The sequence below is a fragment of the Macrobrachium nipponense genome, chromosome 28 (assembly GCF_015104395.2).
Source record: "Macrobrachium nipponense isolate FS-2020 chromosome 28, ASM1510439v2, whole genome shotgun sequence".
NCBI classification, from domain to species: domain Eukaryota; kingdom Metazoa; phylum Arthropoda; class Malacostraca; order Decapoda; family Palaemonidae; genus Macrobrachium; species Macrobrachium nipponense.
In genome coordinates, this window is record NC_087217.1 from 20,195,091 (window position 1) to 20,267,179 (window position 72,089).

Here is a 72,089-nt window from a genome sequence, read left to right on the forward strand (position 1 = left end):
AATCGTGTTTGCTGTTTGGGCCCCATCCATGGGACAATGTTGCGCGATGAACGATAACAGATCTTTTTAGTTGCAGAAATAAAGTAAATCATTTAGTTCTGTTTCGAAATAGTCTGTGCAAAGAATAATTCATGTCTACTGATTTCTGACATTTCTTTAAAACTCTTGTAGAGATAAGGAAAATGCTTTAATTTTACCGATCTGCGTTGACATGTATGAATTCGTAGCGTCTTTCTCAATCGCAGAGTTCTCCCGTGTATGCGCAGGACCAAACACCATCGTACCGGTAACCACCAGAACTCTCTTACTTATGACCCGAAGTGTTAATTAATGGGGGAAAGAAAGGTTGCTATTTTTCTAACGTCGTGTATTGCAACAAATGAAAAGCACTCGAAGTTTACGAAAGTATTTTGTCTTATCAAAACGAGTCAATTTGTCCGGTTGTGGATAATTTTTTGCTGATTGTAATTAACCGAAAAAAATATATTCTTTTGTATAATGAGGAAAAATGAGATTAATTATATTGGGATGTTTTATATTAAAATGCGTTCATGAGAGAATTAAACGATATCCGTACATTTTCGCAACGGTTGTGAACAATCGTGACTCTTCCTCAAACTTCAGCCGAGTTCGTTGAAACGGCAAAATTGCCTACGTGCTGACGACAACATTACCAGCTCAAGATAAACTGTGTGCTCATGAATTGTAATAAAAAAAATATTGAAATAATCAATTTTAGAGTATTTTCAAAGAAATTGTCTTTCTAAAAAAGAACCGCTTCAGACGTATACTTATAAGGCACATACACTCGTTTACAAATGAATGAACAGTCAACGGGAGTTCAGTCTGCCCCTCCTATCAACATTCAGTTTGCTTGCTCACATCCAGACTGTGGTACCAGAGCTCCTTTCAACCAATCTGAGACTAACTGCACGAAAACTTGTCACTAAATTACACTAACACTAAATTAGCGCCTCATTGGCGTGGTCGGTTTGGTCTTGGCCTGCCACCTCGGTGGCCGCGAGTTCGATTCTCGGACATTCCATTGAAGAGTCAGAGATGTGTAATTCTGGTTCGGAAGTCACGTAAAGCCGTTGGTCCCGTTGCTGAATAATCACTGGTTCCATGCAACGTAGAAAAACAAACAAACAAACTAGCACTAAATTACACTTTGCGAGATAAGTGCCTGGAACCATAGCGGCAAGTCAGACCTCAAACGAAAGTACAGCATTTATAGATTGAAAGATGCAGTTGGTTTACTCAGATAGATTGAGTTGGCTTTATGATAATAGTCAAGTTTTTGAAATCTGATTCCCGCGACTGAAATTGTTATGCTTTTTATTTACTAACTGATCTCCCTTATTTTCTTCCACGTTCGATAACTAAATGGGGAATATTTTATCTCGCTTTACTCAGTAGTTTAAAAGACAATAAAATGTAATAATTACGCCACAGGAGGGCAGTGAATCCTAGTACTTTATTTAAAGGAAGCAAAATATTACTTTATCTTTCAAGGAAGAAGTCTGAGTAATCTTTCAAGCTCTTGAAATTAACTGTACCTCATTTTACGAGTATTTCAGCACTAATTTTTATGTCTTTAAACTGATACGATCTAATGAGTTTATCAAGAACAAATTCCTCAGACCAATTTCAACTCTGTTGCCTGCTGTAACTAATTAGAGTCATCACGGGAAGAGCATTGTAAAATAAGAACTTGAAGTACAGATTTGCAAAGGAGGGGTCGACCTGACCTAATTCAACATTTCAAAATCAAAGTTACATCTGGCTTTTTGTAAATGAATTACCTGGAATATTTCAATATGATATATTAACTTCGAGAGATGATGTCGACAAGTCAATGAAATCTAATGCTGTAAACTACATTTCTAACGCACTTCCAAAACACTTGCGCATCTCCAGACTCGTAAACAACACAATAACGCCTGAGGGGGTTTTTGTATCTTAAGGAAGAGATAAACTAAAAAGTTGAAAGTTAAAAGACGTGGATATATTTTCTGAAACTCTTTTAGGCGAAAGTATAGTATTTTTCTGAACATCTGTGACCATTGCCAAAGCAATGTTGTTGTGCATATGTATATGAATATTTATGATAACATAGTTGGAATTTCTTTTACAATTTCGGGGGGTTGCAAGTAACAGAAGAAGCTCACCTTCTCGTTCTCATTTTTATTTGAAGTGTGCATGAATGCTGTATTGTACTTTCATAGAACTATTACCTAAATGTAATTGTAAAGTAGAGGGCTTCGGGGTTATCCTAGTTGTAGGTTGATAGAGTGAATGTGCTAAGAAACACAGTAGAATTCTATGGTAGACCTTCGTGTAGGTATAATAAATAGGCATTTAAGTGAATGTATGACAGAAAAAAAAATATAAAGCTTCTGTGTGCAGTCAATATGCAGCCATAGTCTCCAGGGATCATTCTATATAGAAGGAGAGGTTTCAGGTTTCCCAGTCGACTGTTTCTGATAATTTTCAGTCGTTGATGACAAACGGACAGTGGTTCCAAATACGTACATACAGGTATCAAGTGTGCTCTGAATTAATCTGGACTCGTACAAACCGTATTGAAACTCTTGTTGTTCAAACCGATTCCCATTGGATAGTCATTCTAGTTTTATCTGGACATTTTGTATAAATGTGTCGAGAGTTTGAATTACATTTTGGGAATGTTAACGTAATGTACTATTGTATATTTGAAATAATTCTGTCTGTGTTACAGTCTCTCTCATAGAATTCCATTGTAAACTCCACATCAACAGCCCAAATATTCTGGATAACTGCGTCATTATTCCAGAGCCTCTTATGGAATTTCACATCCATTATCCTATGTATTACTAAATCTCTATGGAATTACAGATGTGACAGCTTATGTGTACTGAATTATTGTGATTGTGTTCCAGAGCCTCTCGTAAAATTCCACATCCAACGGCCTGTATATTCTGAGTATCTTTGTTCCATGGCCCTCTCATGGAAATCCAGGTCTAATCGTCTATAAATTCTGGATAAACCTTCCTTCATGTTCAGAGCTTCTCACAGAGTTCCACATTCAGCAGCTTAAGTATTCCGAATAACATCATTTGTGGAACGAAAACCTTCCTTCTGTACAGGAAGTTCCCTGTGGCTCAGTGTTCAATGTTAGATACGATAAACAAATAAAAAAAATCCCGTAATTGCTAACTTCAGTTGACCTCGTAGAGATGAACCCATTTCGCAGGCGTCTGCGAAATAAAGACTGTGTGTACCACTGCACTCGCACCATCCACTCATTCATGCGTACGCCCCAATGTTCTGTAGACTGCTGACTTCTTGAAGGACTCTTTCTCGTACGTAAGTAAATTCCTTGAAGCACAATTGCTTTTTCAACTCTGTGAATATAAAGATCGTGGTTTGGTTCTCATCTCAGAAAAAGAATGACTCAATATAATCTGGAAAATGCGAAGACAGGTGTTATTTTTAGGTTCTGAGCATTCGCGCTTTCTGTGGTTCAAATACAACCAGTCCTGAAAATAATTGATGGCTTATTCCTTTGACGATTAGCAGAGAGAGAGAAGGTTTGCCTTCTGTCTCAGATGTGCGTCATTACTGTGATATAGCAAGTGACATGTCTTACGGTACCCACTGGAAGTTATCAGCTGTATGATAACGAAGCCAAAGTACACCTACAGATAGTTTTCAGTATTTCGTGTACTGTAATTTGGCTAAGAAATTTTAAAACGGATTTTATAGTGATAAGCATAAAATGAATTTTCTCTTCACATGTTATCAAACCTTGTTATATCTTGAAAGAAACTGTTCTGATTTCTAACCGATTTAGTTCTCTCACGCAGAAGAGCGAGTTTGTAAGAAACACAGTAAATGAAGTCATTATTCGGGTGTTGAAACGTTTGACCAATAAGGTTTTTGTAAATTATTTATGTCGTTAAGGAACAATAACTTGTGTGACAATTTGGGAAGGAGACCCTTTTATGAACGAAGCTTGTTAAAGATGCTGTGTCGCCTTCTTAATATTTTATTCATCCCTCAAACTACTCCTTTTTTTCGCCTATTTTTATCTATGTGAAAAAACTTCAGTTAACTCGGTAACAGAAACAGACACTCTCTTTAACAAGTTTTGTGTGCAATAATGTGAATTACACTCACGCTTTGCTTTAGGAATTGGTTGTTTTGTAACGAATATTAAATAATTTTTTTTATAAACTTACATCCATATACAATGTAAGTATAGGTTAATTTTACAATAACAGTGCAAGGATGTTTTTTCATAAATGTTTTATCAGAAAATTTTACAATATTATTATTATTATTATTATTATTATTATTATTATTATTATTATTAGACAATTTAATGAACTTTTGGCCATGAAATCAATCAGTTGATTTGTTGAATGTTGCTGATTATACAATATTCGCGTCCCAATGAAAAATACAATACCGTGGCAGGTTTGTATAGGTTATAATAAACTAGTACAACGTTGGAGGTACATTTAGAATGCTGTATTAAGGTGCTTCGTCGGTAATATGCTGCTTGAAGAGGTCATATCCATACCTCTTTCGTCATAGAAAGTAAAAAAAAAAACAGCCTTTTGCTGCTTTGGATAAAGTAGTGTAATTCAGCAAAAAGTAGCAAACGGTACTTTTTGGAATAAAGATGCTTTCGTTACTTCGTCGCTTCTCCCACAGTCCTTTAGGGAGTCCTAGACTTGTGTCTGAAGACGAATCGGTTGTGTTTTCTGACTTATTCAGCTTTTCTTCGGTGGCTTTCTTAGCAACTGTAATTCCAGATGCTTGTAAGGAAAGAGAACATGATGTGACTGTCCGATTCTCTCTCTCTCTCTCTCTCTCTCTCTCTCTCTCTCTCTCTCTCTCTCTCTCTCTCTCTCTCAGTTATTTAGTTATCCCTTTTAAAATAACATAAAACCTACACAAAGAGAACACCTATTGCATTTTATGAAATCATTGGCCAGCTGCACACTTAAATTCATCCAAGATTCTATTAAGAAGTTAGGGATTATTTTCCCTTCCTTATTTTCATTTCGTGCATATTCGTTTCCTTTGGAATAAATTATCTTCCTCTGATAGTTGCTTGTTTACTCAGACGAATGACCTGAGTCATGATTTTTTTTAGGTAATTATTAATTGATTTTGGAAATCTGAATTTTCATTTTCAAGGAACTTGCCTCAGTTGTTAAAGCAAAACAGGCCTTTCTTTAAAGGTTTATGTTAGCCTTAAACGACTAGAAGTCAGACATTGGTGAAATGTCTTAAGTATTTGATACAGGCAAGTTATTCTTTTTTTTTTTTTTTTTGCATTTTTTCTCTCCTTCGCTCTGTGAATTCTCCTATCCGTCATGTACGTCACTCTGTGAACGGTCTTTTTACAGATGGGCATCCACAACTAATTTGCAGAGGAGGCCACATTCTACTGCAACTTGAAAATTCTCTTCTTCTTCTTCTTCTTCTTCTTCTTCTTCTTCTTCTTCTTCTTCGTAGAGATGTAGGAGGGGAGGGATTACATTACGCTTAGGCATTCTTTATACTTACTTTGATATTCGTTCCTGCAGGCTTACATTGACTACTAGGATTAGTTTCCTGACAATGCTGTTTCGAATAGCTAATTAAACCCGATGAAGATTGTTTATAAAAGTTTCATAGACTTGATGTGAAGCTGAACACCTATTGTCTTCGTGCTCTAATTCACCTGAAATTTTACCTCTCTCTCTCTCTCTCTCTCTCTCTCTCTCTCTCTCTCTCTCTCTCTCTCTCTCTCTCTCTCTCTCTCTCTCTCTCTCTCTCTGCATCATTTTGACTGCACTTGTTTCTCACTGGGTTTCCTTACGAATAAAGGGCTTTTACGTTCTAGATTCCTATTAGCGGTTGAGCCTTAGTATTTGTGTAGATATTTATACACGCCGTAGGACGTAGTTACTATATTTAAAAGAAAATCTCTTAGGAATTAGTGTAATCGTTTTGAAGACGTGGATGTAGAATCTGTACAATAATAGAAGGTTTCGTGAGGATAAGGATTGCCAGTAGCATAATTTTTGTTTATTGTTTTTTTTTTACAATCTCAATAAGTAGTAGATGCATAGCCCCGTATTTATTACCTCAGTTTTTTTTTCTTTTTTGTATTGAGAACAGATCGTTTCCGCTGACTTTGCTGATAATAAGCGAATCTGAACAACTGATTGGTAGATTTGACATTGTGTACCAGAAGAAAAACGCACTCACTCGAGCCTCTTGAGTTCACGAAGTTCTGGGTTTAATCGCCAGAACTCGGGCTGTTGGAATTTGCTGCAAAAATACCGATTTTCAGTAACAAATTAGAATGAATACATTCCCCAAGCAACGGTTAGCTATTTAATGCATAGCTCTCGTTCATGTCTACCTGAATTACCTTTGTCAAAGTTGTTATTGTATTCATGCAAAGTAGATGTTAAGGAGTAAGTCTGACCACGGAAGAATGGAGCTCAGTAAGAATTTGCTTAACGTGTAACGGCTCTTAATGAATAAGGTCTTAGTAATGCTATTTATGCGTATATATTGTACTGAGAAAATTGTCCCCTATCCTGTTAGTTTTGGCTGTTAGTGTTCATTAGTATTACTATATTATGATGAGTACACCTTGCTATCAGAATCACATTTCTTTCTGTACTGCTTTAAATCCCCGATCGTAACGTTAGCAATTCTGTCTGTCTGTTTCCGGCTGACGGAGGGCCGTTTTGCCAATACTTTCGTTCGTCACAACAGATTTATAGAGTTATTTTCGTAAACCCGAAGCAGCGACGCTGTAGCGACCTTCCTCTGTCTGCCAGGCGCCGTCAGACGGAAATAGACAGACTCTACGTACTATTCAGTTAGTGATCTGTCATGAGTTAGTACTGTGAACAGGTGTCATATCTATGAAGTACTGTTTCTCCTGGAAAAAAAAAACAGTTCATGCGATTTTGGATGTCATTGCCATGAGCAGATTTTTTTATATACTGCATTCACTACTTTTACAGTAGTAGTTACAACTCAAGTGATAGTTCTGCGTGAACGGTTCTTCCAAGATATGACTGTAATTCTGTAATATTCGATTCTTTTACGCTTGTAGTACCTTTTTATTCTGCGTAATGTTATAATGCTGGATTCACTGGCCAGCTGAGACTGGCTGAACCAGTCTCAATCATTGATCAAATGTTTCAAGCAAAACCAAAGGGTATTTTTATAACTTACCCTTGTATGTGAAATGGGTAATTACCTGTCTTAAGATTTCGCCAAAGATTTAAGTTAACGATCATCATTTTGTATGTGCTCATTGATTTTTTTTTTTTTTTTTTTTTAAAGAATCGTCCCCAGTCTTGTCTCTGCCTCCCATTCTGTCATAACGGATATTTTCCTGTAAAGGAGACATTTGATGATTAACGTGTGAAGTGTTCTCAAGCCACATTTGATCTGTTGATATTTCTGACCCTAACATTTAAGTACTAGAAAGGTGCATATTGGAGGATGCTAATGTTTCTGTATGCAAATATGTATAACGTGAATGGCATTTTAATGAAGTCTGTGAACTATAATTTACTCAATAACGGCGTTAAAAATATTCGCACGGTCCTCGGGTGAGTCTCAAGTCTCATTGTAACCCGTTGCCGATCGCGCACATACAAGGAGATCATTTTGTCTTGAATTATTGACTGACTGCTTTGCGTTCCAGTTACGTATATTCAGTAAACGCCTAAATTTTTTTGGTTCATTTGATAATGATTCAATAAATTTGAAACTTTTTTTTTTTTAAGGAAGGTCTTAATTCATTTTATTCACTTCTCGAAGCAAAGTTTGAATAGAAATATTAAGATGGGTGTTGTGAGGAAAACTTTCGCTAGCCCGTGAGAGTTTGGGGTAGGCTTAAGTTGTAACCAAATTGTCTATTTATATTATATATGTATATATATACATATATATAGATAAAATATATATCTTATATATATACATATATATATTTGAGATGTGTATAAGTATACTTATATATAGTTGTATGTATACATTTAAAGGGAAAATTATAAATTGGATCAGAGATATAAAGAAAGATATATATATAAATAACAAATCAGTTGTGTTATTTGTTACTTTTATCGCAGAGTCTTTTATATATCAGTAGATTTAACATGTTGTAATTCTTATATAATATATATATATATATATATATATATATATATATATATATATATATATATATATATATATATATATATAAATTATGTAAAAAACATTTTTTGTAATCAGTACCAAATTATATATATATGATATATATATATATATCATTATATATATATATAATTATATATATATATATATATATATATATATATATATTATGGAAGACTTAACTGCAAAAATTGTGAAGGGATTTTTTTGTCAGGTTACAACCATTTTTTCACCTTCATTAAAAGGATGTTATATTTATTGCCCCATGTATCTATGAACATTTATATTTTGGGGGCTGAAAAGAATGTTTTGTCACTGTTTATTACATACATTAATTTTCATAAGCATCATTCACCCAAGAGTATTTGATAATTTTTAAACTTTTTTTTCATCATCTTTAACTTATTGTTCATTTCCTTCATTTTTTTAAAGATATTCTTATCTGTTCATCCGTTTTGTTATATCATTTTCCATTTCGTCATCTTTTGAAGCGTCATGTTACTCACTTCACTTTATATTAAGCAATTGTAAAGTGAACCTATTTACTGAATATAGGCCTAAGATTTGCGAACTTGTTTATATCTGTGTTAATGGATATTATCACATACTGTGCTGAATTAGAACGTAATATTTATATGCCCTAAAATTTATGCAGTCATACAGTGGTATGACGTCCGTCCGTCATTTGTTTCGTCTTCTTGTATCAGTCGATTGTTTTCGAATTATTCTTAAAATATTCACTGACGAGTTGGTAGGAAAAAAAAAAGGATGATGTCTATTGTGAGTGTCATGTAATCACAAGTAGCGACAGTAAGAATGTTGTTAACATTACTGTTGACTTGTCAAACGCTGCTTCCTGGAGCGCTGTATTTTGATTGCAAAATCATGTCTACAAAATGCTGAATCATATCTACCGTACTTGAGTCGGTTAACTTTAATTTATGGTGAAGAGCATTTAGTGACGACTTGCGTTATAACAGCAGTTTTCAGTTTAGCATTTGCGTATCCTTGTATGTGACAGGTTTCCTTTTTTCATAATAGAAAATAGATCCTGTTTATTACTCTGTATGAGGTACTGAGGTGACAGAGTAACTAATTATTGGGAGATCTTCGCTTTTGTTTTTTACATATTTTTAAGAAGACTTTCAGCAGAATTATTCTGCCTTGAATTTTACCTCTGAAGAATCTTTCATTGCCATTGGGTGTTTCGAAAGTGAGGTGTTGCAATGAAAAACGTTAAAGTAACTTAACTTCGCTGTAAAGTTTAGAGTTGTTAATTTTAAAAGAAAGGTACATTCGTATGTTGTGTAAAATTACGTTTTTCATTTTAGTAAGTGTCAGTGTTTTCCTGTCACTATTTTTCTCATTTCTCTAAAGGTTGAGATACCATTTATTTTCCCTTCTCTTTTCTCTGCTCTGTGCACTTTTCTCTTTCCCTCTTTATTCTTCATTTCAGTTTTTTGAAGGCAAGTTCTGCACTCCATGTGAGACAGTTTCGTGTATACAAGGAGACCGAATCATTCGAAATTCATTAACCAGTCTATTCCTTTCGAATCAACATTGTCATTATTTTGTTTTCAGCAAGGAATTTTTTTTTTTTATTTCAACTGTTAAGCTCTCAAATTATTTTCGTTTGCGGGCAGTCTGGGACAATCGCGTGAAATATTTCGTCATATAACAGTTTTTGCATCATGATTTTCCTCGAACAGAGGTCAGTGGGACGGACAATCAAACGCTCTTACCTAGATCACGCCCAAAAATCACAAAGATCACGCCCAAACATCACAACTTAAATGGAAGGAAAAGTGGGCTGGACCCCAGCGATAGATATTTTTGCTCCTAGCTGTCCAAAAATATATTCTAGACATAGTCACGTGGTATAGTAGACGGGGCAGCAATTACACACAAACTTTTCCAGATTCCTGAATAGAGAGGATGTGAATCGTGAGAATCCAGTTACCTGCGCATTAGGAGCCGCCGTTGACAAGGCATCGCCTCTTCGAATCAACTCGAGTCAACCTCATTCAGTTTATGCCTGAGAGACCTTGCAGTGTTCAGATGGCATGGCTTGCTCTTTTATTGAAGTGTGTGTGTGTTTATATATATATAATATATATACACCTAGTTTTTTCTGTTCTGTGATTGAAGCTTCTTCGTACCCACTCTGTCAAATTATAATCACGTGTGTATAAGGAAATCATAACGAATGAAACACAGGCTACAAAATCACTTATGTCTTTGAATCCGAAAAATGTGACTCTCTCTCTCTCTCTCTCTCTCTCTCTCTCTCTCTCTCTCTCTCTCTCATCTTTAATTTTTGTCATTGTCTCCCCAGCACTCACGAGTGCAATAATCAGCTAAAAGTAAACCGAGACTGAAGGCCTCGATCCAAGAAATATGTATCCATGTTTCAGACTCTAAAATATAATATTGTCTGTATGAACCGATTATATAAATAGCACGTCGCTCTTTGAGTTCCATTTAGTCAGTCACCGTGCTCAGAAAGAACACGAGTTGAAAAGATGAGATATTCTATCAGCGTCACGAATTTTGAACGTCATTGAATTTCTGCAAGGAACAACCCGGGTCACCAGTCATTCGCCACATTCACGCCATTCGAGAAGAGCTTCAAGAACCATTACAGTTCTTCGTGAGATTCGAGACAAGTAGGAGAATATCCGAGGTGTGTGCAAGCGACAGAAGCCGCCTTTGGCGACTTCGAAGACTTGAGGCAATCATAGTATCCTGTATATTTCATAGTTTACTGCTTGTGCGTATTTACAACAGTATGTTTATATGTTCTCAATGTATGATATGTGAGGGTACTGAGAGTCGTGTCATAATCCTTTATCATAGTGATGAAGGAACACTACGTATATATAGATACATGGAGTCATATTTTTCGAAATACCTCGAGTCACCCTAATGTTATCAATATAATATACATAGATTTGCATCTTTAGGGAAAAAAAACGCTCCAGAGAGAAAAACTTTGTCACAACAGCCGTTACGTCCACGAGACGTTTTGCTTCATAATAATAGCGTGACTCTTGATTGCATTTTGGAAATATATCCATTAGTGTAGCATTTGTAGCATAATAAAAATGAATACGACTAGCAATCACACAAAACCTCATATCCTAGAAAGGAAAGAAATTGGGAATCATGTGAGGATTTTTTTTTCCTTAATGGGAAAGAATCGTTTTTGTCTGTCCTCGACTCTGGTTTTGTTTCGGGAAGAAAATTCTTTAAATGTTTTCAGAGTTTCTCGTACTAGTTCGTTGTGGGTTTAAGGAATTTTTATAACCTTTCAGGTATGGGGTACCGTCTCTCTCTCTCTCTCTCTCTCTCTCTCTCTCTCTCTCTCTCTCTCTCTCTCTCGGTGTTTTTCTAGCACCGTAGTACGTGTTGATGAAGTTTTAAACTATTTGTTCCCAGAGCTATAGGTTCGTTCAGACCCTTGCGGAACCGGGATCAGATATGTGATGGTAAAGAATTTTGATACATAATTGCACGGAACTAAATCACTATAGGCAATATATCTAGTATTGAAGGTTTCTCGTTTGTGCGAGAATTGCATCATAAGCATTTTGTCATCATATAAATTCACCGTCATGATATGAGCACAATTTTTCATGAAATGTCGTGTGTAGCAAGTTTTCTTGAGTGATCACCAAAACAAAAACAACATGTATTTAACCACTGGTGTATCAGATAGAAATCATGGTTTACGAATATGCTTAAAATATCCATAATTCATAACCAATGGTTAGAATTTACGGAATAGACGGCCGATGGGCAGTAAGACCAATTATTGTAAAACAAAAAAAAGGAAAGTATTTGGGTTAGAGATATACAGTGTATGTTGTTATAAGACGGTTATACAATTTTAGACGTAGGACCTGCAAAATTACGGTGTAAGAAACAAGAAACATGACTGCTTTCAAGCGGTATGAGGTTGCATTGTATTCCTGTGACTCAATACGCATGACCATGACGGTTTTGACACCAGCTCGTGTCATATCATTCAGTCATGTTGACTCGGTGTGTGTCGCGCGAGGTGGAGGTCATCATACCGTATCCTGATTATATTTTTTAGTCTCAAATTCATTAAATCTCGATAAAGAAAAAAAAATTATCAAATCATAATTTGACAACCAAGAACAAGCATTATAGTATCGTAATTGTGTGACATAGTTATCTAATTGCTCTAATTGTAATGCATTCAGTTTATGTATATATATATATATATATATATATATATATATATATATATATATTGAAAGTAATCTTAATGCATACGAACTGGTCTGTTGTATTCGACACTGAGAGCAACACCCTTTTCTCTGACCTCCCCCTTATGGGTCTAGTTTCTTAACAACTTAAAGGGTTGATAATAATATGCTTTGATTCACATGAGACCACAATGTTCTTCCCAGTAGAGATGATTAAACTGCAAAGGTAAACAGTCCCATTCCCAACACTACATGATAGCATTGTATAGATCGGTGTGTGTTGATTAGATGTTTTATATGGAGCAAAGATGAGCGATGTCTGTAAAAGAAGTGTGTAATAATAAAGTGTTGTGTTGTAATAAAACGGCTGTTTCCATCAAGTCCTCCCTCCTCCGTTTTTTTTATTATTGGAGAAACAAATCCACAGTTAAATGTATTTTAAAGATAAATCTCTACAGAGAGCTTTCGGGAAGCGGTTCGATTCCTCTTCGTAATCTCTGATTGAAAAAGCAGATTCTGACAGATCTCCGAAAACTCTCTGTAGAGATTTATCTTTAATATAATAATACGTAACTGCCTGGATTTGTTTCTCAATTTCAAGACTCGTGCTAATAGACAGGGTCGAGATGCCAAGCCCCAACCTTAAGGATGTTACCCATTTTACCGAAGTCTGAATCAAGAAGAGTGTATTGTGTAGAGTGCATTCTTGTCTACGGGTTAGCGCTAGAAGGGCAGGCATTACTATATGCTTCCACAAAAATTAAAATTATGGGTACAGTTAACATTCAGAAGGTAAACCATATTTATATAGAACAAGCCTGTAGGGGGCCATTGACTTGAAATTCAAAGAATATGGTGTTCATTTTAATAACTTGTAGATCATTAACTTTAAAGTAAGCTTCCACACTAAAGAAAAACTATTTGTAAAAAAGAAAAAAAGTGAAAACCCTAATGTGATGAATCAACCAAAATATAATTTCAAGCACCTCAGAGACGTGGTTGGTATGGTGTTGGCGTCCCACCTCGGTGGTCGCCGATTCGACTCTCGGCCATTCCATTGAGGAGTGAGAGGTGTGTATTTCTGGTGATAGAAATTCGGAAGTCACGTAAAGCCGTTGGTTCCGTTGCTAAATAACCACTGGTTCCATGCAACGTAAAAGCACCATACAAACAAACAAACAGTTTCACAGCCGCATTTAAATGAATGGATAATAATGGATAATAGTACGAGCATCAGTATGAAACACTGAGGACATTAGGATCCTGGAAAGCCTGTCATCCATGAATAATATGGTGAATTGCTCACATGAACAAAGTTTCTGAAAGCAACACACGACTGCCACAAATCGTCAGTGAATTATAAAATTACAAAAAAATGGAAATGTGGTGTTTTTCATATCTTAGTGAGCTTACCAAATCCTGGGTTGATTTGCTAGCTAGTGGGTTAAAAGGGAGCAGATGAAGGGGACAAGCCAGAACGTCATCTCAAAATACTCGATGCTGTCCAGACGGCCGAGGATGCAACATTTAAGCAGAGGACATTCGGTAAATTTATGGGAATGTCAATATGAATTCAATGATTTTACACTTATTGTAATCAGAAATTATCGATTGCATTATGTTTCTCTCCATTATCTTGTAGAGATTTTAAGATGGGCAAATGTAGAGTTCATCCAGCAAACTACACCTGTTGCATAAACAAATTGAATTTGTAAAAATGTATAATTGGATAAAATCAGAAAGTCTTGGTACTGAATCGTCATTAACGGCAATTTTCAAGCTGAACCTTGTTTGGTTGCAAATAACGGGCACATTTACATAATTTTCAGGGTAAAAGATTGGTTATTTTAATATACTTCAGCCTTCCCAATCCCTTGTCAGTGCGCGCAATCTGCCGAGTGCGTAAATGCTCTTGTGTTTGTTTACTAAAAGGGTAGCGCTTGCGATCAGACGTTGAAACGACACTCGTAAGCGAAGGGGAAGAAGAGCTGTATTATTGTCATAACTGTGCAGAAGCCATATAATCAAGAAAATAAAGAAGAATTGATAGCTAGCATCCTTCTATTTACATATCTAGCGAAAGAATAAATTGGAATTAGGAAGGATTTAATGATAAAAAAATACATGGTATTACATAGCCGTTAAACGAAGGAAGAGCGCGAGCAAGAGAGCCGTTTCATAGGAATCGCCCGTCTACTACTACTACGACTACTAAACATTAAGGAAATGGAAGCCTGCCAGGTACTCGAGATCGAGAAAGCGATGCGAAATTAACGTTGTCAATTTTTTGTTTATAACATTCTGGAGAGTAACCATCTCGTGTAAGTAGCTAATTCTAGTGTTTTCACTATGCGTGCATAAATACTATTTACCGTAGGATTTAGGCCTACGGTGGGTTTTGCCAAGGTTATGCTGGGGAATTTTGGAAAAGTAAATAGCTAGCCCGAGCTTGGGTATCCTAGCATTTCCGACTTCCTAAGGCTAGATGTCAGCTGTGGTCAAGCCATCCGTAGCATTGTTTGATTTAAACCAATTTAATGGAAACACATTTGGCTAATGAAGTGTGTATACCTATGTGTGTGTGTGTAGGAGAGAGAGATACATGCTAGCTAGGTAGCTAACTAGCTAGTAGGCTATGTACCTAGAAATGAAAAGGGTAGGTAGCAGGCTACCTGTAGGCTAAGGTAACAATATGCTAGAGTAGCTTGTTATGAACAAATACTAGGTTGTTCAACTTCATAGCGTATAGCTTAGACTAGTTACGCAAAACCATTGTTCATAGTTTTCTGTGTTAGGGTAAAACACCGCATGGCCTGGATCAATTCAACGACAATCATAGCATGCCACCCCCGAAAAAGTACTTATAACGCGTCCTGACACCGGAGATGGGCATCAGTCGCCACTTGTTGTTGGTGAGAAACGGAGCTAAAGACCTCTACTCTCCTTTCGAAGTAAGTATTTTCTCCAAAGTTGGAATTTAAGGCCAAATTTTAAGATTTAAACAGATTTAAACAGAGGGTACTGAAAATGGCGCCCACGGCATGGAAATCTCACCAAAACGCGTTCAACATTTTTACTTACAACTCGAGGTATTTAGAAGATTGAACGCCATCTCGATGTTTACGGAGTCGCTTGTGTCAACAAACTTCCCATTTCCTGTGATAAATCCACACACCACTTGTACCCACAGACGCTGGGGCACTTTCATCACAACAGTTGGAACATGGTCCCTTACCACGACGTTTTTAAGTAAACAACTGTTTTGGTAGAAGAAGACGACGAAGCGTGCACTAGATAATTTTTTAAATAAATAGTAAAACATCAATATTTTACATATTTATGATGATTAATTTGAAAATATTTGTTATTGAAAAAGGAACTCGATTCTGACTCAAATTTAAGTAATTATTTTTCGGAATTAGAACGTCCTTTTAAGTCCTGTATTGTGACGTACGACATCTGACTTCGTACCTATTGTAAATAATTGCTATACTCAACTTTCTTGCAGAACAGTTTACCAGTTATTCATGCAGATTGTTATCAGCTATTCATGTAATTGTTATAATCGTAATGCGTATATATATCTTTATTATTTACTTTTTGGATATATGAAGATGTTTTACTGCCGGATTACCGCCGTAGTGTGACGCAATCGTTTTCGGGTCCATGGGTCCTCTTGTCTGTTTTCGCACCATAAGAAATTATGGGGCCGAATTTTTGCAATGACCAGAAAGCCGCTTAAAAGAGAAAAGTTAGCATTGAGGGGCATATGTTTTTGACTGAGAAAAATACAAATTTATTCAATAGCTAGCTTGTAAAAAATACTTGGTTATAAAAAACTTGATTGACAACTAAGCAGCATGTCTACTATGGGTTTCAGAGACAGTGCAAGCACGTTTTTTGGGCAATACCTATTTCTGTAACGAACACTCTTAACAGAACGAGATTTTGCTATAGTGCATTACAATACACCCAGTGGCGTACGCTTTAAAAGAAGGGTATCGTGCAATCACTAATCGTGAAAAGAATAATGACAAATTTGTTCCTTGGTACCAAGAATGACAAAAAACTTCATTATCCAGAAATGGATATGAACACCGCGTAAACAAAAGCTCCCACCTACCCCCCCCCCCTCCCACCCACCGCCCCCAACCTTTCCCTTCCTTTCCTTCCCTTAGGCCTTTTCGCCCTTTCCCTTCTCACCCCGCCCCCTCTCTCCTCATCTGTTGCCAATTTTGGTATGTGTTTCACCCCTCAACCAAAACTGGGGTATAAGAACTATTACCAACAACAAACATGGAAATTGGTGAAGAAATTAGGCTTATGTATTTGGAAGTATTACTAAAAACATAAATATTAAAAGCAATTTTCATCAATTATTCGGGCATTACTATGAACAACGAAGAATTCAATGAAACAGTTTTAATTAATCAATGCAATCGCTTAATGTGTGGAAGTCCTCCACCTTAATTGTGGCAAAGCTGATAAATCTTTGCCAGTTCTTCAGCAATGCAAACATTAAAAGGTTACCATTTATTGGTCTTTCTGGTCATATCAGTTTAACAAAATTAAAAAACCACCAAATAAAAACTAACTAAATAGGTATCTTAAATGAAATGAAAAAGTGCTAGCCAAAAAAAAAAAAAAAATTTATAATCCACCCTTATCCGTAAGTCCTGTTCCTCTATGGTTTTTCGCAGCCAGATGTTCAACAAGGTTAGGAAACATTGGATTGTATCTACTTTAGAAATAAATTCTTGTAAATTTTTTCGGGGTACAAATTTGGTTGCAAAAAAAGGGGATAATCAATAGACAATGAAATTAAATTAACATTTTTAAATTAACAAAAGTAAAAATTGAACAACTAAATAAGCCGAGTAAAGTAAACAATCTTTAAGGGAATAAAACTTTGCAGTTTCGGTCGCTCTGCTGTGCCGTAAACTGTTTGGGTGGTGCGCGCTGGCAGCTTAGGTAAGGAACCAGGGAAGCAAGCAACTTGGTTTAAAGTTGCAATGTGGGAGTGAACTGAGACCAAAAGGTGTATAGAATAACAATCAAAATAAGCACTTGTTGGAGTTTCAGTTGTTTGAATGGCACAGGTAAGGGCTAAAAAACCACCGATTACAAGGGTTAAAAATGAATTCAGTTTCAAACCAATGAACCCCGGAAACCGGAAACAAAAGTTTTCATACTTTCAACTAATAATAAGGCAACAAAATGTTTTTTTATTGTGGCTGATTACAACTGCACAATCTTTGAGTAAAGATCAAATAAACGTTACATTATATAACAACTAACAACATTTGTTTACAAATGAGTTGGCTGGGAAGGCGCGGGGAAAAGATTGGTTTCCCATCCGTGAAACGAACCTACGTTCATTGACCACAACCGATAGCCGCCATAGCTTGGATTTCAAAACAAACGTTGATTAGGAAACATATTTTCACAACGGAAAAGAGCGTTCAACATGCTTATTTTTTAGTTTGTAAATGGGGCTATTCATCATATCACAATTTATGTTTGACAAAACTTAAAATCTTTTGAAATGCGGTAATAGCTTAGAGTTGTAATTGTATTCCTTGTTTCAGCCAAATAAAATATCCGGGAGGTGAATAAGACCCGTCCAGCGTGATGATGGTGGATCGTCCGTGCTTTTTTACCCTATTACATTTTCGTAGGGCAAACCAATGAACTCTCAGTGCAGATCAAGGGGTCACAGCTTACTTGGGCAGTGGGGTATGGGGTGGGAATCCCTAGTCCCCCCTCCGTGGCCAAGTCATAAACTGGCATCTTATATTAAGGTAGGTAAAGTTGAGTCTGGTCAGATCAATTTTCTCATGAAATGCCTACTTAGCCTACAGTAGCCCTGACCCTTCACTCTGCATTCACTCCCTATTGATTTTTCTGAAGTGATGTGCTAGTACTAAAGTTTTTATGAGATTTGATGTTGTTATGACAAATTTGTTTTAAAGAATATTGACTTTTCTCATCTTTAAATAAATATCTAAACCAGGAAATGACTATCAGTTCTACTAAAGTTTTGCTTGAGTTACAGAGTAATGGATAACACAAAAGCATTGGGTTTTGTATTTGGTTTTTAGTTTTAATTTCAATACTTATTTGTCAGGCAGATGAAAGATAATGTTTACTGGTTTAACAGTTAAAAAAACTAGCCATTTTTATAAAAGCCAGATGTGCTGATCAGCTTGAATATTCTATTCATTGCCTTTTTCCTTCAGAGAGGATTAATAGTTCAGTGTTAACCAGACAGGAAAACTGAAAACTCTCTCTCTCTCTCTCTCTCTCTCTCTCTCTCTCTCTCTCTCTCTCTCTCTCTCTCTCTCTCTCTCTCTCTCTCTCTCTCCATCAAATTATTGTTTTAACTATTTGCAAGTATGTTTATTTCTTTTCCTTTGCAGTCTGATGTTGGAAACGAATTACCTTCCTGAAAGTCCACCTGAAAGTCCTGTGATTATTGCAAAAATGGATCCGGCAAGGCATAGATTCCCATGTTGCATTGTTTGGACTCCCTTGCCCTTGTTGTCGTAAGTACTTAATTGTAAAATGTTTCAGTGTTTCATTGTAATATTATGGTTGTAAATCTGTTAGCAGCCACACTCAACTTTTATTCGGAAAGGCCTATCACAGTTATTTTTAAGGTACAGTACAGCCACTTCATAACTTAAGTGCCAAAATATCATTGTTTTAGAATCCCTGTCACTATCAGCAAAGCAAGAGTCTACTGCAGACACCTTCGTGGCAGTTTATCTCTTATGTGCAGTTTTTATGAAGTACTGTGACACCCTCTTATATACCATACTGTACTTCCTTAATATATGTAGATGTGCCATTACTGTGTGCAAACCTCATTCGGTTATTGCATACTAATCTGTAGAATAGCATGGTCAGCCAAGAGTTGTAGTTTTGTGGGTTGATGAAATCATGAATTATTTTGTTTTTTAAACATCTCAGCTGTTAGGGGAGCCCCAAAACCCACTTCATATTTTACTACTTGGCTCCTTCAACATAAAGCTGTGGTTAGTTATACAGTGCATTTTATTCATTCCTTCTTATTTTCATCATCAGTTTAAAAAATCAGTGTGTACTGTATATTGATTAAAATATATTAGTTACTGGACTAGTACATGTAGAATTTTGGCACTCTCATCACACTTTGTTAGAGAAAGGTACATGTATTGGTTAAAGATGCAACCAAGTTTAGAACTCCCTTCAGGATATGACTGGTTGATTTGGTTTGTTGATTCAATAGGGAAGGGCATTTCTTGGCATCCATAAGGTCTAAAAGAATTGTACAGCTCTCATTTTCCAATTCACAGGATATAAAAAAAAATATTCTAGTTCATTTGCATAAGAACTGTGTTTTTTGTTCAGGTTGTTTATTTTGGCTTCTTCACAGAACCTCAATTATTCATAAGAGCGATGGCCTCAGTGGTGATTCAGCATCACTCAAAAAATTGGACTACATTTTTGCCTTCTTACATAATCCAAAACAAATCAAGTGAAAGGTGTTCACTAGATACTCCAATGCTATAATATTCTGGTCAAGATAAGCTGGGAAAATCAGGCCTTCACCCATCTAGTCCATAGTGTGCTTAAGTCTATAGTTAAACACAGTTCAAGGAAAGATTTACCTAGGATGACATGAAATGCTTAGATGCTTGTACCAGTCTTACATTTGTTTGGAGATGTAACCACTACATTAAATGTGTCACTGAAAAAGTTTGGCTTAGGAGGAAATGGCAGAATGGGATTGCTGCTACTCAGTTCTTAGTGAACTGGTCAATAGTCCACAGAAATGCCATTCAGTGAGTTGCACAGGGAGGATTGCAACTTATGACAGGAGTGGCCATAGCTCCTTAAACTTCAAGCCTGTTTGTAGATGCCAGAAGGCTCGGTACCTCCATATTGACAACACTTGATTAGTGACCATATGCTTGCAGGAAGAATGCTCCTTTCACATCAACAGGTGAGAAATTTTGTCAGTCAAAAAAGTACTGTAATGTGTAGAATAATTGACAGTGGCTGTATACCTCAGGAAACAAATGAAAACCCGGTCAGAGATTCTGTGTTTACTAATTCTCAGGTTCTTTTACTGAGTAGAAGAGATAAACAGTCATTTTCTAGGTTTCTTATAGGAAGAAGCATATGACTGAAATTTTGTCAGAAAGTGTAGGCCAGTTCTTACGGAATAATTGGCTTACATGAGCTGTCCAGGTAGGTGTGGAGTACAGTATGTGGATCTGAACATTAGGAGATTTTTTGTGAGTTACTGATGTAACCCACCCACCCCTCTCCTCTCCCTGGAAGAAAGATTAATCTTATTTACAGCAAAGAGAAGTTTTTGTCATTCCACCTGTTTCCCCCTATTATGCCTGTAATCAACAAGTTATCATAGTTTCAAGGACTCACATTTACAATATTTGCATAATGCTGACCATAACAAGTGTTTCACAGGGCTCCTGTCACTTCCATCTAACATTCCCAATACTTTACTCATACCAGGAAAGTTGAGCCGTATTTTGCATCTGGTGAAAGGGGAGAGATGTTTGTTCCTCTCTCTCTGCTACCTTTCCAATGATTGACAGTTCTTTGCTGTCCTCAGAGATATAAAAAAAAATTGTAATTGTCAATGGTCAGCTTTATTGAGGGTCATCAAGAGGAATTTATTAATCTTGCTCATTTGTTTTCGCTCAAGGGATAGCTTTATGATCTTCAAGAGGGCATACCCAAATTGACGAGTCACTCTCTTTAATTATAAGGGAATTACATAGTCCTATTACACTAAGCTGTATGCTAGAATTCATACCCTCAAGACTAGAACTTCTACCAACATTTTCAACATGGTGTGTGGGATTAGCAACCAAGGTTTCACAAGTTTGATGCTGACTGCCAGTGATTCTGCTTTTCAAACTGCATTTTATAGCAGATAAAAACATCCCTGGAAAGTCTAGTGTTTTCACTTTTACTTTTTGGAAATGTTAATGTTAGTGAGGCCAAGGGATTATCTCCATTACCTCAGTTTAAATCAAATATGTATTTTTCTCGTACAGTATACTGGCTGTTGTAAATGCTAATCAAGTTTTGCCATGTTTTGTTTTACAGATGTCATTCATGAGTGTACTATAGTTACATTCTCAAATATTTGCAGGTTTGTTGGTGGTTAGCTTTCCCTATTGGTTTCTTTTTGTCTTGCCATTTCCTTCCACTTAATGAGCACTTAGGAGCATACGTAATCCACATACAGTATTGCACCATTTAATTATTGTGAGGAATTAAGTTGTTTTCATTCAGGCATCTTGTTGGTGGTGCAATCCGCTGGGGATACCATAGATCTATAAAGATACGGGTCTTTAACACAAAAGTTGATCATCCTCCAGTTAAACAAAAAAGCGAAAGAGCAGCCACATTGTCACCCATTTGAGTAACTATTTAACATAGATACAGGAGGTTTAAGTATTACATTAACAGACTGTATTGTTCGTGAATCATTTTTTTTTACTTGGTGGCCTGCACTGAGCTGCTCCAGCTAGTATTATCATGTACAATTTACATACCCCACTGAGACAGCTAATTACATACTGTTTAAGGTAATAGGGTTCCCCTTTCTGGTGAGGATGCTTTCTGGAGAAAATGAGGCAATTGTTCTTTTACATATTATATCAGGTAATGAATATCTAGGATGATTGCCATTTTGGACATTAAGAAGTAAATTGAGAGGTTTTTATTCATTGAATATAAAAATTCTTATGAATGATGCATTACACTTTTCATTAAAGAGCAATCCTTAACTTTATATAGCCTAACATAATATAGTATTCGTTTATTATGAGAAGAAAACTACATTATATGTATCGTAACTGTTCAGTCACTCCTGAGTTATTACAATATGGGTTTAATAACTGTATTATGGATTTTAAACTGAAAAGATCACTGAAGAATTGCATTGTTTTTGCAGGTGGTTTTTTCCATTCATTGGCCACATGGGGATTGCCATGACTTCTGGTGTTATTAGAGACTTTGCCGGACCATATTTTGTATCAGAGGACAACATGGCTTTTGGATGGCCAACAAAATATTGGGTTTTAGATCCATATAGAGCACAAGGGGGACCAAGTGCATACGATCGCAGTGTATCACTAGCTTCAGAAGAATATCAAGGGAGGATGGTAAGTGTTTATATTCAACATAAATTTGTTATTATTTTACAAGTACTATAAATTTTATTGTCATGACTGTCTGTAAATGATGTGGGATAAGTGTTATAACAGTTTTCAGAACTGAAAATGTTACTTGTTTTAACAAACCCATTACTTCACAATAATCCAACCTGCAATAGTCACTACAGTAGAGCCTCAGTTCTCGACGATAATTCGTTCCAGAAGGAGCGTCGAAATTCGATTATTTCGAGAACTGAATCAAGTTTTCCCATAAGAAATAACTGAAAATGGATTAATCCGTTCTTGACCATCAGTTATTACCCAACCTTGCCTTTTTATACAATACATTACATGTAAATTAAACTAAATAAGTTAAAAGTTAAATAAATATCATGTTAAACGTATATTTATAATTTTAAATGTGTAATATACAGTATAAAAGAAAACTACCCTGTGTCCAACTGATTGTTGACCAAGCTCCATAGGCTACCTAGGTAAATAGTAAGTAGAACGTAGTGTAGTGGGTAGGCATAAAACGTGTTGCTAACATAATAAAAGCATTGAAAAGCAAGTCTAATTATTACAGTAAATTAATAAACTATTAAAATTAAACCCAATCTATATTTATCAAAAACTTGCAAGAATTTGCCTACAGTAAGTCGGCATTTAAGGATGTAAACAAACCATAGCGCAGCCCTGGTGGTTTATATCGGGACTATGGTAGTAAAGAAACCATATCTCGCTATAAGCCAAGAAACATTTACATTCGATATTAATTTATGGTAAATCTTTTACGGAGTCGACTGCAATACTGTATACAAAATCGCTTGAAAATTATCTTTCAGTAAATGTAATGTTATGATACTAACGATTTTGTTTCATAAATGTCCTTATAAAAAAAGGTGCGTCTTTTACGGCAAATTGTCCAATATCAGGGCTGGTTTCAAGCTTATTGGACTTTGACAATTATTATGGTACTGCATGGTACATATATACGTACACATAAGTAAAAGAATCTTCTTAATGTCTTTAATTACTATACCATTACGTACCAGCATCTCTTGAGTTTAATATCAAGCTAACCTCTTTTTTTTTTTTTTTTTTTTTTTTTTTTTTTTTTTTTTTTTTTTTTACGAGGACGCTTTTACGAAGCATACAGATTGCGTTCGTTACCGCGCACGCGTTGCATATGTAAACTGTGTCACTACCAGACCTCATACGTAAACATTGACGTCTTTTTACAGTAGACATAAAAGAATCTTCTTAATTTCTATAATTATTCTATACCATAGCGGCTTCTCTGGTTTCACTACCAAATCTCACACGTAAACAATGACGTATTTTTACAGTAGACATAAAAGAATCTACTTAATTTCTATAATTAATGTATACCGTAGCGGATTCTGAGTTAACCTAAGGCTAACCTCTTCTTTACCGGCACGCTTAAAAAGCTTAGATTGCGTTGCTACCGAACCGAACATGTTACGTATGTAACTGGTTTCACTGCCAAATCTTACACGTAAACATTAACGTATTACAGTACGACATAAAAGATTCTCTTTTAATTTCTTGATTACTACGCACAATTAATATGGCATAGTAGCTTCTTTGATATAAACTATGACTAACTTCTTCTTTACCGGAAAGCTTAACAAAGCTTAAAGATTGCATTCGCTACCGAACTGCACATGTAACCTACGTACGTAACAGTAACATTGCCTTCACTCCAAACCTAACACTTAAATACGTATTGCATTTGCTACTGAAACGCGCGTCTCAAGTGTGAGCATGGTTTTAGAATATGTCTACGTTGATACCACCGAAAAAGCAAACGAAATGCGCGCAAGGTGTACAAGACACGACACATGTTTGAATGTTTGTAAACATTAGTTGCGACTTTAAACAATGCTGAGTCACTGAGTGGCGTCACCAATGTTACCAACCGTTTTGCTAAATTATGCTAGTCGGTCCAAGCAAGAATTTATGCCAAATATGGTGCAATTTTGTGCCAGAATTATGCTATTAATCTATCATTATCTCATTTCTCTAATACATTTGAGCTAAAAACAACGATGTAATGGAAATTTAAAACATTTATATATTAGGTGAAATGATAAAAAGTGACGAACAGACAATATTATAACTAATAATTTGATGATGTTAGGAAACTCGTAATAAAACACCATTTTTCTTTAATAGATCACATACGCAATCACTAGTACACTATTTGATATGCAATCACTATTATACTATTTGACAAATGTGTGAAGATCACACATACAAATGTGAAGAAAAACAACAAGTTTTACTTATTACTACATCATTATCATGCCACTCAGAACCATTTTTCTTTAACAGGTCACATAAACAATTAATAAATACTTGAAAATGTGTGAAAATTACTTCAAATATAACATTTTGTTATTTACTGATATTTCCTGAAAAATTAAAACTAAAAAAAAAGGTAAACAAACAAACCAGTCTCTACTCAAGAAGAAAAACATACGTACTTATTACTTAATCATTATCATGCCACTGAAACACCTTTTCTTTAATAGATCACATACACAATGAATAAAAATACTTTGAAAAATTGTTGGTAAAATCACTTCAGACATAATTAAAATTTGATTACTGAAAAAAATAAAACTTAAAAAAGGAAAAAAAGTAATTCTTTACTCATGAAGAAAAAACATTATTAACACTTTACTGATTGTTTGTCATGCCACTGTGGGTATTTATTTATATTCACAAAATTTAACATTCCTTAGTTGGGTTCAAACTTAGCAATTAACTCATTTGTTAGTGCTGCTTTTGAGGCAATTTCACTTGAAGATACATTCACTATAGCTGTGTATGAAATTGAGGAATTTTCTGCATTTTATTTAAAATTTTAGTGAAAATACATTCTAAAATTGTACTAGAACCCTAAGTGTGAAAGAAATTATGCTAAGCTCCAATTCTTGGGTCAAATTATGCTAAAAAACATGAAATTATGCTACATTTGGTAGCACTGGATGACGCCAACTAGCGGCAGCTGGCGGAAACAGTTTTGTTTACAAACATCATATGGTCGGGGGTCGGAAACTGGTTTTTTGATTGAAAACAGATACAAAGTTTATTGGAAATTTAGTGGCGAAATCCGATTATGTCGAGTTCTAATACGGTCGTGAACCGGGTCTCTACTGTATTTCTAAACATTCCGCAGAAGAAGAGTTCCCCTTTACACTTTTCTTGAGTATGCCTCTACTTCCCTGAGTGCCTCTGGTAGTGAAAACTGGTAATTGCCTTTATATCTGGTATATCACACACACCTGCAATGTTGCTCCTCTGAAATTTTGGCAATTTTTATTGATATTCTTTTTCAACATCCTTTGTAATATTGATTAAAAATTGGTAGTATTAATTACTCTATAATACCTCTTTCTTTGTGTGTGTGTGCACATCATTCTCTTCATCCATTGTTGGACATCTGTTGCAAGTGCCTCTATTTGTTAATGTGACACTTTGAAATACAATATGCCATTTGTCTTTGAACAGTACCACCAGTTTTTTTTTCTGCAAGTTAAATTGCTGGTTGGTGTGTATTTGGTTATTAGGTGTAGTAGTACTGTTCCCATTTTTGATTGCTGAGATAGTGCTTTTGTATCTCACTAACCTATCGTTGTCATTGTTCTTTAAGCTTACGTTTTGCATATAAATCCCAATTCATTTTACTTTGCATATGCATAGTTTTTATTAATGTTAATGTTAGTGTTTGCTTTAGGCTTTAGCACTTCTAGTAGTGATTAGCCTTGCCTTTCAAGTACATAATGAATTGCTTTTTTATTGGGTATTAATTGTAAATTAAGGTTCCTTTTGTTTCTTCATGGTAATTGATAAAAGTGTATAGCCTTGGCTACAATTTACAGTAAATTTTCCAGTTTAACCTTTCACTTTTTGTTAGTGTTATTATTATGTCTCCCATAGGGCAATGTACTGTAATTAATAAATGCTTACATGTTTTCATTTCACATACTAGTAGTATATGAAATTGGTTCAAGTGTTGAAATATGTTGGATCCCTGCACTTGAAGACAATAAAGAAAATGAGGATGCAGATAAAGCAGCCAAAGTTCGACCCAGTGGTCGACTGCCTAGATGGACATGCATGAATTATTACTCAGAGAGTTTTGCAATTGCTGAAGTTGCAATTGCTGAAGTTGGTTCTTAGTGGTGCCAGCTTATTTTTGGCAGCCAGTTATCCATGGGCAGATACTGTCAATCTTATTTCCCTAACCTTTCATTCCAGCATGCTTCTGTGCTTTGTGTTTGCTATGCATACTATATGCTTGAAAGTGTCATGATGGAATAGAGGAATAAGTTCTTGCATGTTTCTGACCTTATGGTTCCTGATCTTTTACCCTGAAAACTTGGGTTGTTAGTTGGAGAGGTTCACCTTTTTCTAGCCAACATTAGAGATCTTTCACCTCACATTTCCCTTACCAGTGCTGCACTGCCTTTCAGTCATGCAGCCCCAAGTCGCCCTTTTGGTCCAGTGGTTTAGGTCATTCCCAATATAGCCAGGGAAGAAAGTTCTGTTGTCACCTGTCTCCTATTCTTCAGTCAGGGTTTATAATTAGGGGTGGTGAATGGCATTCAACTGTCTTGGTGCATTAACATAACATACTGTGGCTTCAGTTGCTATGCCATATTGATTAGTACTGTAGTTTATTCATGTATTTTAAATATACTTTACATATTTTCATGTTAGTTGATTTTAATACATTGGACTAACTTTTCTGAAGTTAATAGATTACAAGTAATGTATATGGCGCACAGTGGAGACTGCCCAGCCATATATCATGAGAAATTTTCTTGGTCAGCAGTGTCTCAGTGCACATAAATGGAACTACAACTGATACATGTCAGGATTTTGATAGTACATATGGAGGTTTATGTAGCAGTTTGTTTTTTTAATCTTACTTAGAGGACAGACTAAAGACTGCAATAGAGAATATTGGATGTATGGAATAACAATGTATTGCACTGTTACACTTTGTAGAATGCCACACAAATTTGGCATCTCAAATATAATGATAAGAATATAAAAAGATTAAAATTTGCACAGTATACATCTTTCCAATGAGAAAAAAATTTAAATCTTCAAAACTTGAAAATATTTTGCAGATTAGTATCACTTGTAAAAGTAACTTATGAACATGTTTGATTACAAAAGTCTTGCTGTTGAAAGACCTACTGTTATGGGAATGGATCTTTGTTGCTATACTATTGATGTTTTTTTATACTTTTGTATTTACTATTTTAACTAGGTATAATTTCTACTCTTCATTTAGAGGTTATATACAGGAGTTTTGGTTACTGTTTAACAAAAATAAATTTCCTATGTGGTTAGGATGGGCTTGTGAAGAACATGACCTTCAGCCTCTAGGATGCATGGTAAATATTAGGGATTTTATCTCAGGGAAAAACAGCGTTGCTGCTGGGAAATACAGCAAGTTTGATGGAAAGAAGTGAGAGTAGCTTGTAGGAGAGTTCCTTGACAAGGTATCTAGGATGAAATATAAGTTGTAGGTGTAAAAGGAAGTTTGACTATTTCAGTTACGGAGTAGGTATGGAAGGAGGAATATAAGATATAATGTGGTGATTTTCATTCCTTTATCTCTTACTATTAAATCAAAAATAACAGCAGTCTGTTTAACCTTCTTAAATCTTACATGTTGACTGCTCTAGACGTCTAAAACATTGTTCAGCAACTTTGCCAAAATTGCAGTCCTGCTTCTCCCTCTTGACTTCTTTCTCTCAAGTCAGTTCTACCCATAACATCATTCATACGTACATTGCTATTTAGGTCTCTTTTATCTGTAAAGGTATTTAATTTGACTGCACACTTCTATCAGGGTATCTTATAACCTTTCCCAAAACTTGTTTACTTTTCTTCTGAGCTTCTTGATTGTGGTGAGTAAACCATGATTACCTTCTCGTCCAGATCATCTGAATCTTTTATTTTATTTTTTTTTTATATTTATATACCCAACTTCTGTCACATCTTCAGCCTTTTTGTGCTTGACCGTTATGCATATTCTATATTTTTTATCCCATTGTCATTCCACCAGTGTATAGCACAGGTAAAAGATAGATCAGGGAATTTTGAGGTTGTTTGTTCACAGAAATAAATTAAGTATATTTCACCTACAGCTACTTAACTGTATCCTGACTAAGTCTTTTCTTATTCAGCACAACTTGTTTTGTGACAACTGCCACTCACATGTAGCCATGGCTCTGAACTTGATGCGATATGATGGGTCATCGTCTTGGAATATGATAAAACTCTGTTTCTTGATGCTTCTCCATGGAAGATATGTCAGGTTTGTATCACTTTTCACTTTGAATTTTTTTTTACTTGATAAAATGAATGAGATTATGCTTACTTAAACCCGTATTGCATGCACATAAATGCAAATAAAGTCAAAGGATAGTGTGATATTTTTAGTAATTTGTGAGGGAAAGATTTGTAAAAGTGGTGTTCTTATGTTTCAGTTTTTGGGCATTCCTAAAGACTTGGCTGCCATTTCTCTTTGTTGCTGGAGGAATCTCTGCTCTCATTATCTTGGTATAAGAAAATGGAGAGTTGTTGGTTTTCGTATTAGTTTCTTTGGTAACTAGTCTTGTGGCTGACATCAGTAGAATAACAAAATGGTTCTGTAATTTACAAATAATCTATCCAGATTTTTATGTCTCACATAGATCCAAAATGTACAGCAAAACTAGTCAGTATATTGGACTGTGTTTCTGTCCATACCTTCTCAGTATCCTCAAGAACAGCATGGGCATACTTAAAAACACAAGATCCCAGTCTCAGAAATAGATGCTAAGTTAAATGACGACTTTTATTAAAAAAAAAATTATACAGTCCATTTTGAAGTATGTTGTAAAGGTGATGAATTAATGGAAGTACGTATACTATATATTTTTAAAATAAATTTCAAAGCACTAAGGACAACAATAATAGACATAAATGTAGTGTGTTTTTGATGTTTCTAAATGTACTTTTAAGCCTATGTGAATAATTTTCGTTGGCTAGATTGCAATGTTTGGCACCTTTAATTATTATTAAGCATACTAATGTAGTATCTAATGTGATATATTAGATAAGCATATTGGTAGATTAGTAAAAATTTGGACCTAGATTTCATATTGGTTTATTGTATATGTGGTTACAAGTTTTGTTGTTGTTGGTATATACAATCATTAGAACAGGTCATATCAAGAACTGGCTGTTGGAAAAGTCTTGTGATTATGTAATTAATATTTTACCACAAACAAGGTTGTAATATCCACTGAAAGGTGCTACATTAAGAGGTTCATTTTTGTGATAACAATTTGTTGAATGAAATGAAGAACTTTTGTACATATAAAGACTTATTAAATTTGCATTTTGTATGTGGATCTAAAATTATACTTGGATAATGTATATAAAAAATTAAGTGTTCTTCATGGGCGTTAAGATTTTCCAGTACAAAAGTACTGTTCTTCAGATTGTACTGTTTAGTGTGCGCTTTGCTTATTATTTGCATTCCGTTAATTTGAAAGTTGAGTGTTTTACGATATAAGGGGAATGTAAAACTATAGGCTGTTTTTTGGAGCTTTCATTAAATATTTGTAGCTGACATATAAGCTAATCATTTATTGGCATAAGGAAAACTACTGAATATTAATTTTAACTTGCTTATTTAGCCATGTAGAGGTAATTCATTGCCTTTATTGCCTTGTTAGTTCACAAAATTTTGGAAGCTGGTGGTGCCAGGATGATATTTATGGATATCTGTCACAATAATACAATATTATTTGAGAATATATAAAATTATGTAGTTACTTTATACTATTACTAAAATATAATGGTCATTCAGAAGCAAACTAGAAGCTTCAGTAATATCAGCTGTGGTTATTTATTGTCAGCTCCAAAAACCAAACTACAGTCGTAATATTTCCAGTACCCAAAGATTATATATTACTGTATATGTATTTTAGGTATAAACGATATTTTTATGATTCATTCTCATCAAGGGAAGGCTTCCAACACATTCATTTGTATTTATTTAATTTTTAGTCCTTTCTACTGCTATCTCAAATGTCTTTTAATGATTGACTCTAATTAACAAGGCAGATTATAGTTCTAAGCCATACTTTCTTGCTTTTAAATTTTATGTTACATTCGTCCATCCTATTTATAGTGTTACCTTATCCTTCCCCTATATGAGATGAATCTCTTCCTCTTGGAAATTGTAGGAATCAAAACAGGTGAGGATAAGCCAAAAGTTCTTGAGAAATTAGAAACTAAGGTACTGAGAGCCTTCTCCCACTTTATATGGAACTCTCAGAATACCTAGATAAGGAATGGTCCTGAAAATGAGTAACAGACTGTTCTGTTCATAAAATTTACTGATTTTTCTCTACACATTTTCCAACATGGTCTACCTGGCATTGAAGTGTTCCTACCTTGGTCTTGTTCTATGGTAAGTAAGGATCATGAAGAAATTATGTAATTTTTCAGGTTCTGCATGAAACATAGGTGGTGGCCTTTAATTAGACTCAGTTCCCAGTAGTGGTTTGCAACAAAATATCCTGTATCTAGGGTTTCCCTCATATAGTAGTGTTCATCACATCACTCGATAAGATGTTCAATTTTTGCTCCCCTTTCCCAAAGTCAGTCATCTGGGAAGATTAATACCATGATGCAATATGGGGGTCTAGAAATCAACTCCTCTTTTCTGTTTAGTCACTTGAGGTGCATGCCAGACAAGATGTTAGACTTAGAGTCACAAAATAACACTCATTACAGTACTTCGGTAACAGTGGTACTGTAATTTACATTAATAATCCAAGAGAGGCTTTTCGTTTAAGGCCAGTGAATGCCTCTTCATACCTGGCAAGCCCTCCATCTTCAAGTTGTCCCCCTAATGGATTGTATAGTATGTTAATGAGGAAAACTAAGTGAAGCAGAGAGCAAAGACATAAAAGTTACACCCCAAAGGAAGAACATGACCCCAAAGAAGACAGTCTCCTTGATGAACTCTTAGTTGGTGTTTCCTAAATACTGAAGTAACAGGTTATATTAAAACAATGACTTGTATCTGTGAAATAAACTGTGTCATAACCATATCAGTTTTGGTCATGAAATAACGCTCTCATGTGTTGGTAACCATACAAAATATCATCCAGTTTCTGTATCACATTTGTGATTTTCATTGTCTGCCAAGGAATTGTAATGTAATTTTTGTTGTAATAATCGCTTGGTATCTTCCTTAAGTTCATACATAATATGATTTTCATTAAACTCTGATTTTACAGTAGCTGTTAATTAACTGCCCAGTATTTCTTGTTATTATCAAGATCTGTGTTGGTGCAAGAAAAGGAGCACATGTATAATTGGCATGCAACATTTGTTAAGTAGAAAAATTAATAAATGAATGTTACTTCAGTATTTTGAAGTCAGACCAATTTAGAGTTTATGTAGGAAGAAAAACTTTTCCTTCAGATAAGGGTATTCCCTTCATCACATATTCCAAATAAGTTTTTCCTTTGATCTTTAAATGGTATTCAGTGGCTCCAGTCGTATGTTCATTAATATTTTCCCTTTGTTATTATATTAACCAGTTCTCCATGAGTGCTTATGGTGCTTTATTTCTAGTGTTTATGTAAGGTCTCTTCAGTGCTTTCTCTTTGTTTTTTTTTTTTTTTTTCCTTGGTTGTTACGTGTAAATCTGGGTTAAGTGTCTGTATAGGTGAGTTTCATGAACCAGGATCTCCGTTTATTGGTGAAAGACTTAACAGAACTTTAATTTGTCATCTGTGTATCAGGTTGCAATGCCTTGTTCCTAACTTAATCACATGCTTTTACTGTTACTATCTTTGCATGTATTCTAGCTAGAGCCCATCAGGTTACCATAGTGTACCTTATCAGGATTACATGACAGACCTCTTGAGGTTGTGCATTAGTTGAGAAATTGTAATAGTAGATGAACCTAAAGGAATGTGGTACTCTTCATTTCGAAATCAGTGTCATACTAACATAATTTAGCTTGCCCTTGAATTAGTTGTACTTTTTTACTCACGAGATGTTATTTTGGCCAACAGTGAAGGACAGGTCTTTGTAAGAAAAATTATCAAAATCTTTATAATTTTCAGTTGCTTGAAAAATAAGACTCAAGTCCCCTCTTTCTGAACAGTGTAGATTTAATTGTCATGTTCCAAAAAGGTAAAAGTATTTAATTTCCATCTTTCCCCAAAAAATAAAAGTATTTATGACCAATTGATAAGATTCCTTTGGAACTAAAAAGCAAGCAAAGATACATAGGCACCTCAATGTCACTGTTTTACATAATCTTGGTTGTGGGATGTGGATCTTATTACGCGGCGCAAGTAGCATTTCCAGCATTGTCATGGTCTTCCCTCCACTAAAGGTTGTTTGAAGTGTTCCTTCAACTATAGATGCAGTATTTTTATTATAGTATTTTTCATTTGTTCCTACTTGACTGTCCAACTTCATTGTCTTTACCTTGCTGAGATTTTATTCTCTTTCAAAAATAAATTTCTTAGATTAGTGGCTTCTTGGAAATAATTTGTAATGATAGAGCAATCCCCCTCATTAACTGTCCTTGTGTTCTGTATTCCTCCATATACATTACCAAATTCAGGTAGAATGTTTCTCTATAACAGATGCTATCCAATAAATCGTGAATTTTTTTTTTTTTTTTACTAAGCAACGGTTGTAAGAGTATTTTTTTGCAAGGCAATATTCATAAAAATATTATTTGGTGAATGTTAGATGGATAGTTAGACTTCATATCTGTATAATCAAGTTGATGTACCCTTGTAATATCATGAAGCTGGAGGAAATTGAAGGTTATGTGGGTATTTATTATAGGAGTTAAATCAGTACTGACGGTGGATTATTAGGAAAACGTCGACTTGGGAAAGGAAAAAATGCATGGGTGATTTTTTCAGTATGTTTTTGTCTCCATAGTAAATAACTGTTAATATTTAAGAAAGTTTAAGAGAAAGTAATATTTATTGTGTATTCATTCCAATTTTTGTTTTGTGGATTTTCATATATTGCAAACCTAACGCCATATGTACTTATTTAAACACGACTTTGAAAAATAATTTTTATTAGCATAATTGATAAAAATTCTTGTCTATAAATTATAAATGCATTAGCAAATCCTCTCTCATTTTGTGTTATTGAACTAACAGTAGTTTCTGTCAAGTTCCAAATTAATTTATTTTGTATTGATATGTGATTTTTAAGGAAACAATATTGTACTGACAACCAAGGAAATTATTATGACAGTAAATATGTCAGTGTCTCTTCCAAGCTGTTTTAAGTTATATTTTAGCATCAGTAACCAAGAAGTTTAATGTGAATTCAAGATTAAGCAACTTTAAATTGTTGTTTTTGTACTGTAAAAAAGCTTCGTTCGAGATCAGGAAATGTATTCCAAAAATGACAATGAAAAAAGTTTTTGAAGCACATCACATCTATTCTGATATTTAAAGGAAATTATTATAACTGAGAAAGTATGAGTAAAGTATTTAATATGTAAGGTACTTGCTTTTCATAAAGATGGGTAACAAGATGATGTTAGAGTAAGGAGAATTCTTCTGTAGTAGTGAGTTTAAAGTAAGAGTTTTTGCAGAAGTGGATGGTTACTTTAAAAGAAAATACATAATTATTTACATGTAGTTTACTGTATATTCCTTTCAATGCCATAGAGAAGTTTAGTTCCTAAAAGTATTTTTAGTTCTTGTGAATCAAGCTATAGCAGTAGTAGTACCTTTTTATTCATTTATACGGACTGCTTCATACAAAATACTAAACTGCTTTCAATCATCGTTTAAGACTATTGTAAAGTTTCATCAAAATGGCAAGTAGGGGATTTCAGGTGTTCAGGTTACTTCACATTATCTTGGTAAGTTCAAACTTATATGTTTTTAGAATACCAACCATCACCTTTTTGTATAGAGTATCTCTCACCACAAGCTGGAAACTTTGAAAACTTGGTAACAAGGTAGTTAACCAGGTGGTTAACAGGTGGGTAAGCAGTGCAGTACCCGTCACTCACTAACAGTCGCAGCAGCTTTCCTTTCAGCCACAGTAAATAGATGTGTTACACTCTGCTCTCCTGATTGCAAGCTTGGGATGCCCACTGTCTTTCCTTTGTGTGTTTGGTTTTTGTTGCCTTGCTTCTTGTTTTTTGCCATTATGGGTAAAAAGATGACCATCATCATTGCAAGGGGCATGGCCAGCCTTTTGGGTGGCTCGTGTCACTTATAGACAGGCTCTCACTGTTTGTGCTTCCTGCTGGGGTAAATCCTGTTCTAAGTGTTTTGGATTCACTGCAGAGGATTTGGTTTGTGAAGAGGAGGTAAAAGGAAAAAAGGTGCCTGCTGGCTTCTTCAGGGGAAATAATCCTCTGGGGAACTTCCAATCTTCTGATTCCTTCCTACCCCCATCTTCCATTCTTCCCTTTTCAAGTGCTCCTCCTTGAAGAGGCAGCAGTAGCATCAGTTCGGAAAAAAACCAGACTACAGACTATCATCTTAAGACATAAAAGCTGTTGAGGGAGATGCTCCATCAGCAGCTCATTGTGTTGACTTATCATGAATCTGACATTCCAGTTGTCCACTAACAGACATCTTTAGAGTACCTGCAGGAGACAATAGCATACCTTGAATAATCTGGGTAGCCCATCTTTCATAGATAAACTGGCAGAGCAAAACGAGGGCCTTTACACCTGCACCTTCAGCAGAGGTAGTTCCTGATGGGTCTATAGCTGTTTTTGCTCTATCTACTGCTATGAAGGAGGGGAACCTTGCTGGAGTAGTTTTTTCCTGGTAGCATAGCCTCTGGTGGGTAAGACTTCAGCTACAATTCCTACCTCAAACAGTCTTGCTATGCATAATGTAAGTGGGACAAGCAAATAAAAAGGAAAGAAATGCAGCTCCCTTTTCATCAAAGTTGGTCTTGTGAAGTATAAGGTCTCACTTAAAAAGTCCAAGAGGGGTGCTTCTGTGAGCTCTAATCACTCCAGGGGTATGGGAGATGGCACACTGAGACCAAGGTCTGCTACAACTTTTCTGAAAATGAGCACTCGGGTTTACACCAGGAATAGGATGAGAAGCTTGCTCACTCTACCTATCCACAAACAGATGGACACGGGAAGGCAGGTACATGGGACAACCTCTCTCACTGCAACTTGGATTGCACAGGGATTTTTGCAGCCCATTCTTTCTACATCGGACCAGTCTGTGGATCGGGTTTGCACTAATTACTGAGATGGTTCTCCTCAGTCTTCTGGAGGCTATGGGAGGGGACCTGCCCTATATCTTTGCTCAAGACATTCACTGTCTCTGGAGGGTGCACAGTCCAAGTGTTCCTCTTTTGAGCTTGTCCTTCTCTCACATGTGATTTGTTGCCAGCTCATCTGAAGAATATATCAGGAGTGAGCGTAGATGTGTTTTAGAATAAGCATCCCAGACCATCCAAGATTGGAAGATGCAAAATATACCGGAAGATGTACTAGCAACTCTCTGGTAGACATTAGAGGTGCCTCACACTGAGGGACCTGGGGCAACCCGAACAAGATGTAAGGTAAGGTCACTCTCGTCTTCATTTGTTGCAGCTACAAGGTCTCAAAGCGACCCATACGTTTTCCCCAGTGAGGGGCTCGTCTAGTTTGCTATGGGACCGGGAACAACCAACTGAGCAATTCTGTCATGACTGCTTCTTTGACTGGAGAATGAGCAGTTTGTGTCCCTGGGAATTTGTTGAGATCAGAAGGTCCTGCTCCTCATGAACCTTTGCAAACAAAGCTGGAGCAACATAATCTGGGGGAGGCAACTACAGCTTCCTGCCATCAACCTTCTTGTTGAAGAAGATAACCTGAGGAAATACTTCAGTCACAACCCTCAGTTTGGTTGCCATGGTGCGTCGTAATATGGAGGAGGTGAATATCTTTATTTGCAGGTTAGGGGTTCCCCTCTCCTCCAGCAGGCACAAACTCCTTCCCCTGCCATTTCATGCCAGAGGAGGTATTATATGCTGAAGGATTAGGCTACTCCATTGACACTGGATGCCTCAGTCCATGGGCTGACTGACAACCTCAAGTTGGAAAGGTTATGTCAAGAAGGTGTTACATTTACTGCAGGTGAGGTATTTGTGTTGATGACGAGGTCTATAGTCAATGACATCCCTCCAAATCATTTCATGGCTTCACTTACAATTAAATTCTTTAACAGTGTACCATGTCAGGCATCTCATCTTTGAATGGGAATGCAGTATTTAGAAGGTAGTTGGTGTCATGAAGTAGGACTCTGACCTCCACCACTAAAGCATTAACCCATGGTTAAAATTGGAAATACATACGTAATTGCCTCTCCTTTCTCAAGGCAAGTGTCATATGAGAGTAGCTTCTTGCAATACAATAGTTTGGTGTTGGGTTCTTCTTTACTCTTTCCCTAGAGTAGTGTGGAGGCAGTGGTGAATCAGGGTCATGGAGTCCCAAAAAAATCTGGCTAAGCCCTTCACATCTGGGAATTCAAGGAAGCCTTCTCTTCAGAAACTCAGACAAGGAGCAAATTTTTTCACCATCCTCCCTCTATCAGTTCCAAGGAAGAAGGAAAGGAGAATCACTAAGAATGGCAATCCCTTTTACTGCCACAAAAAGGGGTTGCCTGTCTTGCCATTGGGCCATGTGCCAGGAGCAGAGAGTGGAGCTCTGGGTATTATTCATCCTTCGGAAGTTACAAGATTCTGTTCAAGAACAGTTCCTCCCACCCCTCACTTCTTGGAGACATATATCTCATGCCCTGTCTGCAAAAGTGAATGTGGTGATGGAGAGGTGCATCCTAGAAGTCATAGAGTGCCCATCCTAGGGTTTCTAGTCATATTTTTCTTTTAGAAAAGGCAACTGGAGGTTGGAAATAAGTGATCCACCTCTCACCCTTGAATGAGTTTAGAATACATCAGAGAAGGGGGCTTCATTCTTTAGCTTGAGTCTTTTCCAAGCCCCTCCCTGTGAGACTGTAGCTGATAACAGCACAAGAAGGGTGTTTCCAAGAACACTGCATTGTTCTGGCTTTGGTAGATCATCAAGCAGTCATACTAGTCAGCCAGTGAGGGAGCAACCCTATATCTCTAGCAGTCAGGAGGAACTTGGTGTCACAGGAACTGAGGTGTTTGGCATTGTCATTCCACTTTTTATCTCTATATGAGGCTATCACCCACAAGTCCTTGTATACATTTTCCTTCAGTTCTGTAGTGATTGTTGAACGTGTTGCTGCCTGAGCTCAGCTAGAACAAAATAGCATCATGCCTAAACTTTACATTGGTAAAAAGTTGGATGGCAGGAAACTGAATCATATTCTATCTTACTTTGCCCAGCAGGTAACAGCCAAATTCTTAGTGGTCAGGCCAGATGTTGATTAATTACATAACAGTTCTTGCAATCTTTGACATCTGTTGTTCAGTAGATAGAACTCCCCATCCTTTTAACAAAGGTAAGGTGATTGCAGAGCACATTTATCTAGGATTCTGTGATATGCTACCATCTAAACTGGTTTTCACTTCCCTCACAAGAAATCCAAGTGCTACTTTCTTTCTAGAAGAAGCCTTACCCTGTCATCCTCAACATGACATATACTAGGAAGTACAGGTAGTTACGGGAGTCTTCCTTTCCCTGTTTCCATACCTGATCAGAAAGTTAACATTTCCAGGTGGGAGTGGGTCCCATACAAAATCATGGTTTGTAATATTGAATGAAAAAATAAACTTCTGAAGACAATTCTGAAAAATATCAAATTTTAAAGATAATTTGCATATGTCCTGGTTGCCAAAGGAAAAGGTACTGCTCCCTGAGTGACTGGATGGGTTCCCTAACCCTTACTTCCCTGCCGCTAGTTTCTTTAGTCTGTTTAAGAAAAACACAAATTGTATTGTACTGCAAGATAATAATAACAATAATAAAAAAGTGTGATTTACATTAAATATGCACTCTAACACTTAAAAATATTGTACTTTCCTCTACTTACCAAACTTCTGTTCCTTGTGATAAAAATGTCTACTTACCAAACTTCTGTTCCGTGTGATAAAAATGGATGATGCTGATGATTATATACAATTGTTGGAATACTTACTTTACTACCTGGCATAAAACAGGTAGATCCTGTGACCCTGAATAACAGCACCACTCTCATGTTGACCAACTTGTCCTGGTTTGCACCTCACTTCAACTTTACAATAAGGCAGAAATAGATGGATACTTGGAGAGCTTACTCATTAAGCTGTTACAGGCTAATCTTGGCCAATTTCACAGCCACGAAACCTGTCCTTTGAGATGAAAACAAGGAATATGTAACAAGCAGAAATAGTTGGTGTTATTACAGAAACAGATTTTTAGGAGCTAGAAATGAAAGTATGTATTAAGTAGACATCACTTTTAAATATAAAAATGCCTTCATGTATGAAAGTAAAGTCTCAGTATAATCTTGTTCAATCCCAGTGCCACAAAATTTTAATATAAAACATAATATGTATTTACTTGCAAAACTAATAATTGCATGTTGCCATATTTCTATGCAAAGGAAATATCAATCACATACCAGTTCATACTTTCGTCCAAGTTCCAATAAATGTAACACCTCCAGGCTACTATGTAGGTCTGGCTTAAGGTAAATAATAGACTGGTAGCTTATTGGTGAGGAACGTGAACAGGTTGACTATAGAAGCCTGCCCAGTAACTTGCCAAATCACCCTGTAAACAACTACATTCTATGGATGTTTTGATGGAAGGCCCTGGAATTTCTGATAATGACCATATTTCAAGCCCCTTGGAATGAGAGTTACATTGTGTTCCTCCATCTGTACAAATATATCTACATCCAAATGACAGCAACTCCAAATGGATCAGTTCTTTGAGGGATGAACATGTTCTCCAAGTGTCAATCTATAACCTCCCTACCACAGTGTAAGTCCCTAAAGCAGGGTAGATAGAAAAAAAAACACACACACACCCTTCTGTATCGAACATCCTCACTAACTCCAAGAAAACTTGAATAGCACCCCTGACTAAGGATTTACTTTCTCAATCACCTCATTTCTAGTACTAAAATGATCTATAATTCCAGCAACTGGAACTTGTTGTTAAACTTAGTAACAAGGTAATTAGTAAATTACAGTTATGAAGGTCGAGTTGGGAAATTTGCCCACACCTTCCTCCATTCACCACTTTTTTTTTTTTTTTTTTTTTTTTTTTTTTTTTTTTTTCAGCTGTGGGGTAAAGTAAGGTGGCTGACACCAGTTAAATTATAAAAGGCCCTGGTTTAGCTACGGGGTTAAAGCAAGGTGGCTGAGACTAGTTAAGTTATAAAAGGCTCTGGTTTAAGTTACAAAAAGTGATGATTTGTATTTTTGTACAGCAAACTTACTCCTTATGTAGGAGATCCTCTCTGATAACTAACTGGAGATGAACCCTATCTGGAAGTGTCATGGTTGTGTTCATTATTATTATTATAATTATATATAATAATATTACAGTATTATTATTCAAAGAAGAAACTTATTCAAATGGAACAAGCCCACACAGGCCATTGACTTGAAATGCAAGTTTCCAAAGAATATGGTGTTCTTTAGGAAGAAGTATGACGAGGTAAAGGGAAATACAGAAAGAGATCCCACTTAACAATAAAGGGGAAAAGATTAATATATTAAAAAATAGGAAAATGCAAGGAGAATAGTATTAGGGTAGTAATGTATTGAACCTTCACTTAAACTTCTTAAGTTCCAGTTGCACAATTTCCTCTGGGAAGCTGTTCCACAGTCCAATAATGGGAGGAACAAAGGACCTCTGGAATTGAGAAGTTCGACAGCGTGGCACGTTTACTGCATATTGGTGCTGCTGTTCACTAAATCTGGTTTCTTTCAGCAGATAAAGGGGATCTGGGATCAATTGTGAATTTGAAAGATCTCTGTTGAAATAAAAGTCTGGAAAATACCAAGTAATGGGTCCAGAATTTAGCTCCATCTGTGCCCCCACCCCTAATTAGGGAAACTGGAGTGAGGCGCATCTGAGGAACTATGCTAAGAATGAGTGCTCCAAGAAAAGTTGCCCTTTATCTTGCTCAACCAACCTGATACCTCTGCCTAGATGCTTCTCTAGAAAGGAGGACAGGAAGAGAGTTCAGTCACTGCATTTATAACCCAGATTTAAGAGTAAGTACTTGGGCATGATACTTTCCTGTCCAAGTAGAGCTTGGTGCATACACAATTTGTTGAGGAACCACCACAGGTCTCAGTGGGTATGAAGGGGCTTCAGGTGACATCCTTCCAGTACAATGAGGAAAGGTATGTCCTTGGTAAGTGATCTGAGAGGAGTCATAAGCTTGTTGGGTACCACTCAGCATGGGCCCAAGAGGTATTACCAGGGTCATTCTGAGCCCTTGTGTAAGCATTCAGTGGGTCAAACTGAATGAAGGAAAGCTGCAGTCCCAATTAGACATTGCCAAATTACTGTTCATATTGGCAATCAAAACCACAATTTGGCTGTTTTTTTCTTGAAGCATATTGCACCATTGCACTTTTACTCTTGAATGTATCTCGGATCCTGTCTGCTATGTATTTATTCTTCCTGGTATCATGTCAATTATTCCTATCCTTTTGCTGATGGATATAGAAAGTTGAAGGATTATCTCCATTACAGTATCATAATCATTATTGATACATAATGAATAGCTTGACTAGAATTTTCAGGCACCATTCTTATAGCTTTAACTCAGCTGCCAAGAGGTATGCCTTTAATGAATATTTATATATATATTTAATAAATTACAAATTAAAAAACTAAAAATATTAAAGAATCTTACAAAACTTTCAATGATTTGTTTATAAAACTTAAAATCCACTGTTGGCCCAAAACTGAACAACCTCATAAATATGTTTAAATGTACATGTTGACCTGATTTGTTGCATTAATTAATTTCATGATTAGATATCATTAGTTTCATTAATTTCATGGTTAGATATCATTAGTAGAATATTTTAATATAGTACGTATTCTTCAAGTTTCAAGTATAAAAGATAAAGCATACTTTATAATTTTATGAAATAATGACCTTACAGCTGTCTGATAATTTTCCTGATTAGTCATTTTGGTCTTCAACCTTTCGTCTGTTTTTACATCCCAGCATTTTTAAATCCAAGCCCAACTGGGTCTGAATTTGCCTCTTATCTCCATTTGTCCTTTTTACGCAACAGCTCCTGTTTAGGCTCAATTAATTCATCCTCTGTGGAAGCTTCCTTTTGTGGATCAGTTAATTCTTCTCCAATGTTATCTGACTCCTCTAGCTCAATTGGTGTCTCTTATAACTCAATCCTCACATTAACAGGAAATTCATCCCCCAGCTCTCTATCATCTATGGGAATGAAGGAAACAGTAAACTATACCTCTAAAAAGGATAACTGATATTGTACATAACAGAATGAGAAAAAAATATTGTTTTATCAAGTACACTGTATTATAAAATAGCAGGTTTAACTTTTGAATTAATTCAGGGTGGTAATAAGTTAATTACTGTAGTCCTAGCCTTTTCCTGCTGATTAATATATTAAATCTTTATAGTCTCCAGTATGATTAGTGTACAGTTTCAATAATGATAAACAGTTGAACCAAACCACTCCATCAACATAATTCTCAGAGAGTTGCTCAAATGGTTTGTTCTTAAAAGCTATTTAGTTTTATTTCATAAATTACAAATACAAATTTTAACACTTGAATAAACTAAAAATGTTGAAAATTATGACATACTTCTTTACGTATTTAATTCTAAAACTTTATATTCACTGTGTACTGAAAACAGGACAATAGCATATTGTTTTGCATTTGATGACCAGAGAGACCCATATGTATATTTTAATCCTTAGTTTCGAGTACAAAATACTGCTCTGTACTTACAGCTGTCTAATAATTTTCCTGATCTGTAATTTTCTAGTTTCTCACCAGCCACTCGTCCAAATTTACTCTGACACAATTTTGGATCCAAGCCAAACAGGGATTTAATTTGCCTCTTCTTTCCTTTTCCATCCTTTTTACAGGATAGCTTCTGTTTAGGCTCAATCAATGTCTCCTTTAAGTCATGGTTTTTCAGTTGAAGACCACTCAATTGTTTAATGCAATATGACTCCTCTGGTTCAACTGCTGCTTTTTCCACCTCAATTCGAACATTGGTAGCATATTCATTCTTTACTCCTCTTTCACCTGTGGAAATATAAGAAACAATATATTGTAAAGTACTGTATTTAAAAATGCTATAAGAAAGAGAATGTTTATATATAGGTGTAGGCTACAGACACACATGCGCACACACTCTCCAGACTCCCAGACTAAAAATTACATACAACACAACAATGCATTCAATAGATATAGTAAAAATACCATACATAATTAAATATCAATAAAAATACCATACCTAATTAAATATCAATAAAAATACCATACCTTATTAAATAAACACTCATTACAAATGACCTATCTGTTTATCAGCTGCATGGACTTATGACCAGTTCGTTTGCCAAAGATGCAATAGCAACAAAAAATCTTACAATAATTTACGCTACATAAAGAACACTGAATTAGCTTTGGAGGGAGTGGCAGAAAAGTGTATGCAGGGCAAATGGTAAAAATACCTATACAAATTTTTTTAATAATTTCTAGTTTGACAAAGAAAAACATGATGTTGTTGATAAAAAAAATTTTTGTACCTTGCTAGCATGCCTAATTTAGACATTGATGAGCAAGACACTAAAGAATTAACAGAATGTGTGAAGGGAGACCTAATCAACAAAAATTTAACAGTTGGAAGAGATACAGCACTTGAAGTGGAAGTGGAGGAAAAAAGAATGAAGAAAATTAATAAATTAACAAATAGATAAAAATGTATGAAAATGCAGGGAGAACAGTATTTATGTAGCAATGCATTGTAGTAATTGCACCTCCTCTTAGAGGCTGTTTCACAGTCTAATGGTGTAAGGAATAAAGGACCTCTGGAACTGAGAAGTTTGACAGCGAGGCACATTCACTGCATATTGGTGCTGCTATTCAGCAAATCTGGTTTCTCTCAAAGCCATCAAACCCCAGGATTAAAAACTTTAACTTTGACTTGTTACTCCTCACAAGGCTTGGATAAAAACAACAAACAGTTATGGAGACAAATCTGGAGAGCAAGAAAATTTGATTAAAGTACTTTGTCATTTTTCTTGCCTTAATGAGAAACAGGCCCAGGGTTCAGCTCAATGTCTCCCAAAAGAATTAAAATTAACATCAAATCAAAATCAAAACTGATAAACTCATAACAACAGTAACATTGTAAAAATCAACAGAACAATAAAAAAAGCAATACCATCAACAATAACAGTATATTTACATTTATATTTTAAAAACTCTACTGAAAGCATAAATATACATCACAACAAAAGTGCTGGAAGCAACTGGACAACAATGTGGTGCTGCACACCTTGTAAGGCAAAGACAAAGGCACTTTCCTGATAATCAACCAAGCAACTTTTGTTTTCTCATCAGCCTGTCCTACGCACTTCAAAAAATAAGGAAAGTGAACGAAAAAGAGTATAAATGCCTGATTGTGCCCTCAGGCAAGATAACTCAAACCCAAGACCATGGAAGACCACCGTACAATGGATATGGCACAGTCCAAGGTTGAAGAACACGGTTTTGTATTCAGAACCCTTCTCTTAGAAGTTACCTACCAAGGATAAAGAGTCCCCTCTATCCACTGGTTGAATTTCAGAGTGTCCATCGCCTCTAAAAGAGCCGCCTGCCAAGGTTAAAGTCTCTTCTACCCTAACTCATGTAGGCAGGAACATCACACTCTAAAGTAAATGTTGCTAAGAATAGCCACATTACCTATTTCACATTTTTTGAATGCACAACCTATAGACAAGCAAGTGATCGGCGCACAAGCAATAGAAATTCAGACGATAGGCGGGCCAGCAAAAGGCATGAAAGAACGCAGCATTGCAGCAAAATGTGCAAATCCACACTAGACACAGGCTACCAGTGCATCAGAACTGCGAGACACACCATTGCCCAGGTCAAAATAGCCCTGATACACAGGAAAGCTGAAGGCAGTCTAGGTTTCTCACAAGAACCTAACTGATACTTATATTAGCCTTAAACCGCAAAAGAACCTGGGCTACAGGGAATTGAAGCAAACTCATCAATATCAAAAGGTAAATTTCCTCAATGAGGCAGCTTTAGTTGACGCTTACTGCACGGCCAAAGCAGCTAAAACTACCAGAAAGAGAATCAATGCTACCTAGCTGAACAGACGCGGTAAAATTAAAGAGTGAAAGACGTTAGGAGACTTATTTTTACCGAGCAATCCTATTGGAAAAGGAATTTTGGTGCTAGAACTGGTGCACATAATGCCGGACTTAATGCTACTAACGCTGAAATTGGTGCTGCTGTCATTAGAGCTAGAGCCATAGATGCCAGACCAAACAAAGGAAGGAAACAACAGGCACAGATCTGCACTGCTTTTTTATATGTCTCAGTTTCCTATTACTCCCAGCCTCAAGGGAGTAAGACAGGTCATGCCAAGGACAAAGCAAGAAAAAAGCAGGGGCATTGACCCTTCCTCCGATGAGAAGAAAAAACCCTACCTTGAAAAACTCTATGGAGGGTAGCGCAGAAAACAAAACACTAGTAATATCCCACAAAACTTACACCAAGTGAATAAAAAAATAATTAAATATATAGACTCCAACCTATCAAATCTAATGATCTGAATCAATGGGAAGCTCATCTGAAATAACAGGTCGAAGAGAAGCAGCAGAGGACCTAACCAGTTACTAAATTGGGAAGCAAACAAAACTTGCATCCCTTAACTCAAGTCTTGCAAGTATTATATCTCTTAACTCAAGTCTTACCAGTATTATCCTCTATAGTTTTTTCTGCAACAAAACAAGCTCTCCCCATTCATGATCAATTACTGCATTTCATTCAATTACAATTCATAGCCCTACCCTCAGCAAAAACAGACCATGAGGGTCAATAAAACTGGAACAGTGCCTATTATGGCATCTTACAGGTTCTTTCTGAACAAAAATTAAAAAATTAAAAGAGCAACCTACAACAAAGCAATAGAAAACTGAGTACATTAACAATCAGTCAACATTCTACTGAAACCAGCAACAAATGTAGACTCACTGGCTACAAGTATTTGTACCTATCGGTCCCCTGGTTGGGGAAGTAGATGGATAGAAGACAGAAGATATTAATAGAAAACCAGGTGTTCTCATTTATTGTTTCAATCTGTTGAATTACCGTTGGCATGGAAATAACATTATACAGTGGAGATAAGGTTCATTTAAAAAATAATATGCTCTTGTTTCACCAATTTAATATGGAGTGAATAAGGCTGATCCACGTGATGATGATAGATCCACAGCTGTGTTTCCCCCTATCTAATTAGGCAATAACTGTTATGCTCAGCTAGGTAATTTTATTTCTTCAGCTCTTTCATTTTTTCTCTCTTTTTTTTCCACATCATGTATATGGTTTCTTTTCTCATATCATTATTACCTGTAAATAGAAATTTCCCCAACTATGTCACTTTCCCTCTCTTCATAGGGTTGCTGTAGCCCAATTGCTTTGACACGTTCTTCTTTATAAGTACAACAATATAAGAGGAAATGAAATATGTCTTCTACTGTATTATGGCAAAAAGGACAACAGGTGTTCTCATTCTGGTGCCTTTTTGCTATATTTAAATGAAGAGAGTTGGTTCTGGCTCTGAAGAGAAGTATTGAACCAGTAGAATTATCATAAATTTCTTCATCTTTTATTTCTCTTTTCCACATTTTATATATATTCACAGTCACTTTATTTTCCAAGTCTTCTTTCCACTTCACTGTGTCCCAGATTCTGGCTTGGTCCTTTATTTCTGTTTTGGACATTCCTTCCAATTTTCTTAAATTGATTTTAATTTCATGCATGTACTTTTCCACTGTTTTCCACCATTTTCTTTCCTTTTCTTGCATATCTGTAATTATTTTCTTCAGTAACTCTTTCCGTCCATTTAAAGTATTATTTACATAGCTTATCTTTCCATTCATAATTCTACTTTTCATGGAAGATGCTCCTATCTCCCCCCTTAATGTGGCTACTACTGTACTTCTACATGCTCCTAATATTTTCCTATATACCACATTCTCTATTCTTTGCAATTTTTCTATTTCTGTGTCTGTTAGATTAACTACATTGGTTCCATATAAGACTAATGGTAGAGCTATATTTTTCCAGAATTTTTTACCTATTAGAACTTTGTTACAGCTTTTTTCTATCACGGAATAGGTTAGGTTGGCTAACTTCTGTGCTTTATCCATTATTTCCTTTTTCTGCAGCTTAAACAGATTTCTAGAATCGTTTACCTTTATTCCTAAATATGTTATGTTCTCCCTAACTTTTATATTCTCTATCTATTCTGGTTTATCCTTCATATTGAAAATAATGATGCTGCTTTTCTCTTTATTTATTTCTAGCCAACGTTTATTTCCTATATCTATTAAAATCTTGATATTTATTCTTGCATCTTCTTAATTTCTTCCTAAAACTAACCCATCGTCAGCGAAGAAAAGTGTCCCTATCTTTTCTAATTCATTTTCAAATCCTGTCCCTTCCTCCTCCATTTTCTTTATTATAGAAACCCCAAATCTTCCCGGGATGTGAAGTTGTGAACGATTCATTGCGAAATAGTAGTATGAGTTGTGGGATTTGTCCTTTGTAACGACTCTCCTTTCTTTCTGGTTTGCCTATGCTAATGCTTGTTTACATTTCCCTGCAGCTCCATTAGCGTTTCATAAATCCTTTCCTATTTTCAGTTTTTTTACACCGATCTGTGAATATCAAAACACTATCTATTAATTCGACATTATCTTCTTAATTTGGCTGCTGCCGTAGACAACTAAATCTAGTAGTTCGAAAACTAGATTTAGTTTTCTGCAACAGATGATAATGTAAAAAGAAAAAAAAAATAGCTATTTTACTTAATCACAGGTTTGTGTAAAGTAAACGACGGACAATAAATCAAGAACTACTCTTAAATTTTCGTTTTCTGCTTCACATTGTGAACATCCATTTAGTTTGCCTTTCAGTCTTTTCCACTCATTTAGATAAAACCATTTTAATATATATTTCTTCTACTAATGTTGTCTTTTCCGTTTTGAAATACCAATATTCATTATATATTTTTGTAAACATTTCCTTTGAATATTCAAGGTTGACAGAGACAGGTAAAAATAAAACAAAATCTCATGTTGTTTTTATAAATATCTCGGGACAAATAGCACAGGTCAAAATGTCCAATGCCGCTCACTAATATGCATTGTATGGGATGCTAAACAACTACAAAAACACAGAATAGAAATAGGTATTACAGCGTAGACTAAAAGAAGGGGGGGTGGGGGTCAGACTAAACTAAGGCGCTAGGTCGATACTTTTCCCATTTCCCCCATAAAAAATATTAATTCAATATAAGAATCATTAAAAACCGAACATTTAGACATCAAAGAACCAGTCATTTATTTTGAAAATCAGATTTTAAAAAAATTGGCCTAAAATGGCTTAGACGCCTCGAGAACGTCTGAATTATACGGCTATTAAATAAACCTCGATGGATATAATTTCCTTCCAATAGATGTTAATAATCTGGTAGAAAAATCAGTATCTGCGCATTACTTGAATATTACGTTAATGAAATTTAGCGATGTGCATCAGAGGCCAAAAAGTGCATAAAATAGTTAAAATCAAAGCTCTTAAAGTCATCACAAGCATCAGTGAAACAGGTCAGCGCGGGATTCATAGACCAGAGTAGTTTCCAGGTATTGGAATGTTTATTTTATGCTCTTGTCTGACGCATGCTGAAAAGGTCATTAAAACGTTTCTGATTGCTAGTAAACAAACGTACACAACGAGATGTAAACAAAGGACATCCTAGTGTGACGTTACGCAGCATCTGATGGATTACAAGCAAGGCTACACAAATTATTAGATAAAACCGGTTGAAGTTGGACTACATAAAAAACAGAATTTTTATGTAGTTTACAGAAATTTTCATAAATCGCACGCGCAAGGCCTTTGAGAAATAGGAAATTTACATAACCATTCACAGGCGCCCACTAAAAATCAATCATGGCATAATGAACAGTTCTAAAAAAATTCAGACGTAATAGCTAGCGCGTCAGAGCGTCGCCAAGACACGCGCGCACGAGAGCAGACGACGGTGGAGTACGATTTTGTTTTGACTCTGAGGTGCCAGCTCCGTGCAATTAAAAGATGCCAAGTTTACGGTTATTGGGCAGTGTGTTGTGGACTAGTGCACGACCTGGGTTCCGCTTTAGGGTCAGTAGATACCCCATCATGTGTTCAACTCAGTGCCGCGAGTACTCGGTAGAACGTCTCCAGAAGAGCTACGAAGACCATAAAGCCTTATGGGAGAGTGAGTTTTAGTTTTTTTTCTTTTCTTTTCTAAATGTTTTTTTGTACTTTCCGACGTTTTAATAGCAATTCACGTTGTTCTATGGGTAAAATTTGACTTAAGACCTAAATGATTGTGTGTCATTGAGATTACAAGTGTTGGTAGGCAAGTTTAAAGTTAGGCACGGTCTTGTAGCTAAAGTCACAGTGACATTACTACCTATTTGACCTTGTACCATTTAGGTATACCTAAGCCGAATAACTACATAACTACACATATAAACTGAAGTTTTATCACTTTGTGAATCATGCAAAAGTAACATACCAAAAATGCTTTGCATTATTGTAGCCAAGATTATTACTAGGTACGTGTATTGATTTCCTAGAGTTTTCTGATGGCCTATCTTGTGTTTTATTCATTTATTTTTACCATTTTCGTGATTATAAGCATTCTGTTTTGAATCTTCGTTAACCTCATTTCTATCTGCTAGTTCTGAGGGGACTTCAATGGAAAACTAAAACAGTTTTTTTTTTATCAGAAATAGGCTAGGTACTAGTATAGCTAAATCAGTTGCACCAGTAGTTTGTAATGATAGCAAATTGGTTAAATGTATAAAACAGGAAATATCAGACTTGGGAAGGTTTGGCTCCCTGTAGGTATACCTGTTCCCATTTTCATTAGGGCAAAAGTGTCATTGGAATATATACAAGGCAGTATCCTTACTTGACCTGGGGGATTCACCTGCCATAATTTTGCACGTTTTCTTTATCCTGGTCAATTTAAGCCTCTTCCAGAACCCTGAGTCACATTAAAATTGAAACTTCTGTTATTGATTTGTGTATGTGGGATATTTGCAATTTTTGCTCAAAATAGATTTGAAGAGGGGGTAAGCAATGAAAAATATGAAGGATGTAAGAGGATGTTAATGTGACCAGTTTTTTTGTTCTTTATTGTTATGTGTAGTAAGCAGTGTGCTGGTTGGTCGCCTTCACAGTGGAGAGATTCAGCAACAGCAGAGGAAGGCCAAAAGATGTTCCTCCAGTTCTTTAAAGAGTATTAGTTCACTTTCAGTACTGCTGAATCTTTTAAGCTCCTTCCCCTTTAACTGTCTTATTTCTCTCTCCTTACCATCTGCTCCTTTTCCTCTGGCTCATCAGTGAGAACACATGTACAAAGGCAAGCAACCAGACCTTGCTTTGCTTTCTAAAAGTACTGACCTATGTGGGTATTGAGCTCTCCCTAAGTGAGACTGCAGTGTAAGTGCTTGGGGTTCAACACTACCTGCCACTGCTCCATTGCTGGAGCCGCAGCTGACGTTTCCAACCTTCAGTATTCCGAGTGGCCTGTCTTGAGCGACTGTTCCTGCTAATAAGCTCTACTGTTGAGCCTCTTGTAGCAGCTGTCTGACTGTGGAAACACCCCCACAGTCTTAAGGATAGGCAATATTTTGTGGTACCTTCTCACTTGGTGTATGCATGTCATCATAAAATACCAACCTTTTTTTGGACGATTTGTATGAGTGAGATTGCATAGACCCTCAGGTGGTGCTTGGTTCATCCAGAATTCCTGTTGTATGCACAGCATGTTCCTTGGACCATGAAAAATTGGAATGAGATATTCAACAGGTTTTGTAGTATCCAAGCTCCTCTCGAACAAAAATATCTAGCATAAGCTTCTCAGTGTTATAAGGCTGGAGGTTGAATGAATTAGCTAATTAACTACCTTGTGACCAAGTTTCAACGGTTCTAGTTAGTATTCCTATAAAGAATACTAACTGCTTTGAAAACTTGTTAGTAGTATAGAAGAGACAAGACTATTGCACTGTATAGTATGTACTATGTGGAAATTTCTCCCATCCATATCTTCATAATGGAGGAAGAAAAGGCCACCAAGTTCATCTCGCTAATGCCATGTTTTACTGAGACTGTGCTGGCAACCTCAAGCCTTTGAGCATTGGCATGCATGGCAGCTTGTCGCAATGCATTTATTGAAGACTAGAACATTGAAAAGATGGAATTCATTATAAAGACAACAGCAATGTTTACATTACTGTCACAGTAACTTCCCACCAACTGGTTTGATATGTTTGTCAAGACAACAAATGCGTGTCATTAATGCAAACATATTTATTGCCTTTTAAAGTTATCATACCAGGTTAGTTTCTTAAGTCGTACATTATATTTATAGAAATACCATCCACTGTTTAGTGTCATGTTTCTCCTTGGCAACATGGAGAGCATATCTAACCACAGAGTCAAGCTTTAGTTGGTTCTGTTATATTTGATAGCCTATGGGTAGATGCATTTGGCTACAAATATGAGAAGTAATTTTGTTGGCAAGGGCTTGATGTCAGAAGAATCTAAGTATAGCTGTTGCCTAGAAAAAAGTTACTTATTAAAATAAAGCATGGGTTTGGTGGTGGAAGCTTTTACCTTCTTTTTGCTATACATAATATTTTGATGATATTCATTACTTGTATCTGAGAGACTGTGGTTTTAACTGTATTCCTGTAAAAGGATTCTATTCATTTATTGACATGTGGTCTTTGGGATTTATGAAGTTTGAGAGCAGAGGTTTTTCCTTTAAGCTTGTGATTCTGGTGCTCTCTCCTAGATCCTTCCTCTGTATTCAACATAGTGCTTTCTTTTAATGTAGTTACCATCCAAATTAATGTCTTTTTTTTTCATTTTCTCTGTTAACATGAGTAGGAAAAGCTAATGCACATGATTTCTTTTGCAAAACAAGCCATACTGATTGTAAAGCAGGTCAGAAGGCGATTATCTGTGCTTCTTAACATATCTATTATCTGAATTGGACTTCAACTTGGTAACAAAGGCAGTTACTTTTAAACTGGCCATTTTTTCTTAGTTGATTAGGTTCAGGCAGTTCTGGGCTAACTTGTGCAGATACTGTTTTCTTGCATCAATTTCCGAGTGTTGAAGTGTTGTACTGTACTGTACAGATATTTCAAACATTATGTTATGACTAAAGAGATGCAATTAACAATATAGTCTCCACGGATTCTGTAAATTGCACAGGGATGATTATAATTTAATTACTGCTTTTGAAAGAATCTCATTTTCATGCCCAGAGTAGAGCATTTCTATAATCTTATGCATCATATCACTGTCATTTAAGGTCTGAACAACTCTTTGGATTGATATTCATGTCTTACTGCTAATTACATGCATCAATTTTAAGAGAAACAAGCCAACCAACATTGACTTTTCAATCTGTTTCATGAATAGATCCTTGTTAGCGCAAGTGGTATTTAACTTGCAACCTAGACTCTTGATTGATCATACATCCTTAATTAGGTTACAGAAATCCGTAACTGGTTTGCCCATCAAAATATCTAATTACAATAATGTACTTTGACAAGGTAATTACAGTATATATGCACTACAGAACAGTTTCTAAATAGTTCTGATATTGATTTTCCATTGTTGTGTCCATATCCTAACCCCACACCTTGACATGGAAGGTTTGCAAGTGTTACTAGCTGATGAAGTAGTATATATGTACTGTATTCTTTTAGCAGGTTTTTATTCCAGCATGAACACACTCCAAGGTAAATGCTTACCATAATCAACTTTGGGTTGCAATGCTAAGATACATACCTTATTCTTAACTACTTTAGGCAAAAGGACATATGCAAAATTTGGGTATGTATCTGTAAATGAAAGACTATCTGAATTGCCATACTGCACAATATTTTGCAGTATTCTTCAAGTTAACCTTTTCACGTTCCTCGTTAGACGAGTGGATTTCACGCTCGGCTACCAATCCGATGGTCCAAAGTTCAATTCTCGGCTCGGCCAACGCGAAACCAGAGGAATTTATTTCTGGTGATAGAAATTAAGTTCTCAATATAATGTGGTTCGGATCCCACAATAAGCTGTAGGTCCCATTGCTAGGTAACCAATTGGTTTCTAGCCCCATAAAAATATCTAATCCTTATGGCCAACCCTAGGAAAGCTGATAATCAGCTCAGTGGTCTGGTTAAACTAAGATATACTTAATTTTATCCTTGGAGAAGCTTGGAGGAACATCATCTTACACAAGGAGTTTTATGTCTTTTAGTAGCAACTATCTAAATAGTAATTGGCTGAATATATAAAGTAACAAGTAGAAGTATTTACCCATAAATTTGAATAGTAAATTTCATAAAATGTGATGTACTCAGCTTGGATATGATTCAAGTTTCACAATAGTATTTAGTTATATGGCCTTGTTTAAAGAAATAATATGCTAACATATTCAAAAACTCATTTGCTTGTAATTTTTCAGTTTACCCTTTTATGTCTTTATTGAATGTATATTAGTTACAAAGATAGATGCGAATGAATACACTAGCTATATATTTTTTTACACTGCATACAATTTGCAATGCCATTATGAATGTATGTACTATTGAATTATCCTTGTATAGTGGTTAGTGGCATGGTATGCCACTCAGGTGTCGTGGGTTTGTGTCTCCGCCAGTGATGAAAAGCACTAACTCCTTATCATGATCAGTTACTGCTGCAGTGTGGGGTCAGTGGTGGGAGGTTGAAACCAACATTTTCTGGAAGCTTGAATTTCAAATTAATGGCCCTGTGTGCTTGTTCCATGTGATTTGGTTTCATCTACTGAAATATGATAGTATAAAGTTATTAAAGAAAGAACTTTATATTGGACAACTGCAGATAATTCTCTCTCTCTCTCTCTCTCTCTCTCTCTCTCTCTCTCTCACAGAAAACATGGTAATTGATGCCATGCATCAAGGTGTAACACGCATGAATAAATTTTAGATCGTGGGGCTGATTCCCTCAGTAAAAGTTAGGAGTATTGAGGCACGGACTGAGCACCCTTTTAGCTTCTTGTATGTGTGCCAAGTGGGCCTGTCATTTGTCTGCTTCAAATCTGCAGAAGGTGTTTGGTTTGCATTGTTGTCATTGTTGCTTATGATTTATCATTGTTGTTTTAAGATTCTTCTGCCACTAAAGAGCTGTATAGATTTATATTAAACAATATTGTGTCACTGACTCTTGTTTAGATTTGGATATAATTTTTTGGTATTCTTCTCTTAAGGCTATGTATGTAGACTGGTAAAACCAGGAATTATTAAGCTATTGAATATGGAACATTATTTATTACTACATCTACAGACAGGATGGCAAACAGCATTGTTAAAATTAAAAGATAAGCATTGCATTTATTTTTAACAGAAAAATAAACAAGGAGATAAATTTATGCTTTCATTGACTGCACAGTTTGTATAGTCATCCTGTTTGGCTGCATTTACTGTGGTACCTTGCCAACTATTCATGACTTTGTTGGCTTCCAATGAAATCATTGAATATACGTTCATCCTTTATCAGTTGATGAAATGTGTTGCATTTTTGTGTTGTTCGTGTAGAGCAATATTATTATTATAAATATATCTGACTCAACGAACAGTATCAGTGTTGAAGAATAGATACTATGTCAAATTTAAGAACCATGTATGATGCTGTGTGATATTTATTTAGTAATATTACATTGCATTGATCATATTCATGTAGAGATCTAACTCTTATCCATAAAAAATCATGGATATTTAATGGTAAGTAACAAAAGCTGTTAACTGTCTTCTTTTAGATTAAAACTGGTTGTATGTTGGCACAGGCTCTTGCTTTAGATAATCCATAAGTAAGGTAAGGTGTGAAAGGGCTTAGGTGCCTTGTGTGGACCTCCAGATTCTGGACAACCAAAAGATTACAGATACATAACAAAAATGTAGCAGTAACCAATACTTGAGAGTTCAAGATATTCCGCATCTAAAACTAATTCCAATTTCTAGACTAAAATAGTTTCCTTTCTACATTTGCCATTAAGTTCAAGAGATTTATCAGTAAAATATAACAGTAATTACTGGAAGAGTAAGATGTTTCATACCTGCCTAGTCAGCGTGCCCTCTGGGTACTGAAGTAAGGCAATGTTTGTAAATACATAACATGTAATTGGGTGTTAAAAAAATTATTTTGTAAGATTGTTTTTATTGTCTTTCAGGCAAAAAATTACCAGATAATGTCAACCCTCGTTCAGTCTTTGCAAATAATGAACTGGACCTCCGAGATATTGAGGTGTATGGATTTGACTATGATTATACGCTGGCCAATTATGAGTCATCTGTGGAACACCTGATATATGACCTAGGGAAAAAAGTGCTCATATCAAAATACAGGGTAAGTTTTATTATTTTTTTAACTGCTTATATGAAATTTTGTTCCAACAGGAAATTCCAAAGCCTGTGCCATCCTCTATATTGTACTGACCTATGTATAGTCTTTGAATACCCCAGACGGTGTCCTTAAGCATGTTGTGCAGTTAGAGCCTCAAAAGTTCAAGCAAAGATATAATGCATGACTATCATAAAACACTTCGTATTGTACTTATGTATTTTTTGCTTGCTTTTATTTTTGTTGTCTCATTGTTCGCAGTAAAGATGTTGCAAGATGCAAGGACTAGCTTGGTAAGCCTTGCCTTGTGTACATTTATTCTCACCTAAAACCCTCTTCAATTATGTAGTGTTTTTTTGGAATAGGTATGTTCCCTTTATTTCAACTGGTCTTTCTGTACAGTTATCATCATTCTAGTGGAACCTTTACCTTAGCAGGGAGTCTTATGCCTGCAGCAGATTCTTCTTCACCAATTAAGGAGCTTCCCAAATTCCCTCTTAGATGATATTTTGCCCCGGCTATTAGGTTTGCTTTCATTGTTACCCGTGGGCTCTTCTGCTGTTCCCCTGTCAACTAACCCATAAACCTTTCCCACAGTAAATATGTACCACTTTCATAAATGAGTAAAGGAACTAGCTCAAGCAGTGTCTGTTTGCTTTGCTCCAGGTCAGATCCAAGAGTACCTTCAGTGCCTTAAAGTGACAACTTTGTATCAGCCTTTTTGCCATTCTCAGTCTAAACAGGGTGATTTTCTTTGAGCACCAAGATGAATGCTCTCACTTTCTCCAGACGTGCAGATCCAGGAATTATTAACCAGAGCTATGTACGTATACAGTGCTTAACTCCATTTGCTGCCTTATTTTCTTCTTCAAAAGACAAGTCTTATGCTGGCAAGTACAAAGAGCACTGTTCCAGACACCTTGAGCAGAAGTCACAATTGGGATATAGTTGATGCCAGGAGTCAAGTCGAGATAGAGCTGTGCCAGGAGGGCAGTTGTGCAGATACCAGGACATGTGGAAATGGCCTCAGTATTAGACAGGTCTCTGAGTCAATCATATAACTAAGCTGGAGATTAGAGAAACTACCATGAACCCAAGCAGCCAACCCTTAACATTCTTGGTTGGGACCAAGAGAATGAAGAAGCAGCTTGTTTTACCCAAAACCTGCAAATGGTCCTGTGGCACCTTTAATTTGGAGGGCAACAAAAACCAATGAAGGTTGTCTCTTCAGCAAAACTAATGCATATCCATTAAGTAGACTACATTTTCTTATGCTTTTCCCTTGGTGAGGAAAATGTAGATTATCTGATGGACATACTGTCTATCACTGCCAAATTTGAAACCTTGTGTCCAAGTTTCACCCAGCCCTGGAGCCACTGAAAGATATTTCATATAAAAGACATGCAGTATTTGTATACGTATCTAAGAAAAATTCAAATTCACTTTAATACAGTATTTGCTATATTAATATAGAAGTTATATTTTTTACCAATTTTTTATATTATGTGCTGTATACAGTAGGATATTCATTGGTCATGCTAACACCCTATAGTACAGTGTATTGCCCCATTTTGCATCTTGCACATAACATTGTCAAATATGTAGTTTTCCCTACGCTGTCTTGTTACCAGTGGGGATGAAAAAGTACTTTACTTAACAGTACGTAATCAGGAATTTTTATTTCCACAGTATCCAGATGAAATCAAAGATCTTCAGTACAATCGTGAGTTTGCTGTTCGTGGCCTTCATTATGACATAGAGCATGGTCTCTTGATGAAACTTGATCAGTTTCAACAAATACAGATTGGCTCTATCTATCGTGGTCTCACGGTTCTTAGTTCTGAAGACGTTATGAATATATATGGAAGTAGATCTTTGCCCTTGTATTATGTTGAAGGACATCTGAGAGGCGTAAGTAAGCCAAGCATTTCTCTGTTATTGCAGTACTGGTAGTATTTGGTCATGCGAATGATTTTGGATGTCATACTTTTTAATAGGTCATATTTCCAAAAATCTTCCCTACCCTAGAAGACATCAGTACAAATGAAATATTGTAAGATGGTTTAATATTGTTTCTTATTACAGCAATGTATTTTTATGGAAGAGTAGAATGAAAATTGTTATGTAATACATAAATTTCCAAAGAAATATCAAATCCTCATAAAAAAAACAAAGCATTATAGATGCCAACCATTGGTTTTGTCATTACGTATATGAACATTGTCTCATGTTTTTACTGTCTAGGTTTAGATCAGTAATGAATTCTTTTCATTGTATTTGTTCTATTTTTTGGCGAGGGCAGGAATGAGGGAACTATTTAAAAATACTAATGGCTTACATTTCTGAAACATAATTTTATTACAAAATATTGATTAATGTATTTTAACAATGTACACACTATTGTTTGTATTTAACATGTCACTTTTATCAGCATTTTATATATTCATCTTGCTGAAATTGTTCTTGAAGATACCACTCTGTTTTGCATTTAAAAATTGGGGAGTGTTGTTATTATTACCTTACTAATATTATTATTATTCTTCACAACTGTACTAGGTTGGTGTGTCTGAATTTGGATCCAGGCTGCAACCTGCCTCTTAAGAATTTGATCACGCACATCTCTCTTTTCTTAGTTAGCCAACACACTCATATTTAACCTTGCTGTGGCCGGCAGTACACTTTTCTAGACTAAGCCCAGTTTAAGGATTAGGTGTGGTGTTCAAGCCTGTATCACATGGTCAGTCCTTACATCATAGTTTTGGAGTACTGTACCTTGACTTTTTGTTTTTGTTTTGTGTTCCATCACATTTTCTGGTATATGGCTGTACAACTTGTCAGTTAAGCTATTTTCTTTGCAAATCTTACATTGCAAGACCTAGGTACCTGTTTCAGCCCATCTTTATGATGTAGTTGATGTCTTAGTATTTTGTCCGCACTTACAGTATACGTATAGATAATGCTGATAATTGGCCTTGTATTTTATTTTATATAATATTGTGTACATTGTGCTTGGTCTTCAGTTGTAATCAACATGCCTTTTGTCTCTGTTCTCCAGAAGTCATTGCCAACTGCCATCTCCAGCTATATCCTGTCAGATTCTGGTACTGGTCATGCATTTGCTTATTGTCCCATTTCTCTTCCATTTGGCTTGTGACCCTTTCCTCATACTTTTTAGGAGGCTCTCATTAACAGAGGTGAGTTTTTCATTCCAAGTTGTTTTCAGCCACTCATCTTCTGTTTGCTTAAGGTACTGCTAAGTGATATTTTCTCATTGTTGATACAGTCTTCCAACCTTTGTATTTCTCTTCCACGTTTTCTTCTTCGTAAGTATAACTTCTCTACATTTGGTATTGGATGCAGCACATTACTGATAATCATCAGTTTTCATGTTTTCTTGTCCATAAATGTAATCTAGGTCATCATTTGTCTGGTGTACAATTCATCCATTATATCTTAGTACTGGTACAGGCTTCTTGTCCAGCCTATTGTTGACCCCTCTTTAATCTACTGCCTGTGGGTTCTTGGCAATTTTTTTTATTTCATAAGCTACCTTCTCATGCTTGTTTCTCCAGTGCAGTTCCCTCTCACCTAAGATACTATTAAGGCTATATTAAAGTATTAGGCTTATTGTGAAATAGGTATAATTTTCTCAAAACAAAAATTCTTGTACTGTATCACAAATTTTTTGCTTTCATTCCAATACCACTGTTCTTTACAGCTGTTTCAGATTATAGACGCAAGAAGTGAAATAGCTAATCACTTGGATTTAAGGGAATCATATTTTCATGCACTAACTTACCTCTGTGAGCTGACCCTCCTCCTTTACTTCTTGAAGGACTCTTCGTATCTGGGATGTAAATGTACACATAAATACTGTGTGAAAGTACTATTGGGTTTGTAATAAAAAATAATTTTTCTTTTTAAGTCAATGGTTTGTATTTTGCGTGAACATAAGTTAGAAAATTTACAGATTTTATTTTATGTTTCTAAAATTGACTTGGTGTGTTATTTGAGTCCTGTGATTTTCAGTGCTTAGCATTATGTATTTCTGTATTGGTAATCTACTCTGTTAGAAAGTTGTCATGAAGCTTTAATGATATATGGTCTGAAGCTTAAGAAGGAGCTGGGTACCCTTAATTTCCATCTTCACACAGAACAGCTGGGAACAGTGTCATTCCATGGGAAGCTGTTCGTGTGTAAGTTGGCTCTTTGTATTTAGACAGATTAAAAGACTGAATATGTATGCATTTGTTTAATCTAAAATGCTTTTTTTGTTTAGTCTGATATTAAAGAGTGTAGGAAGATAATCACTATATTTATGCTCTTAAAAGTTAACCCTAGTATAATTATTATACTTACCTTTACTTAATTTGTTGTATGATGCAACTAACATTGGTGCTGATGGGATCCATTTTTATATTCATTTTAATTAAATCTACCCGGGGCAATGAAGATCATGTTAGGTGATGTCACTTGTACGTTAGTGGTAGAATTGAGCTGCATAAAAATAATAATAATAACACTGTAGTACGTAATAATAATAGCAATGATAATAATAATAATAATAATAATAATAATGGCGAGGGCAGCAGCCCTCTTAAAGCATAAGGATTTTAAGTGTATTTCTAACAATATATACCATGATTTATAAATCATGAGAACTGTCTTATTGTGTCATCTTTAAAGAATTTGATTTTTCTTCATATTTGTCCATATAATAATAATAATGATAATGATACTAATGGTAATAATAATTATAATAGGCATCATAAATTACAAGCTTCGCCAAAGCTGATTAGTTCACTCTCCAAAATGTCCCTTTGCCATAAAAGTTACTTTTCTACCTTTCCCAAAATCTAATTATTTGTTGCTGACCACAAGGCCAATTTTTTGGCAGAATTTTCAAAAACTATGATCTCCCAATGTTTTGCATATCCTCCTAACAAACAAACAAACTGAATCAAAACCATATCCTTTGAATTGGTGATAATAATATCAGAAGCTATTTTTGTAAAAGAGAAATTTGTGAATTTTCGTCTTTGACATCATGAATATTTACAATTTACTATAGTGCTTGATAACTTCAATTTGTGATCCATACCTTATACTCTCTTACCACTTGCTGTCCAACTTCTTAACTTTTTGTTGTCCCAGTTGTTGTCCCTCAGTGAATCATACATGATACTCTTAACGTCTCAGTATTAAGGTGTTTTTAAATTACCCAGTGTCAAAAGTTAGTTAGTTGTGACCCAACTACTAGATAATTTGCTGTCGTTTTTAGGTACATGCACATTTTTTATTAATGATTACAGTAGATTTGTTGCAAAATCTGGAAATAGGTTTCAAGTTTAAGTTCACAGTGTTCTCCCTGACATTGATAGCACTAACTGAGTGTGTAGTGCAGTTCTTTTAGGAGGATACTGTTTCATGTGCCTTATGTAGCACATTGTAGACTGTCTCAAACGTTCTTTGTAGTATTCCCATGTCCACCAGCTGCATTGCTTTCTTCCGTTTACTTTACAGCCATTCTTTGTGATTTTATTCTAATTACCACATCCATCTAGTTTCTTTACTTAGTCATTACTGAAATTTTAGTTCATTCCAGAAAAATAATCCTTCAGATGAGTCCTTTGAAATTCCAGAAGTGGAAAGGTTCTGGGTCCAGATGTTGCAAAGAGCATTTGTACTGATGGGTCTATATTAGAAAAAAGGTTTTAACATAAAATACATTCTGTGTAACTTTTTATGTTTCTGTGTGCACCGCACAATATCTTTACACAGTACTTACTTTTTTCTTTTACAATGCTGCATTCCAGTATTTTTTTATACATATAAATAAGTTTAATAATGACCACTGAGTCACATGATTAGAGTTTAAGAAGCTGGACATTTATGTGGGAAGAGACTAAAGGGAATTTGCAAAGTTCTCTAATGTGGAACCCCACCTGCATGGCTATTCTAGGGTTTAGAAAAATTTTAAGAGTTTGGTTTGGTATGATGAGGACACTATTTTTCGTGTTCTTGCCAGAATGAGTATGTCACCTAAAAGCTTTGGGTTTTCATTGCACTTGTTGAAAAGATAAATTGCCTGAATGATATTGTACTATTTCTATAGTACATACATATATGGTATGCAGTCATAAATAGAATATATGGCCATTTACTCCATTTATATCATATTTTAAATCATGGTGCAGATCTTATGATAGAAGTTATACATATACAATTTATGTATATCTTGAATACTATTGTATAACTTGAAGTATAAGCTGTAAATTTCCTAAGGGTAAGCATGCTGTTGGTATTTTTCATGCTTCTCTCTGCAAACCATGCAAAGCGGACGGTAAGAAGTAGTTTGAGTGATTTATGATAATCTTGTAAAAGCTTCAGTTGTTTAGAATTAGTCACCACATATATTTTGCATTGAAATAGGTGTGTATATGTACGTAGAAGTTTTGGTTACAATCATTAACATTTACAGTCTATATCAAAACATTGTTTTTAAATGAATTTCAAAACAGAACTGTAATATGCAGTTTTGTCCTTGGTGTTTGGTTTTGATTGTGTACAGTGGTCAATCATGTATCATCAAAATTTTTGCATGAAATACCCAAATACACTTCTCTGTTTTGCTAAAACCTCAACTGTTGTCTAGTGATTGTGTCATGGGACTGCTTCATAAAATACATAAACTGTATTGGAAGATCTTCCTCCAATCTGTTGCTGAGCCTAACTGGTAACTGGTAGTCGGTATGACATGTCAAAGTGTTTTACTAAGTGATATCTTAGTCCTTGTTATTATAATATGCAATTAGCATAGTATAAATGAATTGCCTATACATATGTACTATACTTAGTATATTGGCAGTTTGGATTTTTATCTAAATTTACCCAACATATACGTACTTAGTACATTTGGTCTAAACAAGTACTGTACCTCATTTGTTGAGCTCGTACTTTGAACTGACTGATTATTAGTTTATACTTGTAGTCGACTACCTACTGCATCCTACAAGAAAAACTGTATTCATTTTTTTTATTTATAATATATAGTTTAATGATAACCCTATTCAACAAAATAAATAAAAGTATAAAGCATTTCAAAATAAAATTTAGCATAAAAGATGTATAAAATCATGCATAACCGAGGTGACATCACACCCAGCTGACTTGAGAGTTGAGACTGAATGGGGGGACATTGATATTTTAAGGAGAGAAGGAGAAGATAGAGTTAAAATATTACTATATGTGAGACAGTCTAGTTGAACAATATTAACAAAATAGTAAATGAAAGAACAAAGCTTTTTACAATACAATTTAGCATAAATGATTAACAAAATCATTTGTCATTGCAGTGGTGCACAGCTAACTTGAGGTAGAAGGAGGGGGGGCATTTGTATTTTTGAGGAATAATGAATCTCAATAAATTTAACATAATTATAAAACATGAGAACAGTCAAATGCAATAGAGTAAGAAAAAGAAGAAAAAAAAAACTTCCTCGAGTCTGTGTTTGGTGCACTGAGTGAGAAGATAGCGAGAGGAGAGGAGAGGGAAGAAGGGGTCTGCCTCCCACTGACTTATCAGCTGGGCTGAGATGACTATTCACCCATTTCTTTCACTTACACTCGATCTGCCCGAATCACTTCTTTTTACCAAAAGTACCTATCAAGTGACAATTGTTTATTATGATCTCTTACTGCTGTAAAAGTAACTCAGCTTTGTAATAAACAAGCTGGCGCCACATCCAGCTTCTGCATGCCTTCGATTGTTTGTTTAAACAGTTTCCTTGTGAAAAGTTATTTTATCTCTCTTTCCCTTTCTTGCATTCTTGACTTATTACTTGTTTACAAAATCCTCATGTTTATTTTAAAGTCCGCCGTTTGCCAACAGTAAGTTGATGTACGTATTGTGGCATGATTAATCTCTTTCATGCGCTTAAGATCCAAGAGTAAACGCGCTTACTCTCCTCTATCTCTCTCTCTCTCTCTCTCTCTCTCTCTCTCTCTCTCTCTCTCTCAGACACACAATCAGACACACACATTATCAATACCTTTGATTATCCTTTTAAAATGTGAATAAAATTATTTTGTTATCAATCTTTGCCTACTGCAACCATTATGGTTTCCTCAAAGGCTTCCTGTCTCTTGTCCCTCCATTCCCCAGCCAGCCTTGTGCCATTTTCACAAAACAGTTCGTAAATTGTACACAGAAAAAATCAATTTCAAAAATTTTACTTCATATAATGTGCTGTTTCATTACTTTACATTCTTAATTTAAGTTTAAAACACATTAATAATAGAAAAAATGTGAAAAGGAGGACTTTTTGGATTGGCTGGAACGAATTATCCTGATTCCCTTTATTTCTTATTTTGATATTTGTTTCATATTTTGAACAAATCGTACTTCAAACAGCCTTCTGGAACGGATTAAGTTTGAAGTCTGAGGTACTACTGTACGTACTTATAATGTATGTTTCCCAGTCATGTTATTTCTTGTCACTCATAAATTGGACGACAAAAATGATTCAGCTGCTGCTGGAGACCCTAGGGGTCCTTTCCCACATCAGCAATATTGACTGACAGTCATTTTCCATCATCTTTATTGAAACATAGACTGCAGTGTCTAGGGCTATTTGTTTCTCACAATAGGGCTAATAATACACAATGCATATGTATGAAAAAGTTAGTTTTGTTTCAATAAAATGTACCTTCGCCTCTTGTTTGAAGCAAAATTAATGGTTGAACACTCAGAGTGCATGGGTTAAGACATTTTTTGTTTTTGCTGCTCTTTGACAAGGAAGTGTACTAGGTTTTCTGCAAGACATTATTTGCTTCTATACAAGTAACCCCTCTTTATGAACATTTAGTTTTAAATGGCAAAGAGCCATTGTAGAGTGAACATAGCCAATGAAGCTGATGATGCCACCAAACCTATACAAGACTCTGCATCTAACTACCATAGGTTCGTGTTTATGACCAACCATGCATCTATCTCTGGTTAATCTGTGTATCTCATAAGATGAATTTTAGATATCAGTACGTAAAGCCTAATAAAACCTGTGAGGATGTTATGCTATGCATAAATCTGAACATAATTTAACATTTTGAATTTAACATCATAAATTAAATAGACATTGTTCTACTTTGAAGTTGACATTATTCCTCTGTTCCTCTATTGTACGTAATAACCCTGATTTAAGGAGTAATATACAGCATTATTTTATTGCTTGCAATTGGATTTATACAATCTTATCTCAGTGTCCATTTAATTTCAGTGTCTCTTGAGGGCTAAAGTAATTTGAAGTGTGAAGCAAAATTTTATTGTTTATATGAAAATGGCTTTTTTCATCAACAGTAAACTGTATTTTTCCCCTTTTTTTATATCTTGGTTGATAGATGTCTCACTTGATATTATTGCCTTTGTTTAAATAGTGTTCATATTGGGTAAGTGACAGAGCTAATGTAAAATACATCTTACCCAAGGGTCTTTTGCTTCTTCTTTATCCTCTTCACCAGAAGTGAAGATTTGTTTTCATCCTCTTTGGATTGCCATTTATGACTTTGTTGGACAAGATTTTGTATTAGCGATATTTTTCCAATCAAAAGGAAAAACACTTATTACAAGTAGAGGCCATGTTCAAATAAGCAAACATTGGGACAAGTTTTCTAGTTTTATTGTAAGACTGAACCTTTTGATACTTCTGAAAACAATTTTCCTAGTATAGAAACTTGTGTTCTACTGTAGGATAACGAGCTCCTCATTTCTACTGCTTGAAAGTTGAACACCTTTAGGCAGAATTTGTGAATTCTTGTGACAGGAAAAGTATTCTCTCCACTTTTGCTCTGCTGTTGTAGGTAACTACTTACACTACTAATTCCTCACTCCTCGGACAACAGTTGAGGCTTTGGTAAAGCAATGAAAGTCATTTTAAGACATTTTAGGCATTTGTATAGAAATTTCAAGTATGTAAGGCCCCTTTGGTTTGGGAATATGCAAATTAGATCCCATAGTATATGGAACATTGTTTACCTTTTAGTTTAGGCATAGTTTAGTGTAGTATGCATGAATGTCAATGTGTAGGATTTTGTGGAGTTGTTGAGGCTATGTTTGGACAATGATAATGTTCCCCAGATATTCATTCGGTTTTCCTTTAGGTGGTAAAATAACCACTATGTAATCTGAAAGTCACATCACCCATTAGAAATATGCTTTCACTGCTTACACATCTAAGCTTCTGTATGTACGTACACATTGTTCTGATGTTACTAACAAAGGTATATTTTATTTCATTCCAAATTGTGGTTATTTAAATTTGTGTATTATCCATTGTAATGATTAAAATATATTTACTATATTTACAGAGTGCTATCAATATTGCTATGATCACAGATGTAGATATTTGTTTCTCTGGTCATAACATTAAAATATTTTGTGTTATCTATCTCTCTCTCTCTCTCTCTCTCTCTCTCTCTCTCTCTCTCTCTCTCTCTCTCTCTCTCTCTCTCTCTCTCTCTCTCTCTTTCATATTTAGTCAGAATTTTAAGTACATGCTCATGTTCGGGTAAGACACCCTCTTGCTTCAACAGCAGTGCATGTCATTACTCAGTGTTTAAATGTATTTCATCTGTGTGGAAAATTCTACAAAAATCTGGGCATTTTAAACAATATCTTTGTTCCCATCAATTTTAAAGTTTATACGTACTATACATCCATTACTGATGAAGATATGTCCCCCATCCAGTATTTTTTGTTTTTGTTGTACTTCACTCTTCTTGCTGTGTAAATGTTTTGCGGTGTTTCAGAAGCAATTGGTGATCTGGAACAATGTTCACCATAGTTGATTTAAATATAACTTTTTTCACACATCTCCCTAGTGTTCAGGGATATTTTCCTTTAATTTCCATTGGATTTATCTTAATGTTTATGTTAATACAATGAAAATTTTTTATGGAAGTTTTGACTGAATAGTGGTTGTTTCTTTAAAAATATCCTGAGACTACTTGACTAATAATAGTATAATAGATTTGAGATTGCAACATCTTTCACTAGCTTATGTTGGCTTTCACATAAGCACTGTTATTCCAGCACTGCAAATGTTTTGCATATTGCTAGTTCCTTGATTGTCACCATGAAATAGACAGCTTGCATATTCTGTTCCGCTGCCACTGAATGGCTTTCATGGTCCCAGTGCTTGGCCTTTGGCCTTACTGTTCTATATTCATTCATCAGGAAAGTAGGCTAGTATTTTGCTGAGAATCAGTAGGATATGAGACCTGGGATTCATAATTTTCGTAAATCTTTTATTGATTTTTTCCTTTTTGCATATGAGCATTCAGTTGAAGTTTGTTAAATGTTAGTGAATTTTGGGGATTTTTGCTTAGTAAACACATTTCAAATACAATCTTGATAAAAATAGATTATTGTAGCATACCAGTTTAAAAGTAAGTAGGAGTTTCATCGAAATACCTCAGCAATTTAACCTTTGACTGCAAGCTAAGGAGTGTTATCTCAGACAGCTCTAAGTTAGTCTTTGGGTAGGTCTTTGCATAGAAACTTTTCACACTCATGGTGGAGAATAAATATAAAGTACATATATATTTAAATTTTGACTTGGTATAGTTTTCAAGATTTTCTTCAGAAAATTACCTATACTATTACATATTTCAATGATAAAGACTCTTGGATGCTTCTCCCTTCTAGTTGACATTTCTGAAAACTTTACCTGAGATACATATCTTATTATTGTCTACAATTGGTCAAGGTTATTTTGTGGACTGGACGCTATTCAGACATAAGCAAGGCGAATTCCTAATGTGGGATAACAGTATGAGTTTGAAAATGTCAGTGGTTCTTATTTGATAAGATTTTTTGTATCATACTATATGTCTCAGATCTCACTTAGATATTTTAGAAAAGTAAAAATGAATGAATAAACATAAAGTTGCCTTCGAACTTATTTTAAAATGTAGTGGCAGCCTGTCTGTTGAGGAAGGCCATTAAACTTATAAAAAGGTGTCAGTGTAGCACTTTTTTACTACAAAGAAGGGTGAAGTACAACGATGATGGAGTAAAGAGAAGTTCTGAATGGAGGACCAGTTTATTTTGTGTTTCTTAGAAAAAAAAAGTTACACCTTGAAAAGTCAGTTGAGAAGAATCCTTCAGTGAAAATCTGCAGCAGTTGCTTCATACAGTCATACATGTCATCTGCAGCAGTTTTTATATCAGTACAGCAGTTTTCTTTAAACTTTTTGGTATTGAAAGCATTTTCACATAATTTTTCTTGTTAAATCCTCTGTTGCCATAGTAGCCCTCAAAATTTGTGTTAATGTGATGTTGCAAGAAGTTTCTGAAATAATGTTTTTCACAATATTGATGATTTTTGTAGTTAGTATTCATGTAGGTTTTGATGTAATTTAGATGTACATAATGTTGGTTTACCACCCACTACTTTGGGGATTCAGCTTTGAATTGAAATTAGATTATTTGCTCATTTAATCAGAGATAAAAATTTTATTCATTATAATTAGTGCAAACATTTATGTCATTAATTATTTATTACTGTCATGTATGTGAGAAAAATAACTTGTTAATAATTTTCTGTTCAATAAAAGCATTCTTATATGGTGATTGATTATATTCCAGGATACAAAAATGGCCCATTTGGCAGATCTATTCTCCATGCCTGAGATGTGTCTTCTTAGCCAAGTTGCTCAGTTCTTCAGTGACAACAACATTCCTTACCATTCAGTTCCATTGTTTAATGATGTGAAGGTAAGCTGAAGATGAGCGCAACATTTTCCTTAATAAGATATTTTTGTATTCAGTTTTTTGTCTCAAGACTCAAGGTTTTACATAGAGACTCTTTTTTGAACATTGATATTTATTCATAATAATAAATAGCTTCAACAAGTTCAAAGAGTCACATCAAGACTCATACAGCTTCCCCGAGGAATTTGTTTGTAAATGAGAATTTAAAATTGTTGAAGATGAAGAAGTGGGACAGTTGTGTAGGAAGAGACCAACAAAAAGAGATGGAATCAATAGGCAGAAAGTAATGAAGCTAAAAGTCACTGCAAAGAAAACATAGTACCAAGGCCCACTATAAGCCAACTTAACTTAGGATTGTGTTAACATAGATAAAATCCATAATTTTTTGTACTATTTAAGTTGAACATGTACAGCAAATGCTTAGCTTTTCAATGGAAATTTAATTTTGAGATTGTTTCTTTTCAGGCAGCAATTGGTAGCATACACCCAGAGATGCATCGGATTGTGAGCCGGAATATCAGTGAACACCTCATCAAAGACCCAAATCTTGTTACATTTTTTGAAAGATTGAAGACTACTGGAAAGGAAATCTTCCTCATAACAAATAGTCCATTCTACTTTGTGTAAGTATAGACATTATTTATTGTGAAGGCAGACATGTTAACTGTTTATTAAATTAAACAATTTTTCTCATGGTTCTAGTACAAAACGTGATGACTTTTAAAAGAGATGTCGTAGTGCTTGAATATTGTACCTGCTTGTTTTCTTTTAGATGTTTTGACTTCTGTATCGTGCTATTTTTTTTTTTTTATCCGAAGCTAACCTTTTGTGCACCAGGCAGTATCTATCTCCTCTAGAACTTTTGACTTTTAACTTATTCATTTCTTCTAATGGAGTTTTGTTTTGACACAAACTCATACTTTATAGTAGCCTAATAATGCATTCAGTAGGATCTCCTTATGCATTCCAGAATTTCTGGACAAGCATACTAGTACTTTTGTAAGTTTCTTAGGGATGTAATAGCAGTGGAACAGACAGCATATAATGTATCAGCTCAGGCATAGTAGACTCATTGCCGTGTTCACCATAGTACCCTCTCATTCCAAATTATGAGAGATGTTGACTTTCCATAGGAACCCTCTAGTATGTTGCATAGTAAAATTACTGTTTTTCACAGAGGAGTGGGTTCGTTTGCTTTAATGGATCATACATTCTTAATTATTCAGTTCCAAGATGTTCAGCAGTTTGAACAATCTCACCTAAATTGTAATTCAGACTATTGTGTGTAAACTGTTTGTTGTGAAGTGAGTTTCATTTCTTTCTTAATTTTGTTCATTCAGACCCGTGTCTTATAACACAAGGGTTTCTCCTCCTGACTCAAAGATTTGGGGGCCTAGAATTCCTTAGGTTCATGTTTAGGGGTCTTTTGTCTGTTCAATAAAAAGTAGAAGAGGGCATTCAAAAACCATATAGGTGAGATGGTTTTTTTTATGAAATATGATATTGTTATGATACATAAAGTTTTATACATACTTACCTGGCAGATATATACAATTAAATGGCCCACCCAGCCTCCCCTCAGGAGACAGCTGGAAGAAAAAATATGAATTAGAAAACGGGTATGGTTCCTATTCCCGCCACCCAGCGGCGGGGGGGTAGATCACCTGACCTACCTGCCGCGTGTGCCGCGAAATTCGAATTTCTGTCGGACGACGGAGTAATAGCTATGTATATATCTGACAGGTAAGTTGAATGTATAAAAATTAATTTTAACAAGAAAAATTATATTTTTGTATAGGTGTCTATTGTCTAACTCCATAAATTGAAAAAAATTGGTTTGATATAAATTTTATGAACACTTCAAATCTTAAAACCATTTTGATATTTGTGGTACAAAACTGTGCAGTTAACCAGGTGGCCTGTTTAATAATAACAATAATAATTTACTTGGTGCCTCTCTCCCTTCCAGTTGGTGCATTTTTTAAATATTAGTTGAATGTATTTCCTCATAAGGGATAGATCTTGCATATCATCTAATTACCAGTTCACATATATATATATTTAAGTTAAAGTGAAAAATTTGTATCTGTAAAACAAAAATGATCACTTTTGTATTTTTGACTCTTGATATATTTCTCTTTATAGAAATGCTGGAATGTCCTATCTCCTCGGAGAGAACTGGAGGGATTACTTTGACGTTGTTGTCGCAAATGCAAAGAAACCAGCATTCTTCACTGACAGCATGCGACCATTCAGAGAGCTTAATGAAGAAATACTCATGCAGACTTGGGGACCTGTTGATAAATTAGAGAAGGGTAAAATATATCTTGAGGTAAGCCAGATTTTTCAGGTATTCTTTTACGTAATAATCTTTTGAATGTTTTTATACGAGTTGTAATGACCAAGCATATCATACATGTACGTATAGTATTGTAATATAGTAAGGGACATTATTTGTCATCATGATCATCATTGCCTCAAATGATGTGCAGTGCCAAGAGTTTACTTTGAACTGATCAACTCATGTCTTTTCTGTGATGTCTCTCACAAGTCTCCAACCTCCTGAATCCTTTTCCATAGTTCTCATCCAGTTAGGGTCTTCCAACTATCCTGGTGCCCACAGGAAGCCAGCTAATACTATCCTGGGGTGGTGTGAAGTCGATATTATTGTGATGCTAAATTCGTTACTCCTTTTAAAGGGACATGATTCACACAAGTTATTCAGCATAGCTTTTGTCTACTTTTTGTATAAATTTCCACAAATTGGCTAATCATGTTTATACTCCATTGCTTCCAAAACAACCTTTTCTTTCCTTCTTTGTACTAGCAGAAGACATTCATGTGAAATTGTCAATTTCAACTTGTAAAATTTTATACAATATGATTGGTATTAAATAGAGGAATTTTATGAAAAGTGAACTGTTAGTTATTGTTAACCTGATTAGAGTGTATCTTAGTTTTGAAGATCAATTAATGTACTTGTAATATTTGAATTGTACTATAAGGGAATGCAAAGAAATTTTCTAGCTAAACAAAATTTCTTACATTCCTTGGCCTTTTTGTCTATTTTGATAATATTGCTTGCTTTTGACATTCCATTGTTGAGCCAAACTAAAATAATTTAATAAAGCTTTTGCTCCTCCATTATTTATAATAATAAGCATATTTTATTATCTTTATAACACTTAGGGCAATTTGAAGCAGTTACAACGAATGAAAGAATGGCAGGGTCAGCATGTATTGTACTTCGGAGATCATCCTTACAGTGATCTGGCAGATGTCTCTCTTAATCATGGTTGGAGGACAGGTGCTATAATATGGGAATTAGATGTAAGTCTATTTCACAATACATACACCTCCCTTCATTTTATTCCTAGTCTTTGGAAAATCTCATGTACCTTTATCTTGTTCATGTATACTGTGTTATTTCCAGTTTTTCAAAAGAGTAGGAAATCACAACAAAACACTTGCCTATTTCTTTACTGCATTTCTAGTACTGCAAGTATTATTAGAAACATAATGTTGGGTTAACCCTATATTTGTTAAGAATGTTAATTCAGTGGTCTGGTTAAACTACTGTAATAATAATAATAATAATAATAATAATAATAATAATAGTTGGGAAGTAGACCCTCTTTTAAACAACTTGTGTTGAAAATAATGGCTGATTTTGCTGCGCTAATTTTATACAGGACTTTCTCAAGTCTCCTTATTGTTGATTTTTCAGTATTGCTTAGACATGGAGGACATGTCATAAACGGTGGATTCAAGGGACAATTATTCTTCTGCATAGAATTAGTACATCAATATTGTTTCTCTCCCTCTTTCTCTCTTTCTTGCTCTTCTTATTTTCTTGCAACATTTCGAGAGCGAGTCAAAAGGTTGCGAGAAAATAAGAATTAATAGTAAGAAAGAGAGAGAGAGAAACAATATAAATGTACTTCTGTGCAGAA

General features: G+C 35.4%; 2 protein-coding genes across 5 annotated transcripts in view; both read left to right on the plus strand.

Moving 5' to 3' along the window:
• The first annotated feature begins 14,603 nt into the window (after positions 1 to 14,603).
• On the plus strand, positions 14,604 to 34,367 carry LOC135201555 (transmembrane protein 222-like). Of its 2 annotated transcripts, XM_064230557.1 has the most exons (6): positions 14,641 to 14,761; positions 18,119 to 18,241; positions 18,860 to 18,985; positions 22,417 to 22,627; positions 28,855 to 28,985; positions 29,158 to 34,367. In XM_064230557.1, the coding sequence occupies exons 3-6, from the start codon at positions 18,864 to 18,866 to the stop codon at positions 29,234 to 29,236; spliced, it is 543 nt and encodes a 180-aa protein (XP_064086627.1). In that variant the 5' UTR covers positions 14,641 to 14,761; positions 18,119 to 18,241; positions 18,860 to 18,863; the 3' UTR covers positions 29,237 to 34,367. The 2 variants fall into 2 exon arrangements, with proteins under 2 accessions (XP_064086626.1, XP_064086627.1); XM_064230556.1 differs by lacking the exon at positions 18,119 to 18,241 and having other exon boundaries at positions 14,604 to 14,761.
• Positions 34,368 to 48,917: 14,550 nt separating this feature from the next.
• The window catches only part of LOC135201556 (5'-nucleotidase domain-containing protein 3-like), a 27,114-nt gene continuing 3,942 nt past the window's right edge, over positions 48,918 to 72,089 (plus strand). The window contains exons 1-8 of one of the 3 annotated variants that reach the window (XM_064230561.1): positions 48,918 to 49,185; positions 55,198 to 55,373; positions 57,057 to 57,278; positions 59,522 to 59,563; positions 68,011 to 68,139; positions 68,602 to 68,759; positions 70,282 to 70,468; positions 71,326 to 71,466. In XM_064230561.1, the coding sequence (XP_064086631.1) occupies positions 49,023 to 49,185; positions 55,198 to 55,373; positions 57,057 to 57,278; positions 59,522 to 59,563; positions 68,011 to 68,139; positions 68,602 to 68,759; positions 70,282 to 70,468; positions 71,326 to 71,466 (1,218 nt within the window). In that variant the 5' untranslated portion in view covers positions 48,918 to 49,022. The remainder of the gene's footprint in view (positions 49,186 to 55,197; positions 55,374 to 57,056; positions 57,279 to 59,521; positions 59,564 to 68,010; positions 68,140 to 68,601; positions 68,760 to 70,281; positions 70,469 to 71,325; positions 71,467 to 72,089) is intronic. The other 2 variants (XM_064230559.1, XM_064230560.1) reach the window with 2 other exon arrangements.

What these genes read in the sequence shown, in the direction of transcription:
- LOC135201555 (XM_064230556.1), top strand. Translation starts at nt 18,864, where the DNA reads ATGTTGGAAACGAATTACCTTCCTGAAAGTCCACCTGAAAGTCCTGTG. An exon ending in ACTCCCTTGCCCTTGTTGTC is followed by an intron (nt 18,986 to 22,416) that starts GTAAGTACTTAA and finishes TTGTTTTTGCAG; the next exon opens with GTGGTTTTTTCCATTCATTG. An exon ending in CTCCATGGAAGATATGTCAG is followed by an intron (nt 28,986 to 29,157) that starts GTTTGTATCACT and finishes CTTATGTTTCAG; the next exon opens with TTTTTGGGCATTCCTAAAGA.